Source organism: Cyprinus carpio, chromosome B21 (assembly GCF_018340385.1).
Source record: "Cyprinus carpio isolate SPL01 chromosome B21, ASM1834038v1, whole genome shotgun sequence".
NCBI lineage: Eukaryota > Metazoa > Chordata > Actinopteri > Cypriniformes > Cyprinidae > Cyprinus > Cyprinus carpio.
Genome location: NC_056617.1, coordinates 14206879 through 14278967, shown reverse-complemented (window position 1 = coordinate 14278967; position 72089 = coordinate 14206879). Strand labels below are relative to the sequence as shown.

Sequence of the window (72089 nt, the reverse complement as noted above, 5' to 3'; positions counted from 1 at the left end):
GATGTTAATTTAATATAAACGTGCGATTAGTCGAATAATGACTAGTGTAACTAGTGTAGGCTATTCTTAATCTTTGACCTCATTACCAGAAGCAACCTGGTAACACTGCCAAGTGTTCTTTCATTGAAAAGTATGCATTTTATTTATTCACAGGCTATATGGTTGAAATAATATTTTAGTTCAAAACTTTAAGTGCCATTGTTTAAAAAAACATGCTTTATTGACTAACATTTCATAGACCTTCAGTTGTTATGCTTTAAAATTCCATGCCATTTGTAATTTCACAGTATTTTCACCTCCTAAATTACTACCCTTGTAAAGTCACATTTCTATAATGGTAAAATTTACTCAGGCTGATGGCATTTTTGTATGACTTTATTTATTTATTTATTTATTTATTTTAGAATAATTGTAGCCTACATAAATGGGTGAAGCAAAACAAATATGATTATTTCTGATAACTTTTTAACTGCAGGCAGATATAGGCCTACATTATTGTACATTACAAATATTTGGATCGTCCCTTATTCTGTCCCTTATTTTCTTAAAGAATAAACACTTATTTTCTACAATAATAACAGTTGTAGGAGATATGCGAGCGAATAATAGATTTAAAAAAGAAAAAAAGTGGGTGCTTGGTTTCCGAAATGGAAAACAATTACAGCTCGTTATCACACTGTAAAAAATTATATGATGAAAAGTCATGATAACATATTTTTAAGTTAGGCTACTTTAATTCATAGAAATAATTTAAGCAATTTAAAGCTTTTTTATGCTAGATTCAGCTTGAATCTTAATACTATTATACTGGGTTTAAAATCTCGAGTTTATAAGTTGAAACGAGTGAAAATGTCAAAGTGCATGTTAAATAGCCTAAATGAACTTGTATCTTGTATAGTAACAGAAGACCTTCATTGCGTTTTACCATGAAACCAACAATATATATATATATATATATATATATATATATACAGGTCCTTCTCAAAAAATTAGTATATTGTGGAAAAAGTTCATTATTTTCCATAATGTTATGATAAAAATTAAACTTTCATATATTTTAGATTCATTGCACACCAACTGAAATATTTCAGGTCTTTTATTGTTTTAAATACTGATGATTTTGGCATACAGCTCATGAAAACCCAAAATTCCTATCTCAAAAAATTAGCATATCATGAAAAGGTTCTCTAAACGAGCTATTAACCTAATCATCTGAATCAACTAATTAACTCTAAACACCTGCAAAAGATTCCTGAGGCTTTTAAAAACTCCCAGCCTGGTTCATTACTCAAAACCGCAATCATGGGTAAGAGGTTAACCCAGAAGGCCATCATTCTTACCCTCAAGCGAGAGGGTAAGACACAGAAAGAAATTTCTGAACGAATAGGCTGTTCCCAGAGTGCTGTATCAAGGCACCTCAGTGGGAAGTCTGTGGGAAGGAAAAAGTGTGGCAAAAAACGCTGCACAACGAGAAGAGGTGACCGGACCCTGAGGAAGATTGTGGAGAAGGACCGATTCCAGACCTTGGGGGACCTGCGGAAGCAGTGGACTGAGTCTGGAGTAGAAACATCCAGAGCCACCGTGCACAGGCGTGTGCTTTTGAACCAGAAACAGCGGCAGAAGCGCCTGACCAGAGCTACAGAGAAGCAGCACTGGACTGTTGCTCAGTGGTCCAAAGTACTTTTTTCGGATGAAAGCAAATTTTGCATGTCATTCGGAAATCAAGGTGCCAGAGTCTGGAGGAAGACTGGGGAGAAGGAAATGCCAAAATGCCTGAAGTCCAGTGTCAAGTACCCACAGTCAGTGATGGTCTGGGGTGCCATGTCAGCTGCTGGTGTTGGTCCACTGTGTTTTATCAAGGGCAGGGTCAATGCAGCTAGCTATCAGGAGATTTTGGAGCAATTCATGCTTCCATCTGCTGAAAAGCTTTATGGAGATGAAGATTTCGTTTTTCAGCACGACCTGGCACCTGCTCACAGAGCCAAAACCACTGGTAAATGGTTTACTGACCATGGTATTAATGTGCTCAATGCCTGCCAACTCTCCTGACCTGAACCCCATAGAGAATCTATGGGATATTGTGAAGAGAAAGTTAAGAGACGCAAGACCCAACACTCTGGATGAGCTTAAGGCCGCTATCGAAGCATCCTGGGCCTCCATAACACCTCAGCAGTGCCACAGGCTGATTGCCTCCATGCCACGCCGCATTGAAGCAGTCATTTCTGCAAAATGATTCCCGACCAAGTATTGAGTGCATAACTGAACATAATTATTTGAAGGTTGACTTTTTTGTATTAAAAATACTTTTCTTTTATTGGTCGGATGAAATATGCTAATTTTTTGAGATAGGAATTTTGGGTTTTCATGAGCTGTATGCCAAAATCATCAGTATTAAAACAATAAAAGACCTGAAATATTTCAGTTGGTGTGCAATGAATCTAATATATATGAAAGTTTAATTTTTATCATTACATTATGGAAAATAATGAACTTTTTCACAATATGCTAATTTTTTGAGAAGGACCTGTATATATATATATATTTTTTTAAATGAACAATTCCTGTATAAAATGGGACAGCAACCTTTATATCAAACATTTTTAAATCGTCGACACAGCTGAGCAACGCGGGAGGCAGGTTCTGCGCCAGAGCACACAAAGTGAATGTGCATGCACAGTTTTTAAGGGGGAGGGAGGCTATTTTGGTTTCTTATAGTACTTTTCAGATGCAATGAAAAAAAAAAAAAAAAACCTGGATAAAACACATACACGAAACTTGTAAATAGTTAAAAATATAGCCTAGATCAGGCCCAGACTCTGTTGCTAAGTATACTATAATGTAAATTTGTTAACCCACAGTAACAAATTTAAACCGATTAATCAACTATTTTCGTTTGCTGCATGTTTTTTAAATCACGCTAAAAATAAATTAAGTTTTTGAGAGGAAAAAAATATATGTCATGTATAAGTTGCATTTTATTACATTCAGAAATAATAATGGCAGGCCTTATGTTATAATGTATCAACAGGATATTTTTAGTTCCCCTCACTTTACAACAAATCCTTTAAATTTAACTATCAGAACAGAACATATATAATTCAAATGGATAAATACAATTGCAATATATAATAATAATATAGGCTTAGCTATAAAAATTTTAAAAAAATATATAATAATTTAAAGCGAAACATAGGGTAAGGTTGGGCTTACCTCTCTCTTTCGGGACAAGTCCAAACGTTTCCATATTCATGATGTTGCCCATTTGAAGCCTAACTATTATTCATTATGTAAAATAGGCTTTGTAGTTCACGCGTTTCAGTATCGACAGAAAAAAAAATCATAATTAGCAAAAACATGCCAAAGTGGACTGCTGCTCACGCCGAATGGCACGGTGAATGGCTGCGCTGTTTCCAATGAACATGGGGCACCAGCATGATCAAACAGCTTAAACAGATAATACTCCATTTTTGGTCACACAGTAAAAGCATAGTTAAAAACTGCAATGTGTTAGCAGTTTGAAAAATCAAGAATAATAGCAGAGTTAATAAAAATTATTCCTAAATGCTGGACCGTTCTCATTTCGCTCTGCATTTATGGAACCTGAAGGACTTTATTTTTTATTATTTATTTTTTCTACCAAGAATGAACCGAAATGAAAACATTTAGCTTTTAATCCATGTATGTATGTATATATATATATATAGACACACAGTGGATACGTAAAGTATTCAGACCCCCTTAAATTTTTCACTCTTTGTAATATTGCAGCCATTTGCTAAAATCATTTAAGTTCATTTTTTTCCTCTTTAATGTACACACAGCATCCCATATTGACAGAAAAACAAAGAATTGTTGACATTTTTGCAGATTTATTAAAAAAGAAAAACTGAAATATCACATGGTCCTAAGTATTCAGACCCTTTGCTGTGACACTCATCTATATAACTCAGGTGCTGTCCATTTCTTCTGACCATCCTTGATATGGTTCTACACCTTCATTTGAGTCCAGCTGTGTTTGATTATACTGATTGGACTTGATTAGGAAAGCCACACACCTGTCTATATAAGACCTTACAGCTCACAGTGCATGTCAGAGCAAATAAGAATCATGAGGTCCAAGGAACTGCCTGAAGAGCTCAGAGACAGAATTGTGTCAAGGTATAGATCTGGCCAAGGTTACAAAAAAAAAAAAATTCTGCTGCACTTAAGAACACAGTGGCCTCCATAATCCTTAAATGGAAGACATTTGGGATGACCAGAACCCTTCCTAGAGCTGGCCATCCGGCCAAACTGAGCTATTGGGGAGAAGAGCCTTGGTGAGAGAGGTAAAGAAGAACCCAAAGATCACTGTGGCTGAGCTCCAGAGATGCAGTCGGGAGATGGGAGAAAGTTGTAGAAAGTCAACCATCACTGCAGCCCTTCACTAGTTGGGGCTTTATGGCAGAGTTGCCCGACGGAAACCTCTCCTCAGTGCAAGACACATGAAAGCCCGCATGGAGTTTGCTAAAAAACAGAGAAATAAGATTCTCTGGTCTGATGAGACCAAGATAGAACTTTTTGGCCTTAATTCTAAGCAGTATGTGTGGAGAAAACCAGGCACTGCTCATCACCTGTCCAATACAGTCCCAACAGTGAAGCATGGTGGTGGCAGCATTATGCTGTGGGGGTGTTTTTCAGCTGCAGGGACAGGATGACTGGTTGCAATCGAGGGAAAGATGAATGCGGCCAAGTACAGGGATATCCTGGACGAAAACCTTCTCCAGAGTGCTCAGGACCCCAGACTGGGCCGAAGGTTCATCTTCCAAGAAGACAATGACCCTAAACACACAGCTAAAATAACGAAGGAGTGGCTTCACAACAACTCCGTGACTGTTCTTGAATGGCCCAGCCAGAGCCCTGACTTAAACCCAATTGAGCATCTCTGGAGAGACCTGAAAATGGCTGTCCACCAACGTTTACCATCCAACCTGACAGAACTGGAGAGGATCTGCAAGGAGGAATGGCAGAGGATCCCCAAATCCAGGTGTGAAAAACTTACTCTAAGTACTTCACACCTGTCCCCTTTTCCCTCTGATTACGTTTGCTACTTCTCCTCTCTCTTCCTCCTGTCTCTTTGTCAGATTGTTCGTTAACCACTGATAGAGATGTGTTGTTGCACTTCCTCTCTATTTAGTCCTGTTCTGTTTTGTCATGGTTTCATCTAGCTGCTAGTATTGTTTTGCTTTTGTTCTAACCTATGTCTGCTCTGTATCAGTGCTGCGCTTGATAGAGCTACTGCAGTTCCCCACTGTGCTTCATCTGTATCCGCTCCTGTGTGACCAGAGGCTAGCCACCGTCTGTGCCCGAGCTTCCTCAATGAACTCTGCCTAAGCTCGAATACAAGAGGATTTTTTCCGTTGCTGATTACTGGCCTGAGGTTTTGGCTGTTTCTGTTGTGATTTATTTTTTCAAGAATATTTGTTTATTCACCCTACTGGTGGCTGCCTCATTGACTTTTCATTAAAGAGCTTATTGACTGTCATTTCGCTATTGGGTCTTCTCTCACCTTATAACAGTACAATCTGACCATGATGGACCCAGCGAACGAGACCTTCTTCCAAGTTGCTGTCCAGCGTCAGGGTGCCTTGCTGGGCAGGCATGAAGAGGAGCTGACGGTTACGAAACGCGTGGTGGAATCTTTGGCTCAGCAGGTGTCAGATCTCACCGCGCAGCTGCATCATCTTCGTCAGGAGTCCTCCTCATCAGCTCATCTGCCCGTGTCTCCTGAACCCAGAATAAATAATCCACCGTGTTACTCGGGTGAGCCTACCCAGTGTCGTTCATTTTTGACACAATGTGAAGTAATTTTTTCTCTTCAACCCTCGACTTACGCCAGGGACCTTGCCAAGGTCGCCTTCGTGATTTCTCTCCTCACCGGACGAGCTCGTCAGTGGGGAGCGGCCAGCTGGGATGCGGAGGTGGACTTTCTGGATCGTTTTTCTCTGTTTAAGGAGGAGATGATTCGTGTGTTCGATCGCTCTGCACATGGAGCCGAGGCCTCTCGTTTGCTCTCTTCTCTCCGCCAGGGCAGGTGTTCTGCCGCTGATTTCTCAATAGAGTTTTGCACTCTTGCAACAACCTGCGGCTGGAACGAGCCAGCGCTGGTGGCCCGTTTCCTGGAGGGGCTCAACGCAGAGGTCAAGGATGAGATCCTCGCCAGGGAGGTTCCCAGTCTTCTCGATCCACTCATCGACCTCGCCATCGGAGTGGAGAAGCGTTTCCACCTGCGACAACGAGCAAGGTATACTGAGACGGGTTCCTTCTCTCCGCCCCCACCCTTTTCTTCATCTTCTATTGTTGCAGAAGCTGCTCCTGAACCCATGCAGCTGGGGGGCTTACGTAGCATCAATCTCCTTCCCGGTACTACGCCACCACGCGGTAGACTGTATTCTCTATCGATTCCTGAGCGTGAAGCTCTTGAGAATTACCTCTCAGAGGCTCTCCATGCGGGTACCATTGTTCCCTCCTCCTCTCCTGCCGGCGCAGGTTTCTTCTTTGTGAAAAAGAAGGATGGGTCCTTGCGTCCCTGTATAGATTATCGGGGGCTCAATGACATAACGGTTAAGAATAAATATACTTTGCCGCTTATGTCATCCGCTTTTGAGATCTTGCAGGGAGCCAAGTTTTTCCACAAAGTTAGACCTGCGCAATGCTTACCATTTGGTGCGCATAAAGGAGGGTGACGAGTGGAAGACCACGTTTAATACTCCTCTCGGGCACTTTGAATACCGGGTTCTTCCTTTCGGTCTCGTAAACGCTCCCGCCGTCTTTCAGGCACTTATAAACGACGTTCTCCGCGATATGCTGAATATCTTTGTCTTCGTTTACCTAGACGACATTCTGGTTTTTTCACCCTCTCTTCAGGTTCATATTCAGCACGTTCGACGCGTTCTTCAGCGCCTTTTAGAGAACCGCCTCTTCGTCAAAGCAGAGAAGTGCTCTTTTCATGCGCAATCGGTAACCTTTCTCGGGTCCGTTATTTCGGCTGAGGGGATTAGTATGGACCAAGCGGTCACTGACTGGCCTGTTCCTGACTCTCGCACTGCCCTTCAGCGATTCCTTGGCTTTGCCAATTTTTATCGTAGGTTTATTCGGAATTTTAGTCAGGTGGCAGCGCCGTTAACAGCCCTCACGTCATCTAAGTCTAGTTTCATTTGGACCGAGTCCGCCCAGAGTGCGTTCGAGCGTCTTAATTTTAATTACTCCCAACATCTCTAACCAGTTCGTTGATGCTTCAGAGGTGGGCGTCAGGCCATCCTCTCCCAACGCTCACATTCTGATGGCAAGGTGCACACATGCGCCTATTTTTCGCACCGTCTGTCGCCTCCTGAACGCAATTATGATGTCGGCGATCGCGAGCTACTCGCCATTCGTTTGGCTTTGGAGGAGTGGCGCCACTGGTTGGAGGGAGCGACGGTTCCGTTCATTGTTTGGACGGATCACCGTAACCTCGAATACATTCGTTCCGCTAAGAGACTGAACGCGCGTCAGGCTCGATGGGCTCTTTTTTTCGCCCGTTTTGAGTTTTCCATTTCTTACCGTCCCGGATCTAGAAATGTTAAACCCGACGCGCTTTCCCGTCTTTTCGATTCCTCTGTGGTTCCCCCATCCCAGGAGGCGGTTATTCCTCTGGCACGGGTGGTTGGGGCGACGATTTTGGAAATAGAGAGACTTGTTAAACGCTCGCTCACTCCTTCGTTCCGCGAGGCTGTCCTAGACATTTGCTTTTTGTTCTGGTCTCTGCTCAACGCGCGGTCCTTCAGTGGGGCCATTCCTCCAAATTGGCAGCCCATCCCGGCGTTAGAGGTACTATTGCCTTGGTAAAGCAGCGTTTCTGGTGGCCGTCCCGTGAAAGAGATGTCCGTCGTTTTGTTGTTGCTTGTGCCATTTGCGCTCAAACCAAGTCCGGCCATTCACCCCCGGCTGGTCTTTTGAGACCATTGCCCGTTCCGTCTCGCCCGTGGTCACACATAGCTTTAGATTTCATTTCTGGTCTTCCTTCGTCAGCCTGGCTAACCGTTATCCTTACAGTCGTCGATCGCTTTTCCAAAGCCGCGCACTTCATCCCTCTTTCAAAACTCCCCTCCGCCAAGGAAACAACTCAGATTATGGTCGATCACGTTTTTAAACTCCATGGTCTTCCCTCTGATATTGTTTCTGACAGGGGCCCCCAATTCGCCTCTCAGTTTTGGAGGGAATTCTGCCGTCTGATCAGGGCCTCCGCCAGTCTCTCGTCCGGGTTCCATCCCCAGACCAATGGTCAGGCCGAACGGGCCAATCAGAGTGTCGGTCGCATCCTGCGCAGTCTTGCCTTTAAGAATCCCGCGTCTTGGTCCGAGCAACTCCCCTGGGCCGAGTACGCCCATAATTCTCTCCCATCCTCTGCAACCGGTCTCTCGCCTTTCCAGGGTTGCCTTGGATACCAACCACCTTTATTTTCCTCGCAGGATTCAGATTCATGCGTTCCGTCTGTCCAAGCGTACATTAAAGTTGCAGACGTACCTGGAAGAGGGTAAGGTTTATTCACCCTACTGGTGGCTGCCTCATTGACTTTTCATTAAAGAGCTTATTGACAGTCATTTCGCTATTGAGTCTTCTCTCACCTTACAACATGCGAGTTTAAACATGTAAGAGACAAAAGACGCGAGCTCGCGCGTGCAGTGAGAAAGATTGTGCATGCGCTCACCCGAAGCGCGCAAACCCGCGCCTCAGAACACGCGCAAATATAAGCTCTCTCTGAAGTATTGTGTTTAAATGGACAAATTGAGACAAAAATTATGTCAAAATGCCCGTTTTGGTAAGTATCCTATAGCAGACATAGCCGGCTGAACGTAGGCCTACTGTACCAGTGCATTCTCTTAAAGTGACAGTCTTTATATTAATCGAACAGCAACAACAAAGAAATCACTCACTGCTCTTGATTAAAAAGCTTTTGTAACTTTAATGAGGAATAATCTTGAATTTATACAGTCCAATATGCAATGCTGTTTTACATTTGATTACTTTATTCAATTTCTGTACCTAAAAACTTATGCTAGACCTACCTAAACAAAAAAAATAAAAAATGAAACTCACTGTTTATTGTTTGTATCTTTACTCTGTTGTATATATTTGTGCTGTTGCTTGTAGTTAGATAGAATATTCTTCCTTTTTTTATTAAAAATAGTATAGGTAATCCATAAACAGAACATACCGAACTGAACCGAAAACCGTGACTCTAAAACCGTGAAACAAACCGAACTGTGAAAAAGTTGAACCGTGCCACCCCTAATATACAATGAATGTATGTTCATATTCTGGTGTTCTGTGGCCGTGGATTTGCGGGTCTTGTCTTTTTCTTGCAGGACCCTGTACGTAATAGTACTAAATTAGTTTTAATCATTTAATCACCACCACAGTGTCTTGTCTCCATTGGTAACATGCACGATTTGTGTTGATTGCAAGCGACGTTGCAGGTAGCGGAGAGTGCCAGTGAAGATTGCAAGTGACTTAATAATTTAGTTTTTTTTTTTCTTGTCTTCACCACCTGGCTACTGTTGTAAAATGTTGAGAGATTCAGTCAAAATGTAATCAATAAATACAACAAAATATTTTATTTTGTTCTATTTATTGATAACATTTTGATTGAATCTATAAAATAAAATAGAAAAAGACTGCAAGTGATGTCACTAGCGGAAGCGCAAGTGTCTGAGAGTGCAAGTCTGAGAATGCAAGTCTGAAAGTGCAAGTGCAAATATGCAGCCAGACCCTTCTCGAGTAAATGACAATTGTGATGATGATTTCCTTGAAAAATTAAGCTACAGAGAATGTTTTTTCTAGGGAACTGATGTTAATAAAAAACAACCAAATTGCACCAAATTATTCTAAAATGTATTGAAATCTATAAGGAGTTTAGAATGTTGGCCTTGCATTCTAATGTATTTTTCAAATTTGTCCAAGTGTGAGAAACTGTCCTTTTCTTTTTCTTTTCTTTTCTAAAGTTGAATGCAAGTTCATCTGGAATGTGAATGGCTTTTTTTTCAATGGCACATGGATGTTAAATTTCTTGGATGAACGTTCTATTCTAGAATGTTATGCTTTTATTAACCTGTTAACCCACACCTGGATGCCAGCACACTGAACACTCTTTGTTTGCACGTGTCAATGTTTATGAAAAGATTAAATGAAACAGGACAAAATTAATCTTTACAAACTATATATCATTATAAAGATGTAAGCCTCAAGCATTGACGATAGATCACGGTTTTTCAATGGAAAGCTTATAAGAAATGTATTTGCTAAATTTGTGTAAGCACTACACATCAAAACATGCATAATCAAAATGCAGTACATACCATATTTGTCGTAATAGCGAGTTACAAACACATCCACTGTTGTAAATCCAGGTTTAGTTAGAAAGGTAAGTGTGCACTGAACAACATCCCATAGAGCACTTTTAGTCCAACAAAACAATAATGTTGTAATATTTATTGTTATTCCTTTGTTTATGTCTCATTTCTTCGGGGAGAGTTATTGTTTGTATCCATTATGGAATAACTTGCACTCAAAAAACTGTCACAGTAGTAAAAAGCAACATGGTTTTGTAGCATACAGTGTTACAAACAGAATGAGACCATGCATTAAAAAATAAAAAAGTCAAAGATACATGGAATATTGTTTATTTGAATTCTGGTGCTCTCTCGTGACAGCTCGTGATGCATGCTGTCACGCACCTGTCATCTGATGGGGGCGTAAGTTAGCGATCAGCTTTTTGCACAGTTAATTCTTTTTTCCTATTCAACATTTTTAATTTATGTGTGCGTGTATTGTGGGGAATATAGCTGTATCTGTATAATTACCATCTGCATGACTGATAATCATTGTGTGATTACTGACTGTATGACAGCTATCAGTGTGAATGTGTCTATACGAATGGCTATTCGAGTGTGATTATAAACTATATAGCCGACCATCTGTTTGATTACCATCTGTATTACCGCATATCAACGTGTGATTACTGACTGTTTGACCAGCAATCAGTGTGAATGTTGTATGTCTGCTAATCAGAGTATTTACTATTTTTTTCTTTTTATTACTCAAATTATTCTTATTGTATTTTTCTAGTGCTCAAATAAATCTCTCATACAATGTCTAAAATTCTGTCTATTATCTTATAATTGAAAAACTATGCAGTGGTATGTATAATTACAGCCACCGTATGACCATATTATACAAAAAAACAGGTGTCAGAGCAAAGAGAAACATGGCCACGCGATAAAATGCTATTGTGAAAGTTTTCACAAATTGAGCTCGAACTAAAACAATGTTTTTGTATTCCAGCAGTCTGCGTGTTTATTGATAATAGATGTTAAACATGAAGAACGCCTTTCTTTCACATTTCTTACTGGCGGACTTACCAAGGGGTTTACGGACAAGAGCTTTGCTGTGAAAAAATTCAAAGATCAAGCTGGTAAAGATGACACCGGTTTCATTCCTCTAAGTGTCCAACTTTTGGAGCTGTAGGCATTATAAAATTAAGAGTCGCTACGAAAAAAAAAAACCCTGATTTTGGCCCGAAGGACATCGTCACCTTAATTCACAAATCAGGGAGAATAATATTCTGTATTATTTGCATGTCTATGACAGCGCACTGCGTATTTATAGCCAAAAGAAATCTGAATATCAAACCGCAAACTATCTATACTGCAGTTCAATATTTTTATTCGGAAAAAAAAGCCCTTTTGACATTTTGCCTGACGTGCTATATTAAAAAAAAAATCGCCTTCCAAGACAACTCATTATGAAGCTGCTGGACCTTCTCAGACCTGCGCTTGCCAGGCTAACGCGGTGGAAATTTGGTTTAAGCCCTGAAGTCCAGCTGCTTGCAGCGCTAAGGTTTTTTGCTACAGGGAGCTTCATCGAGGTCGTGGGAGAGGGCTACGGCCTAAGCAAGACCTCGGTGTGGAGGTGCGTCCACACTGTCACCAACGCCCTTCTGCGCCATGCAGGGGAATTTTAATTGTAAAGTACCTTACCATTAATATAAAAGTGTATTACATAATTTTTAGAAGTCGTTAAACCCATGTCAAGAAGCGGCACAAGTGGCACAATGGGATAAGGAGGGTGGATGATTAGCGAGGGATACCCCGTTCGTCTACCCGTCACAACATATCGTGTGAACATATTGCTGACAATTTGATAATTTCATTAATAGTCTATATTTTACGGATAACTTAAACTATGTTAAAATAAATGTTACTGGAATAATTTGAGGAATGTTTCATTTGCATAGAACGTGTTGTCTTTCTTAACGCCGTAATGCACCTTTGCGTGAAGTGGAAAATCGATTCCTGAGCAATCGATGCCAACTAATTCAGCACCTTCACTTGGGACAGTGCCTTTGTAATGTCGAACGTAAGAGGCAGCGTGTTAAGAAGCTTCCTGAGGGACACTTCGGGGAACACACTTAGGAACGTAAACAACTTTGGTAAGATATATCCTTCGAGTCTTCTTAGCGCGCTAAGAGTGAGCGTTATCGGGGAACTGGGCCCTGTTCGTCCAGCGAACATTTAGCGTCATTTCATATAAACTCTAAGAAAGGAAATTTTTGTGGCCACAGAAAATACTTTCATACAGTATTAATGCATCAGAGCATGTAGTGAGGATCAAAATCGTAAGGGACATTAATTAGCGAGGCAGAATCAGAAACTCATGTAATTTGTGCACAAGAGTTTTATTAACTAAACACTAATGCAAACTAGTATAAGAAACAAACAAACATACATACAATCACACTTACAGGGGAAAGGGCAAATGAGATTTGATGGATGATACCATCAGGAAAACCAGAGAATGAAGCTATGAAAAGAGTCACCTGAGTAAAACCATCAGCGCTGTTTATAATGTCTATAGCTTATACTAAACCTCTGTTTCGCTTAGTTAAATGTACAATACTTGCATTGCCTTAGCCTGGAACGAGTGTTGGGATGCAGTCTTGGATGAAAGTCTTGATGGTTTGGAGGTTTGTGGTGTTGGAGTCGTGATCACGTTCTTCCGGGTTTGAAGAGTGATAAATTCCAAAGATGTTTGGACTCAATGGTGATTGGGAGTTTCTTCCCAGTGGAAAATGAAAAAGAGATAAGAGAGACATCAGCTGAGATCCTAGGATCTTTGGTGAATGGAAAGTCAAGGCACAAGGGTCTGGCACGTGCTTATGGTGTCCTTAGAAGCGTTCTAGCTCACATCCTCATCTGTAAGACAGAATACTTAGCAGAAGAAGAAGTTGGGCAGAACTGTGCGTGAGCCTTTTAAGGTCTGAGAAGATTCACGCCTCTCAGGATAGGCTTGTCCAATGAGAAAGGCTGAAATTGGGAGGTTGGAAGTACTTGGGAGTTTTACGACCCTTTGTCTGAGAGCATGGCAATTTGCAAATGGAACTCGAGTGGGTGTTCAAGCGAAGAATATAAATTAAATATACACTCTCATAAAATATACACTCTTAGTACATAAAATATACACTCCCATTTAGATCATGAAAATACAAACTCATAGATACCAAACATTGTATAGATGAGGTTATATTAACTAGTGATCTGTCATAAGCATGCATAAAACATATACAATACACAAAAGACAATATACAAGTACAGTAACAATATACACAATGCCCTGAAGTTTATGTGTGTTCATTCAAAGAAAGGTTTCCTTATAAATTAATTAGAAAAGAGTCCCTTTTTATGGGCATTATGTGTATGTTTTAGAGAGACTTAAGTAAGAGTTGCTTTGCCCGCATTCCTTTGAGCCATAAAACTAGTGTTATTAGATAGTGTGTCTTTGGTTGCCATGGAACCAAAGGCCTGTTCTGCCTTTTTGAGGTGTTAATTGCATTTTGGGGGAAGGGTCCACAGACTCTTTGGTTAGATGAGGGGGCGTAAGATATTATTTGTTAAATATAACAAATAGTTGTGTGTCTGATTGGTCCAAATACTACACAATCCAAAACTATAGTTGTAAACATACATGGCTATATTCGTGAACAGAGAATAGCCTATCACAGTACAGTTTTGTCTAATCATTCTTACTGACATTAGGCTAGTAACATTATAACTCATATTACTTTTATATCATATTGCTGTCTATGTTATAGAACATTAAAAAAAACATCCAGACATCGTGACACATTTGGATGCTGTGAATGAAACTTCATAATTTTCACTTGATTATACATTTAGTCAGGAATTGTAGTTTGGAAAATGTATAACTAGTAAAATGTGTACAAGTTATGTGAAAACAAATACAAGTAGATTAATAAAAAAAAAAAAAAGACTTACTCATGTTTATGATCTCTGCTGGATCAAACCGCTGCATTTTTTTTCTGAGGTAATCCAAAGCTTATTCCTCTCAGCGAGGTGAATTATGGTGAATTATGTCTTATTTGTCACAGCAAGTCTTTTTCTGAGGTGAATTCTGTCTTATTCCTCTCAGTGCGAACCGAACTGTAAGACTAAAAAAACTGGAGGTACAGTCTCACTGCTTTGTTTGCTGTGATGTGGGCATTTACACACCACGCGCTTCACGTGGATGATTATAATATCTATAGCTCGCTCAGCGCATGGGTGTGGGCAGATTAGATATAATGAAGGGAGACGTGAAAGACTGGACATCTCGTTGGTTTCAAATTGATTACTTTATCACAGAATATTTGTTTTCGATAAGACTTGCTTAGTTCAAAAGTAGACATATCAAGCTTTCTATAGATATATCTCTCATGTCTCTTTGTTGAGTATTTGCTGAGTTACAGTTAATTTTAATGACGCGTTTCTAAATGACGATCACGCAGACCAAGGCAGCAGATAGTGCACCCTGTTTGTTTTCTTTATTTTATAAATGCACATAGTTTTGTTGTTATTATTTGTGTATACACATAAAAGTAGACCCTTTACAGATTTGATAGATGTATTGCTCTTAGCTGTACAATCAAAACGGAAAGTTTAAGTTCTTTTCTGTGTTATCAGGAGAAGATGCCACAAAACGCATATCTGCGTTTGTCAACCACAGAGGGTTAGCCATGTGTAATACATAAACAGAGCTGCCCTTTGGAGAAAGTCAGACCAGTTGTTCATCTGCTATGGTCCATATAAGAAGGGTCTTTCTGCAAACAAGCAGACCCTAATTAGGTGGATAGTGGATGTGATCACTACAGCTTACAAGTCCACTGATCTCCCCTTGTCGTTGGGGGTCAGGCCTCATTCCACATAAAGTATGGTGGCCTCCCACGCCTTCTTATCTGGTGTTTCCCTACATGACATTTGTAATGCTGCGGGGTGGTCCACCCCACTTACCTTCATCAGGTTCTACAACCTTGACCTTTACGCAACTCCTGACTTCTCAATTTTCTTGGCCTAGCTGTGCCTATCCACCAGTCTTGTAAGTCTGACGGCATGGGCATATTCATTTCCCAAATCGTTCTGAGATGCAGCTTGAATTCTTTAAGGGGAAAGTCTCTAGGTTACGCATGTAACCCTAGTTCCCAAAGGGAACGAGATGCTGTGTCTCGTTGCCATACTTCCTGCACCCCTGCAAGCACTTCCTTCACTTTCCAGAAGCTGCCGCTGTCTCCACTGGATTATTACTGTTACTAGTTATAACCACCTGTCACATGATTCCTTTGGATGGATTACACACGTTTTAGAGCGTGGTCACACAGAAGTGATCTCAAACGGGATGTTCAAGGAAGTGATTTCCATGTGTGATTATGTAATCTTGGGTTACGAGTTCTTGCGATGCATTTTGAAGCCAAGATGGGGTTGATTTCGACTTCACATACAAATGTTAGTAGAATAATTAAATTTGTCTTTATTTTAATGTAATACAAAATATCATCAGTGATAGAAGTATAATTTAGTTTAAAAGTTTAGTTAAAAAAAATGTTTAATAGTAAATAAGACATAATTAGACAACATTAGATTAAAACAATAATAAGAAGTAACATTTTTTGCAACAACTGATAGAATGCTGAATACTGCACATCCAAACTAACTTTTGGCTAGTAATTATCTTTGCCAAGGGAGTCCCAAACACTTATATGAGACGGTAATGCCCTACACCCTTCAAAGAACACACATCAAGGGAGTAGGGCATAGGGACAATCACTTCCATCTGGAATTCACCCATGGTCTCCAGAATGATGACACACTTCTTCACACACAATAGCATGCAATAGAGTCCCATTTCCAGCTAAATGACTCCAGATGAATGTGGCAAGGACTAAGAACCATCTGTGCCTTTGGAAACAAATCCATTGCAGCTGTGAGAGCAGACCCGTCGCTGGCTGACGAGTTAAACTCTTTCTACAGCCGCTTTGGATGCAACCAAGGCAGCGCAACTCTGCCGATCAGCGTGTCTGGTAGCAGCAGTCAGAGCAGCTATAGTCATGTAATCACCATGCCAGAGGACAAGGTTCGGAGGGCCCTAAAGCGAGTGAACGTCAGAAAAACAGCAGGTCCCGATGGGATTTCTGGCCATGTTTTGAGGTCCTGTGCTGATCAGCTCACTGTTTTGTTTACTTCTAGTCCCTTGCTACCTCCAAGGTTTCCACCTCCTTTAAAAAAATCTGTCATCATCCCTGTGCCTAAGAACAATAACCCCTCTTGCCTGAATGACTATCGTCCAGTTGCTCTCATGTCAACTTTCATGAAGATCTTTGATAAAATTATAAAGAACAACATTTGCTCCTCCATCCCTGATATTTTGGACCCTCTTCAGATCCACCCAAAAGATCTACTGAAGATGTCATCTCTCACATACTGCAATCTTCCCTCAAGCACATTGACAGCAGCAATGGGAACTATGTAAGGCTGCTATTCATCGACTATAGCTCAGCTTTCAAACCTATAGTCCCCATCAAGCTAGCTTCTAAACTCATGGACCTCGGCCTGAATTCTTCACTCTGCAATTGGATTCTTGATTTCCTCATTGGTAGACCTCAAGTGGTGAAAGTAGGCCAGTTCACCTCCAACTCTAACACCCTGAACGTAGGAGCTCCACAGGGCTGTGTCTTGAGTCCTCTGCTCTACTCTCTCTACACACATGACTGCGTGTCTTCCCACAGCTCCACATCTATTATTAAAATTTGCTGATGATACTGTGGTTCTGGGCCTCATTTCCAACAATAATGAAGCCGCATACTTGGATGAGGTAGAGAAACTCACAGCATGGTGCCAGGACAATTGTCTCTCTATGAATGTGAGTAAAACTAAAGAGCTGATTGTGGACTTCAGGAAGAGACAACATGGAACATTATACTAGATAATTTTCTTTGTTCAGAGAGTTCAGGAAAACGATGAAGAAAAATGGTGACAAATCCAGAAACCATCATGATTACATAAACAGTTAGGTGTGTGCTGCAGGTTTTTATGGCTTTGCTGTTAGTTGTTTTGTTTTTACTTTTGAAGCATACTATCGCTATTCTGAAATATGTTAATGCCACACTCCCCAATGAGTTTGTTAGTAAAACCACAGTAAATGATAATCCATATACATTACTAATCACTGTACTTTAACATGACAGTTTAAATAGTGAAGCATTGTCACAAAAGTGGTTTGGAATAAAAGATCTACAGTGAGAAAGACGGACACTGAGGCTGATTAGAATTCCTACCAGCACTAATGCAATACCCCAGGCTCCACATCTATTATTACAATTTGCTGATGATACTGTGGTTCTGGGCCTCATTTCCAACAATAATGAAGCCGCATACTTGGATGAGGTAGAGAAACTCACAGCATGGTGCCAGGACAATTGTCTCTCTATGAATGTGAGTAAAACTAAAGAGCTGATTGTGGACTTCAGGAAGAGACAGCAGCAGCCCTATACTCCTCTTATGATCAGTGGGACCCCTGTGGAGAGGGTGAGCAGCTTCAAGTACCTTGGTGTAAACATCTCTGAGGTCCTGACTTGGACTTCACACATCCAAACTTAGGTTAATAAAGCCAGACAAAGATTGTACCATCTGCGACAGCTGAGAAAATTCAGGGTTTTGCCAGCAATCCTGAAAACTTTCTATTCAGGGGCCATAGAAAGTGTATTGACTCAGTGTATCTCAGTGTGGTGTGGGAACAGCTCCAGTCAAGACTGCAAAGCCCTGCAGAGAGTTGTGCGCTTAGTTGAGTGCATCTCAGGGTCTGTTCTCCCCTCTCTGCAGGACATCTACCTCAACACTGCAAAAGCAGAGCTGTTAAAATCATTAAGGACTCTTTTCATTTTGCTGCCATCTGGTAAGTGTTTCCCTAGCCTGATGGCAAAAGCCGGGAGACTTAGGAGGAGCTTCTTCCCCCAGGCCATCATACTCCTAAACTCAAACTCAGTCTCTTAATTTGTGTTCTGAAGATGAACAAAGGTCTTACAGGTTTGGAACAACATGATTATAGTAATTCATGTAAATAATTAATGTTGTAATTAATTACAGAATTTTCATTTTTGGGTGAACTGTCCCTTTAATATTCCGCATTATTACAAGCCAAGCATATTTTAGAGATCCCTACACTTAGATGTGAGAACTCAAGCAGGTATTTGTTGACAGAATATGGAAGATAGCAATGCAGTTGAGCAATAGATGAATATAAACAGAATAAATGATGATGAATGGTGACTAATTTGAATGTCTTGTGGGTACCAGGGATCGGGGGTGACAAGGAGTGGAAGATGCGACAGGATATAAGCAGAGCACACACCTCAAACTGTATCCACATGCGAGGTATATGCTCTTGCAGTGGTGATGATGAGGTGTTACTCAAGAACAGGTGCTGTTCTTCTGGTCATTAGTAATCAGATGATTGTGAGTGCTGACTGCTGGTGACAGGGAGTTTGGTGAACCCATGACAGCTCTAAGATCCACAATTTTATATATATATATATATACAATTCTGAACTTTGACCACAATATAGCATTAAGTCTGTTTTTAAAAGTTTCAAATGACATGTTGTTTGTCTGTTTATGCAGGAAAGTGTGCAATTCTAGCCCTTTTTTTATTATTAAAGAAATGTGTTTGGATTAAAGATGTATGTTGTGTGACTTCTACAAGTTTGTATGTAATTTAACAAAAGTCATAACGGAAGGTATCAGGGCCATCCTTTGAGTAGTGCAACTGGTTTGGTCGCAATGGGCCCCGCGCTTTGAGGGGGCCCTTTGACAAATGGACTGAAAGGGTAATTCAGTAAATTCAGTAATTCAGTAAAAGCAGTAGGGCTACTCATGGAGAAAACAGATGATGTGTTGAATTTTTTCACTTAATTATTTTATTATACCAACTCACATTATAGTTACATGTATTTCATAGTCATATGATATGCTATATCATATATTACTTATGTATTATGTATAAAATTACTTGCTATTAGGATTAACTTAATCTTTCTGATGTGAATATGTGGTCACAAACAACAAATTACTGCTGTACATTATTTAAAACATTAAAATATAATGGGTGTTCTAAGGATTTCTTTTTTTAAACAATTTTTTTAAAAACTTTTTTAAACTTACATAAGCACTAAATCATTAGCATATTTAAAGAAAATCTGCATAATGAATTACAATGGTTTTTTGTTTCTTTTATAAATCACTGCATTTGTAATAAAAGTAACTCTCACATGGTGTTAACTTTACTTTTATAAATAATTTTAAATAGTCCCTGTCTTATTTCCTTGGCTTGCAAACCATATATTATGGGATTCAAGCATGGAGGAATAACATGGAACATTATACTAGATAATTTTCTTTGTTCAGAGAGTTCAGGAAAACGATGAAGAAAAATGGTGACAAATCCAGAAACCATCATGATTACATAAACAGTTAGGTGTGTGCTGCAGGTTTTTATGGCTTTGCTGTTAGTTGTTTTGTTTTTATTTTTGAAGCATACTATCGCTATTCTGAGATATGTTAATGCCACACTCCCCAATGAGGTTGTTAGTAAAACAACAGTAAATGTTAATCCATATACATTATTAATCACTGTACTTTCACATGACAGTTTAAATAGTGAAGCATTGTCACAAAAGTGGTTTGGAATAAAAGATCTACAGTGAGAAAGACGGACACTGAGGCTGATTAGAATTCCTACCAGCACTAATGCAATACCCCAGGCTCCTGCTGACAATTTAACCATCATATTATTGGTCATTATGGTTGGGTATCGCAGTGGATTGCATATGGCCAAATATCTGTCAAAGGCCATGATCATTAGAATAGTGTGGCATGTTGTTCCATATACATGTCCAAAATATGCCTGCATAACACACTCCACATATGTGATGTAACGCTCAGAGGGGTCTGTTAAAATATTCCTCATCCAGTATGGCAAAAGAATGGCTGTCCCTAATACATCATTGAGTGGCAAGTTGCAGAAAAGGATGTGCATAGGCTGGTGTAAGCTCTTTTCCAATGAGATCTGAATCAAAATCCCAATGTTAGAAACCATGATGAACATGTAAGCAATCAGAAAAAGACTGAATGCAAGATGCTTGGACTGATTTGTAACTTGCAGCCCCTCCATTAAAAGTATGCTGTATCTGAATGTCAAGTTGTCCATCTGTGACCTAAATGAAACATACAGAGCTGTGCTTTCCCAAAACCAGTGTATAAGCCTACATAGATCGTAGAGACAGAAGACTGTGGTATCTACAATCTGCTTCTGCCTATGATGTTTTTGGGAAACACAGCCCAGGCAGAACAAAGAGTCAGAACAGGACTTAATGCAACACATTTATAATATCAAATTACTACACAGGAATAAGAAATAATAGAAATAATTTGTGGTAATAAATAAATAAATATTTTCCACCCATAGTCATTCTTCTTCTTATTATTATTATTAAATGATAATGAGTTAGTAATAAAAGCAAAATCCCATCTGAATTGGTTTCCCCATTTATGCGTATATACTTACCAAGGTAGATGACTGATATATAAATTGTTGTCACTTTTGTTAATATATAGTGGCACACAGCTGTTGCATTCCCCTCAACTTGAGATTCAGTGGCAAAACCTATCTGTGTTTGAGGATTTTACTTGACTTGACTATTTTATATGCATCACAACAGCAACTGCTTTGTCATCATTACCCAAGAGGGTAACACTTTATAATGACGTTCTGTTTTAAGTTATTTATAAATTATTAGTTAATGATGAACTAATCATTTACAAAACATTACTATACTTTCATAAATGATTAATAATTAATAAGTTAACATTTTAGTTATGTTTTATTAATTCAGTTATAAGTCACTTATGAGTTATTTGTTAATGATTATTTGAATCATTTACAAAACATGACTATATGTTCATAAATGATTAATGAGTGGTATGCTAACGATTTACAAATGTGTTGTAAGTTACCTTAAAAAAAGTTTAAATCATGAAATAAATCAAAGTTTATAAGTTATTAGTTGATACATCATTTATCATTATTTATTATTTATCAAGTTGTGTATAAGGAGTCAGTTAGAGGCTCAAAGATATCTATATAATAGTAAAATATATTTGCATAAAAAATATTTATAATTTAAATATCATATAAGGGATTTGTATAGATTTGTATATCCTGTAACTGAAAGGTATACCACAACCTTTGCATATAGCAAATACATGGTAAATTTACAAACTGCAGTTTGTACATAATTTATAAAGATCTGCAAATGATCTGTAATACATTTACAAGTGATAATGAAAGGGATGCAGAAAGTGTTATAAATGACTTGTGTACATATACAAATAATTGGTAAGAGGTAAGAAAGGTCTACAAGTGATATGTAACACATTTACAAGTTATGAATAGTTTACACTTTAGATTAGGGGATGCAGAAAGCTTTGTAAATGATTTATTCATGCGTTTACACATCATCTATAACAGGTGTTGAACACTTTGTAGTGTGTACTAAGTACTGACTGGTGAGGATACAGACAGCTGTCTTCTCTGACACACATGGAGTCTTTAACTCTGTGCACCTGATGTGAGCTTCAGTGGAAGGTAAAAGCAGTTGAGAGGGTCACTTCATCACTAGATCCCACACACTCCACACAGAACACAAGTCTGTACTGATGATTGAAAGGATTTAACACAAGCCACTGGAATCACCTGACTAAGGCATTTATAAATATTTATCCACTTCAAAACAAATCAATTACTCTTTTTAAAAATAGTGCTTTAGCATACCTGCATGTCTGTGCTTTTGATTGCAGACCAGCTAACAACTTCATCAATAAATCATATACTGATCATTTACTAATGGTTTGTTCATCATTTGTTCATGATTAACAATTGTTTATTGAGATAATGATACAAAACAATTTTGACATAAATACTTCAATGATTTATAAGTGATAAATAATTTATCAACTAATAACTTATAAACCAACTACTAATGATCAGTTTGATTTATTTCATGATTTAAACTTTTTTAAGGTAACTTACAACACATTTGTAAATCGTTAGCATACCACTCATTAATCATTTATGAACATACAGTCATGTTTTGTAAATGATTCAAATAATCATTAACAAATAACTCATAAGTGACTTATAACTGAATTAATAAAACATTACTAAAATGTTTACTTATTACTTATTAATCATTTATGAAAGTATAGTCATGTTTTGTAAATGATTAGTTCATCATTAACTAATAATTTATAAATGACTTATAACAGAACGTTATTATAAAGTGTTACCGATTTTTTTACACATGTGAAAAACGTGGTTTTAACCTACAAGTTAGGTCTTTCTTTATTTTATTGGTTCAAGAGAGTTAAGTCCCGCCCGTGCCTATGTCTTATGTTTTTTTTAGTGGTTGTTGAGTGGGGTGATTGACAAAGCGGGAATGCGATATGCAAGCTATGAGAGAGATGCACTGTATGCGGTAATAGAGTGGTGAATGATCTATGAGTTTACAAGTTTAAAATCTTGAACTGTAATATTGATCGTGTGTGAAACACACGATTCATGTTTATTTGTGTTTATTGTAAGTTCGCTGTGAGTGTTTATACGACATTCCGGTATCTTTAATCGTCAGTCACGCGCACAGACTGTTCTTGAATATCCCGTACACGTTATTCATCTGAACCGGACTATTAAATGAGCGGAACATTTGAACAGAACCGATTGACCCATTAAGCAGTGTTGTTTCCTGCACGACTCGGGGGAAATTGAGGACCAGATAGCGCCCCAAATACCCGCAATATTTGGGGTTCTTCTGGCTGCGTGGGAGGAGCGTTTCCTCGGCGGACGAGAGAGAGCAAGACCGGGGAGCTGCGGGAGGCCTAATACGGAGTCCAGGATCGCGGTTTGCTTCACACATGAAATTGAGGTACCAGTGTTGATTTTGTTTAAGCTCAGGAGAGTGAAGGGGCCATTTTTCAGTTTCCCGGCCACCACAAACACAAGCTAGGATCCAGGCCTGCAACTGTGTGTGTGTGTGTGTGTGTTTGTGTTTGTGTATGTGGGCTCACAAAGTTTAATATTCTTTTACATTGTGTTTATTCACCGCACTTATTAACTTTGAATATTCAAAGTGATTTCTGACATCCACAGTGAATTTTTTTTACATTTTATTCCAAGTGAATTCACTCGTTCCTTTAATTCTGGGTGTTTTGTTACAGAGACCATTTCTGTACTCCTGTCACCTGAGATATAGCCTTTTTTGGGGTTAATTTGGTCAGATCTAAAGTCTGTGTGATTGTGTGAATCTTTGACCTTCTATTTCTGTTCTAATTAAAGGGTAACTAAACCCCTGGTCAGAGCCTGACTCCACCCACTGGCAGTATTTGAAAAATGCTGAAAAGTGGGCAGAGCACAGCGGAGATAGAGGAGACGAACCGAGGGCAGGGCTGAGCGGGTGGGGCGTGAACCTGAGACCCGCAGTAACGGATTATAGACAGCTGCTGTCAGATTCGCTAAAATGGAGAGTGACTGTAGTGACACAAGTAGCTTTGCAACAGAGCGTTCATTTGAAGTAGAGGACTTTTCTCCCCCACCTTCACCTGAAGTGGAGGATGTCGAGGTGTCTGTGGACACAGGGCCAGGGCCTGAGCCATATCAATTCGAGCCGCTGGCTCAAACTGCAGTCTTAGCTCCCTCATCGCGATCGGCATCCGACGATGCTAGCGAAGCAGCTGCTACAGTGATTTTAACGGAAATCAGTTTTTATACTGCCAAGGGGCGTGGTAGCTCGTACCAAGGGCATGGTGAGCTGGAAACTGCATACGTCACCTGCCACCGTTTACATCACGTACCACCCCAAACATCCAATAGGAAAAATCAACTGCAACAGCCACCGTTCAACCTGAAGAGGGCAGCACTCAGACGTTTTTACACCATATATTGTAGAATTAAAACACTTTATAATCAAATTTCAAAAAAGTTACTTGAATCAATGAACAGCACTAATAAAGCCCCATTCTTACAAAACATTAACTAAAAAAAGTTGGTTTAGGGTTTAGTTACTCTTTAAATTATTTATATTTTGTTATTTATCTAAGAGTTTGTGCTTGACTATTTATTATAGTATACATATAATACATTATATATATATTACATTTGAGTATAGTACATAATTATAAATAACTTTTTAAAGGAGAAGTAATTCATTTGTGACACCAGAGGGGCCTAACTTCAAACGTAGCAGAGGGGGTTGTTAATTCATTTCAGCTGCTTTGGTGTTAATAAAATTAACAACAGGTGCATTAGATGGGCAACCATTAGAAAACCCCCAATACAGGAATGGTTTTACAGGTGGAGGCCACTGACATTTTATTCCCTACTCATCTTTTCTGATTGTTTTTCACTAGTTTTGCATTTGGCTAGGGTCAGTGTCACTACTGGTAGCATGAGGCGATACCTGGACCCTACAAAGGTTGCACAGTGAGTGCAAATCAATTGCCATTGATCCAATCCTATTGGATCAAAATAGCCATTGCCAGAAGGTTTGCTGTGTCTCCCAGCACAGTCTCAAGAGCATGTAGGAGATTCCAGGAGACAGGCAGTTACTCTAGGAGAGCTGGACAGGGCAGTAAAATGTCCTTAACCCATCAGCAGGACCTGTATCTGCTCCTTTGTGTGCAAGGAGGAACAGGATGAGCACTGCCAGTGCCCTACAAATTGACCTCCAGCAGGCCACTGGTGTGAATGCCTCTGAGAAAACAATCAGAAACAGACTTCATGAGGGTGGCCTGAGGGCCTGACGTCCTCTAGTGGGCTCTGTGCTCACTGCCTTGCACCGTGTAGCTTGATTGGCATTTGCCATTGAACACCAGAGTTGGCAGGTCCGCCTCTGGCACTCTGTGCTTTTCACAGATGAGAGCAGGTCCACCCTGAGCACGTGTGACAGATGTAAAAGGGTCTGGAAAAGTGGTGGAGAATGTTATGCTGCCTGTAACATTGTTCAGCATGACCGGTTTGGTGGTAGGTCAGTGATGGTCTGGGAAGGCATATCCATGGAGGACCACAGAGACCTCTACATGCTAGACAATAGCACACTTACTGCCATTAGGTATCAGGATGGAATCCTTGGACCCGTTGTCAGACCCTATGCTGGTGCATTGGGTCCTTGTTCCTCCTGGTGCACGACAATGCCCGGCCTCATGTGGCGAGAGTATGCAGTCAGTTCCAGGAGGATGAAGGAATTGATACCATTGAATGTCCCCCACGCTCGCCTGACCTAAATCCAATAGAACACATCTGGGACACTATGTTTTGGTTCATCTGATGTCGCCAGGTTGCACCTCAGAGTGTCCAGGAGCTCAGTGATGCCCTGGTCCAGATCTGGGAGGGAATACCCCAGGACACCATCCTTCGTCTTATTAAGAGCGTGCCCTGACGTTGTCAGCCATGCATACAAGCACGTGGGGGCCATACAATACATTTTGAGTTGCTGCAATGAAATTTCAGCTTAATGGACTAGCCTGCTGCATCCTTTTTTCACTTTAATTTTGAGTGTCTTTGAATTCAGCCCTCTATAGGTTGATAATTTTCATTTCCATTAAAATAATGTGGCATCTTTTCATTCCTAACAAATTACCCAGTCCACATCAGTACAGATATCCTGCATGATATTTTTCCCCATTGAGATCTAATGTGTTTTCAAAGTTTACCTTCCAGAAGTTTAACATTATGTGTGTATATATATATATATATATATATATATATATATATATATGTTTGCTTGTACTGGAATGTGCTAAAAGACAATAAATGTATCCTTCACGGTCTGCGTGTCTGTGGAAATAAGTTGCGGACTGGCAATCGGGAGAACAAGGACAATTCCCTGTAGCCTGGGTGCCGATTTCACCTGCTATTTTAATATTATTAATGTATAATTGCCTGCCGAATGTACTAAGGTGATTTTTATCTGAATCCGCCATTCGATAATTAAAATCTAATAAATCATGAATCGCTTAGTTGTGACCGGCAATGCCTTGGCTCTGGCGTGCTCCGCCAAACGGTTTGGATCAGAGTAATCAATGTGAGAGAGCGAATGGAGTCAACTGTGGAGGCGCACAAGTGGAGCAGAGAAGCAAAACTATTGTTCAGGGTTTCGAGTGCAGGCCAGTTTCATCTGTATATATGCTATTGTAGTTTTGTCTTTGTTTACTTAGTTAAGCAGCAGCAGCCCGTTGCTCATCACCACTCACAATACTGCATAAAGGACATCATTATTATCTATTGTAATGCTATAGTTGTAATTTAGCAAAAAAAAAAGTTTAGCAGGTTTAGGGGGAGCTAGTTTAGACAACAACACATCCCTTACGAAAATTAATGAAGATTTTACTATAAATTCAAAGATAATGGTTCCTATTGTTAAACCATGGTTACCATAAATTAACCATGGTTTTTCCTACACTAACGATAGTTTAACCATGGAATTTGTAGTAAAAATAAATACAAATGGTAATCCATTTGCAAAACAAACAAAAAAACATGCTTACTGTACTTGTATTATAATAAAAGCATGGTTAATTTTTGTAAGGGAAAAATCTTGAGTATTAAAGTCACTTGAGAGAGATAGATATCAGGGCAAAATAAAGAGACTGGATAGAAAAATGGAAGTTAAGGTGCAGTTCAGGAGAGAACGTTTAATTACGTTTAATTACCTAAGGATTTAAAACTTTTTTATGTGAGGTCCATACAAAAAATAAGGTTGTCCATGTTTCAGAATTTGTTATGGTTGTATGAGTGTGAGATTTTTTTTCCCAGTCCACCCCTCGTGGAAATTAATGGCGCAGACATGCGGTTTCATTTACTACACATAGGCCTACTGAAGCTCGCAGTTTTCAGCCTCTGCTGCCTCAATATATGAGTACATGAACACACAAACATAATCTCTAGAACTGCTCTGAGTCACTTCATGAGCATTTTACTTATTTTGAGAAAACTATCGTCGTATCATATGCAAAGAGACACCAATGTTTCAGGAGTTTAGTACACAGAATATGACACATGCTTATTAGATAACCATTTTTGAGTTGATGTATATGCTTTTATTTATTATAATTTTTTAATTAAAGGGGTCATATGATGCGATTTAAATTTTTCCTTTCTCTTTGGAGTGTTACAAGCTCTTGGTACATAAAGAAGATCTGTAAAGTTGCAAAGACTAAAGCCTCAAATCCAAAGAGATATTCTTTATAAAAGTTAAGGGTCAACCACGCCTACCTGAAACAGCTAATTCTAACACGCCCCACATGTCTATGTCACAATCTGGGAAGATTTGCATAACACCACCCAAATGTTCACATATGAAAAAAGGCGTAATTTTTATTCTCACTGTAGCCATGTTGTGGAGATGTTTCATTGTGAAAGTGAAACTACTTTCTTTTGCCTTCCAAAAGAGGACGATATCCGCTTTGTCATGCCTAGAGCTGATCCTTGCCAGTCACTGAGGAAATATTTTAATTTCGTGCTGTGGATTGCCAGATCGGCTTTCACCGTGGACGAAGTGGAGTCCAGCCCGGGGTCGTGACATGTGGTTGCCGCAAGTCCGCCACCCGCTCCTTCGTCGAATCCGGCGGCCGTTCCTCACTTAAGCCCGCACTGTGTGATGCATTTTATGGAGGAGTGTTTCCTGAACCTGCAGACTAGCCTACAATGGGTCTGTGATCAAAAGCTGTTCTATAAAGTGGGGCAGTTCCAACTTTGCAAGGGCAGTCTGGCACTTCTGACTCACAGTCTGTAAGTACGTTTACATATTTAAAGAATTTTCCACTGATGATTCAAACGTGAGTTTTGACTATTGTAGAGTAGCGCTTGTTGTTTGTTGTTTCTCTGATCACAAATACAGACATTGTTTTATGTTTGCGCGGCGCAATACGCAATGCAATGCATAAAAACACAGTACAAGTCATTTTAATCAGTAATTATGTCCCCACTGGATGCAACAAATGCTTAGTTTGTAATGGGTTTTATTGGTTTTGTCTTATTTGCCGGAACACGGCATCACAGTATGTAAAAGGGCGTAACATTTCTGTCACGCGCTTGAGGTATTCAGCCAATCACAACACACTGGATAGCTGGCCAATCAGAGAACACCTTGCTTTTCAGAAAGATGAGCTTTGTAAAAATGTACACATTTCAGAAAGGTGGGGCATAGAGGAGCATGTCAATTATGTGGAAAATAATGTTTTTTGAACCTTAAACCGCATAAACACATTGCATTACACCAAATACACAAAATAATGTTATTTTTAGCAACGTCATATGGCCCCTTTAAATTTTTTTCCCCCAAACTATTGTTAAATGCAGTGTTTCCTGTAGTTATGCAAAGATTTGGTTTCAAAAACAGTATCAGTAAACAATATCTTATGATTTTAAATCTGCATTGAACTTCAGATCACTCTCAAAGTAAAAGGCAGTACTAAAGTCTGATTTTGTGGTGGATGTGTACAAATATGATCATCTTAATTCAAGTGATGAAGGATTTTGAAAGTCTGACAGTGCTGAGCACTACTGAAAGTTTAACCCTTTATGGTGTAAATGTTCGGAAATGATTAACAATTGCAAATGAACATTCATTAGAAATTTAGAAGTAGTCAATCAAAACGTAATCAAAAGTAATCAGTTACATAACTTTAATAAAGTAATCTAAAAAGTTACACTACTATTACATTTTAAATAGGATAACTTGTAATCTGTAACCTATTACATTTCCAAAGTAACCTTCCCAACACTGCTATTTACATGGCAGAATTTGCAAACGCAAAGACAGAATGCATCTCCAGAGATGAAACAGAGCTGCTCCTGTCAAGCAAATAGGTAACCTAATTCTGATACATGCAATGGCTATCAATTATGACATGTAGACATTTTTATATTCATGTAGTCTACACAATAATAATCTTTTACATTTTAATCTTTTATTGTTTCATAATTAAAAATGTTTGTGTGCTGCTGCACGACCCTTTGTGAAACCCACCCAGAGCCGCATTTTCTACTAACGCGCTCTTTAAATAACAAAAAAAATATTGCGCCATTGACTTTAGACCAGGTCTGAGTTGGTCTATGGTCTATTTTCTATGGTCTATATTCAGTTCCTCAAAATAGCAACGCGCCAAGAATGCACCTGAACACACCTCTGTTTTAGACCAGCACACCCATGAGCACACAAATGGGCGCAAATTCATTTGCTATTTAAACAACGTGGCTTAGGATGTGAAAATGAGAACTGCGTTGGGCTGAAACTAGCAAAAACACTTGCGCTCCGCCTTGCACCACATTGCGCCTGGTGTATGATAGGGCCCTTAAAGGACTGGCGCGCCATGACTGGACAAATTCTGCTGAACCACAAACAAACAAACAAACAAACAAAAAACACAACTCACTATAGCCCCCCTAAAATTTGGCCTAGCAACTCCCATTCTAGTCGAACGTTTGATTTTAGTATGAAGTACGCGCCATGTATTTCTTTGTTCACACGCCACTTTATCTGCCAGGGAATTCAACGAAGCCACAGGAAAATCCAAATAAGGAGTACAAAAGGTGAAAACCAAGGCAGACCCGCAGGCTGGGTATAAGTAACACAGGAGACCTCTGTGGCTGGAACAACCAGCAGGCTGGCGAGGCGGAGGCTTGACCGGGTTCAGGGGAGATTTGGGGATCGGAGCTCGCAGAGCGGGGAGGCCGCGGCGTTGGACAGCAGGTAAGGTTCTGTGGGGTGCAAAGGGGGTGAGCACAGAGACGAACGGGGCAGTGATAGCAGAAGACTAACCTAACCCCGACTATACAGGACGGGACAGGGACAGGACAAGACTAATTTCTTGTGCAGATGGCAACAGCTTCATTAGGAGATAACAATCTGACAAAGAGACACGAGAACGAGAGGGTAGAAGTAGCCCAGATAACAAGGCAATATGAGAAGCAGGTGGAGGGGAAATTATCTTAATGAGAAGTGAAGTCAGCTGTGACACAGAAGCGAAGAGCGGGGGGAGACAGGAGAGAGAAACCAGCAGGGGGAGACAGAGAGAGAAAAAAAGAGAGAGATATAGACAGCATCACTACAAAACCATTATATTTATATACATACAAAGACATTTTAATGTCATTACAATTTTTGATATTTTTGGTCACAGCATAATTGATTTTGATGCCATGACTTTGTAATAATTATAAAATATATATATTTTATAATAATTATAATTTATGTAAGCAAATAATACAAAATACCCCAAAAGAACTGGATAAACACAGTAGAAAGATAGATACAGAGAGAACATTCCCCTTCAAAAAATGTCATTAGCCTAAAGGCCCCGATATACTTCAAACGAAGTTCGTTTTCATTCTTCGTTTGAGGGCAAAAAGAAGTTTGAAAAGGCTGATCGACGGTATACTGTTTATACATATTAAAAAATGATTAGCAGTAGTTCAGAGTCAAGTATCATGTTTGCAATGCAAAAGAACCATTCCATTTCCATAATCAGTCCTATTGGAGTCAGTTTGTTACTATATTTTATTAGTGTTCATTTATTTTATTAAACTAGTTAAATTGTTACTCCTTTTATATTTTATGTGGTGTCAAGATTTACTTTTGATAAAAACAAAGGTTTATTATTGTATATTCGTTTGGCATTTCATTAACCCTTAAATTCGCTTATTGAAAGAACAACAACAACAGCAGTATGGTGTAACATTTATTTGAAACACATGTATTTGGTACTTGCTACCTTAGACTGCTACGTAGACAGGACACAAAGTTTCAGGACCTCAGACCAGCTCTTTGTCTTTCATGGAGGCCGGAAGAAGGGGGATGGCATCTATAAGCAGAGGATGGCCCACTGGATAGTGGATACCATCACCCTGGCTTATCAGGCACAGGGTGTGCCCTGTCCATTCAGGTTGCAAGCTCACTCTACTAGAAGTGCTGCATCCTCCTGGGCACTGGCTCGTGGTGCCTCACTGGCAGATATTTGTAGAGCTGTGGGCTGTGCGACCCCCAACACGTTTGTTAGATTCTATAGCCTTCGTGTGGAGTCGGTATCCTCCTGTGTTCTCATCTCAAATGGATAGAAGCACTGAGAGGCCCTGGCTTCAGGTCAGCTTGCTAAAACCTCTCCAGAGAATCCATATCATAGACCCTGTTGAGCTCCTCAGTCCCCTCAGCAGCCAGACATAGCAGAATGTCCGGTGCCAGGCCCTCACTCTATGAAATCGTGAGAACCGGTAGAGGGCTGGGTTCCAAATGTAGAGACCTAAGTGGATCCCATATGTGTAAAGTCCATGGTATAGCCTCAGAACTCGTGTTTCCCCGGCAGACTTCAGCCATTTCCAAAGAGGGTTATGATCATGATAATCTTCCATATGCACCTAAGCAGTTGACCATATGTGTAAGTGCTTCCGAAACCTGCTTCGGGAAGGATGGGGCTTCCGCAACGTTCCTGTCCCAAGTGGTACGGGTACGTTTTCCCAGTGTTATCCAGTCTTACTGAGTGGGTAGTGACATAGCAGCAGTAACTGGTTGGTGGTAAGCCCCAACCTACAAAAAGAAGGGGTGCAGGAGGCTTCCACAGGACACTGGAAGGGGCAGTACCTATGGCCCTTTGGTAGGGATACCAATTTGTCAGTCATCCCGTCACCACAGCTTCTGTACCACCGCTGAGCAGCCGGGTCACCAGCTCGGCTCCTCAGCGAAACCCTGAATATGCGCTGCAGCTGCTGCCTACTTATACTCACGTTGTGGTCAGCAGTAGCTGGGTGCAATAATCGCATGCCAATGTGCATTGGCTCGTTTAGTTTACACTCGAAGTGGATTGGTCTCTTTAAGCGAGATCCCAATTCGTCAGTCATCCAACATGACATAACTGTTCCCTCCTTCTGGGAACGAGGGTTACATACGTAACATTCTCCCTTCTCCAGAAACACCACACAAGACCTGCTGTTTTGGAGCTCAAGGGCCATCACTATTTGGCCCTTGTCAAAGTTACTCATATCTTTCTGCTTGCCCATTTTTCTTGCTTCCAACACTTTAAATTTAAGAATTGACTGTATTTGCTGCCTAATACATCCCACCCCTTGACAGGTCATTATAACGTTATAATGGCATTGACACACTGTAAAGTTCTGCCGTCTTGTGCATTTGGTATCTGGTATTTTTAACCAAAGTAATATTACAGCAACCAAAACCTCATTATGTTTGGTGATTTTAACTAAACTACCATCAGCAGAGCCATCGTGTTATGATTATGTTTGGAAAGTTACTTTGCAGAGTGAGCTCTTTAAGGGCTCTTTAAGGGATGCCATGTCTATTTATTATAAGTGACACGTATTAAGTGTCTTTGGGCTTGGGTCATAAATGATAAAATTTCTGAAATTAATAATTAAGTGTTAAAGCTTGAATTAATAACCCGAATTTGGCTCCAATATGTTGTAGTTTGTCAATTCACCTTTTAAGCCCGAGACACACTACTGGATTTTCAGCTGTCCCAGGCGAAAGATGGGCATCGTGAAACAATCGTGGCGATTTCTGTGATCGTGGCTCCTAATCGGTGGTCCTATGTCGTACAGTGAGAGAGGCTCAAAGACAGCCGTTGTCACAGTCTTGCGACCAAAGATAGCCTACAATACAGGTCCTTCTCAAAAAATTAGCATATTGTGAAAAAGTTCATTATTTTCCATAATGTAATGATAAAAATTAAACTTTCATATATTTTAGATTCATTGCACACCAACTGAAATATTTCAGGTCTTTTATTGTTTTAATACTGATGATTAAAACAATAAAAGCATCCTGGGCCTCCATAACACCTCAGCAGTGCCACAGGCTGATTGCCTCCATGCCACGCCGCATTGAACCAGTCATTTCTGCAAAAGGATTCCCGACCAAGTATTGAGTGCATAACTGAACATAATTATTTGAAGGTTGACTTTTTTTGTATTAAAAACACTTTTCTTTTATTGGTTGGATGAAATATGCTAATTTTTTGAGATAGGAATTTTGGATTTTCATGAGCTGTACGTCAAAATCATCAGTATTAAAACAATAAAAGACCTGAAATATTTCAGTTGGTGTGCAATGAATCTAAAATAAATGAAAGTTTATTTTTTATCATTACATTATGGAAAATAATGAACTTTTTCACAATATGCTAATTTTTTGAGAAGGACCTGTAATTTTCTGGCAGTGTCAGAAATTCAGTGTGATCATCGCACAGTGTGTTTGCAGTTACGACCCATGTTTACTGACCGACCAGTAAAAATGCGACATGAAATCAACGCGACATGGTGCTAAAACATAAAACTGCTTATCTCAAGCTCTTATTCCTTCCTCTTTCGACGCTTCCACTTTTTTCAGCACACATAAAAACTACAACTGTCAAAGTGTGATTCATTAAGCTATTTTTGTTTACCACTACAGCATGCTAATGACGTTTTATTCCTCTATAGAAACGTGCATCATAGACTATGAGTCAATAGGTGTCATCATCGTACAGTCTACATGCATGTCGTACCCAAGTTTATTAGATCCATGTCGCACAGTGTGACCAACAATGATCCAATAGGATTGCTAAAATCGTGCAGTGTGTAGGAGGCTTTAGTCATGGCAAAATAATGATGCAGCAGTGCACTAGGCATGGATGGGTTTAAAGCTTAAACAAACCTGCATGACCATAGCAGCCTGGGATTATCAGAAATGGATATTATTAATAAATTAACATTTTATTTTGAATTAAGAATGACAAAAAGTGCAGAATTAAGAAATTATTATATTAACCTATATTCTACTATTATATTATAGTGTGCAATGTATAGAGAGGATTCAATAAATGTTAAAAGAATATGTACAAATATGAAATAATATAATAATAATAATAATTATTATTATTATGTTTAAGCCTACTGTAAATGTCCGATAATTATGCCATTAAAGTTTTTACTTTATGGCTGTAATATTGGTATATTATTATTATTTTATTTTTGTTAATGTTTTTTGTTTAGTCTTGTATTATTGTTTAGTTAAACATAACCTGCCTCTAGATTTGTCACCTATTCATTGATTTATGCTGCTTTTTTATTTATTTATTTATTTATTTTAGCATTTGTTTCAATGATTCAGCACAACACTGACAATTTCTTTGTGTTCTGTGTGAACATATATCACTGCACAGTGCACAGCAGAACTCCTTCCTGTGAAATTGCTTAATTATTTTGATTTTTTAAGCCAAGTGGAAAGACAGAAATGATGGTGTAATTTATTTGTAATGACACATTAAACCTTACAACTCAAAACTCTCTCACTGCACACATGGTAACTCGAACTAGCCTAGACAGTATTTATGCCAGATACTTCTCTTCTTTATCAATGCCTCTTCCTTATTACATCATCTTTGCAACCTGTATTGAGACACTGAAAATAACAAATTAGACCTAATAATCTATTTTGCATATACTATACCTGCTGTTTATGTAATAACATTTGTATATGAATTACATTACATTACCTTCATGTTTACCTACATATATATACAAAAAAATACATAAAAATATAATATTATAAAAGAGACACTATACTCTCTCTTATATACACATAAAAAAAAAAAAAAACACTATATATACACTTTTCCCTAAAAAAATAAAAAAAATCCTTTGTCTTATTTCCTTGGCTTGTAAACCATATATTATGGGATTCAAGACTGGTGGAATAACATGAAACAATACATTAGCTAGTTTCCTAGTTTCAGCATATACAGTGAAACGATGGAGGACAATTCCAACAGATCCAGAGACCAGCATGATTATATAAACAGTCAAGTGAGAGCTGCAGGTTTTTATGGCTTTGCTGTTTGTTGTTTTGTTTTTACTTTTGAAGCATACCATCGCTATTCTGAGATATGTTAATGCCACACTCCCTACTGAGGAGGCAAATAAAACTACAGTGAAAGTCAATCCATATACATTATTAATCACTGTACTTTCACAAGACAGTTTAAATAGTGAAGCGTTGTCACAAAAGTGGTTTGAAATAAATGATCTGCAGTGAGACAGGCGCAGACTGAGACTGATCAATATTGACACAAGCACTACTGCAACAACCCAGGCTCCTGCTGACAGTTTAACCACCATATTATTGCTCATTATAGTTGGGTATCGCAGTGGATTGCATATGGCCACATACCTGTCAAAGGCCATGATTATTATCACCGTGTGAGATGCTGTACTACACAAATGTGTAAAATAAGCTTGAATAACACACTCTACATATGTGATGAAGCGCTCAGAGGGGTCTGTTAAAATATCCCTCAACAAACGTGGCACAAAAACAGTGGCTCCCATTACATCATTAAATGTCAAGCTGCAGAAAAGAATGTACATAGGTTGGTGTAAACTTTTTTCCAGTGAGATCTGAATCATCATACCAGTGTTAGAGATCATAATAAATACGTAAGCAAGCAAAAGAAGGATAAACACGGGAAGGCTTGACTGAGATGTAACATTCAGTCCCTCCACTAGTAGTACACTGTATCTGAATGTCAAGTTGTCCATCTGTGACCTTAACAAAGCATACAAATAAAATAAATATAAGATATAACCATTACATATAACAGATAAAATATATCGAGTCAGAATGTAACTACTTCTGAAATGTTCCTTACCTACAAAGGTAGTTGAGTGATAGATACACAGTTGTGGTTCGCAACTTTTACACCCCTTTCCTGCCTAGTGTTACTTGTTTATCACGATATTCAAGAGCACAACCTGCTTTTCTCTGAATTGAGTTTAGTTTGCTTAAGCCATTTTAAATGTGTCAAGTTTTGTGTTGTCATCAAAAAAAAAAAAAAAAAAAAAAAATTATGATAATCTTTGCTATGATTGGTGAACTGCTAGTCCAATATGCTTGCTGATGATCACACACAAAAAAAATTGCTGTTCTAAAAAAATTACAAATTAAAATGCCACATTAATATATATATATACACAGATCCTTCTAAAAATATTAGCATATTGTGAAAAAGTTCATTATTTTCCATAATGTAATGATAAAAATTAAACTTTCATATATTTTAGATTCATTGCACACCAACTGAAATATTTCAGGTCTTTTATTGTTTTAATACTGATGATTTTGACATACAGCTCATGAAAACCCAAAATTCCTATCTCAAAAAATTAGCATATTTCATCCAACCAATAAAAGAAAAGTGTTTTTAATACAAAAAAAGTCAACCTTCAAATAATTATGTTGAGTTATGCACTCAATACTTGGTCGGGAATCCTTTTGCAGAAATGACTGCTTCAATGCGGCGTGGCATGGAGGCAATCAGCCTGTGGCACTGCTGAGGTGTTATGGAGGCCCAGGATGCTTCGATAGCGGCCTTAAGCTCATCCAGAGTGTTGGGTCTTGCGTCTCTCAACTTTCTCTTCACAATATCCCACAGATTCTCTATGGGGTTCAGGTCAGGAGAGTTGGCAGGCCAATTGAGCACAGTAATACCATGGTCAGTAAACCATTTACCAGTGGTTTTGGCACTGTGAGCGGTGCCAGGTTGTGCTGAAAAACGAAATCTTCATCTCCATAAAGCTTTTCAGCAGGTGGAAGCATGAAGTGCTCCAAAATCTCCTGATAGCTAGCTGCATTGACCCTGCCCTTGATAAAACACAGTGGACCAACACCAGCAGCTGACATGGCACCCCAGACCATCACTGACTGTGGGTACTTGACACTGGACTTCAGGCATTTTGGCATTTCCTTCTCCCCAGTCTTCCTCCAGACTCTGGCACCTTGATTTCCGAATGACATGCAAAATTTGCTTTCATCCGAAAAAAAAGTACTTTGGACCACTGAGCAACAGTCCAGTGCTGCTTCTCTGTAGCTCAGGTCAGGCGCTTCTGCCGCTGTTTCTGGTTCAAAAGCACACGCCTGTGCACGGTGGCTCTGGATGTTTCTACTCCAGACTCAGTCCACTGCTTCCGCAGGTCCCCCCAGGGTCTGGAATCGGTCCTTCTCCACAATCTTCCTCAGGGTCTGGTCACCTCTTCTCGTTGTGCAGCGTTTTTTTGTCACACTTTTTCCTTCCCACAGACTTCCCACTGAGGTGCCTTGATACAGCACTCTGGGAACAGCCTATTCGTTCAGAAATTTCTTTCTGTGTCTTACCCTCTCGCTTGAGGGTGTCAATGATGGCCTTCTGGACAGCAGTCAGGTCGGCAGTCTTACCCATGATTGCGGTTTTGAGTAATGAACCAGGCTGGGAGTTTTTAAAAAGCCTCAGGAATCTTTTGCAGGTGCTTAGAGTTAATTAGTTGATTCAGATGATTAGGTTAATAGCTCGTTTAGAGAACCTTTTCATGATATGCTAATTTTTTGAGATAGGAATTTTGGGTTTTCATGAGCTGTATGCCAAAATCATCAGTATTAAAACAATAAAAGACCTGAAATATTTCAGTTGGTGTGCAATGAATCTAAAATATATGAAAGTTTCATTTTTATTATTACATTATGGAAAATAATGAACTTTTTCACAATATGCTAATTTTTTGAGAAGGACCTGTATATATATATATATATATATATATAATATATCTATATATATATATATATATATATATATATATACAGTACAGGTCAAAAGTTTGGACACATTACTATTTTTAATGTTTCTGAAAGAAGTCTCTTATGCTCATCAAGCCTGCATTTATTTGATCAAAAATACAGAAAAAAACAGTAATATTGTGAAATATTATTACAACTTAAAATAATAGTTTTCTATTTGAATATATTTTAAAAAAATAATTTATTCCTGTGATGCAAAGCCGAATTTTCAGCATCATTACTCCAGCCTTCAGTGTCACATGTAACATCCAGTCTATCACATGATCATTTAGAAATCATTCTAATATTCTGATTTATTATGAGTGTTGGAAACAGTTCTGCTGTCTAATATATTTGATGAAAAAAAAGGTTAAAAAGAACTGCATTTATTCAAAATAAAAACAAAATGTCTAATAATATATTCTAATAATATATTTTCTTTACTATCACTTTTTATCAATTCAACACATCCTTGCTGAATAAAAGTATTGATTTTATTTAAAAAAAAAAGAAAGAAAAAAAAATTACTGACCCCAAATTACTGACCAGTAGTGTATATTGTTATTACAAAATATTTACATTTTAAAAACATAGCTTTTTTTTTACTTTTTATTCATCAAAGTATCCTAAAAAAGTATCACATGTTCTGAAAAAATATTAAGCAGCAGAACTGTTTCCAACTTTGATAATGAATCATCATATTAGAATGATTTCTAAAGGATCATGTGATAATGATCCTAAAAAATCAGCTTTGCATCACAGAAATAAATGATAATTTAAAGTATAATAAATTTAAAAACAATTATTTTAAATTGTAATAATATATCACAATATTATTTTTTTTTTCTGTATTTTTGATCAAATAAATGCAGGCTTGATGAGCAGAAGAAACTTTTCAAAAACATTAAAAATAGTAATGTTTCCAAACTTTTTACCTGTATTATATATGTGTGTGTGTGTGTATGTATAATATATATATATATATATATATATATATATATATATATATATTAATGTTGCATTTAATTTGTAATTTTTATAACATATAATGTATGTGTATGTGTATGTGTATGTGTGTGTGTGTGTGTGTTTACATATTGTTGTAACCAAACCCACTTTTGGACCCAAAAGCAAAACACAGACTAAAAATGATGCAAATAAAATTAGTTTATTCCCAAAAGTCAAGCAACACAATCCATTTCTCCTTCGGTGTTGAAGATTATTAGATGATGTGCGCTGGAAACCAAACAGGCCAGAGATATGTTGGTAGAGCAGAGAGAATGGTTTGTTGAACGGGCGTAGCAGGCAGAATGCAGGATGGATGCAGGTGGAGTGAGGTCTAAAGCACAAGAGAAACAGAATTAGAACTCCAACAAAACACATGACCCAAAACCTAGTCCAAAAGACACTGGGAGGCTTTAGCACAATACCACAGAAAATGACTGAAGACCCAGAGTTTAAATACTGGAGGCAGATGAGTTGATTGGCAGCAGGTGATTCACATTCAGCAATCAAGGCAAGATATCCACAGTGCATATCCACGCCCCGGGATACACCAACTCACAAACACACAAGCACAAATGGGAAAAAACACAATTGGCAAAAAATCAAAATCCCTGACACACACACACACACACACACACACACACACACACATATATATATATATATATATATATATATATATATATATATATATATATAATTATTTATAGCAGCAATAAAAAATTATGTAAAAATTTAGCAGCAGTAACTTTAGTAGTCTCACCCATTGGTCTGGAAGAATTTTGGCACTCTTCTTTACGACGTTGCTGTAGCTTATTGAGATTTGTGGGTATTTGTTTATGCACAGCTCTCACCACAGCATTTTAGTCAAAATGAGTTCTGGTCTTTGAATGGGCTATTGCAACACCTTGGTTCTTTACTTTTCAACTATTCTGTTGTAGATTTGCTGCTGTGCTTGAGGTCATTGTCATGTTGCATCAGCCCTCCACCAGCATGTGTTAGCAAACCTAAACCGTGCTGCCATGTTTTTTTTTTTTTGTTGTTGTTGTTGTTGTTGTTTTTTAGATAGAAGCCCTGCAAACAAGCCTGTGGTGCCCCATGACCGCACCCCCCCCACCCCCCGGAAAGGCCTCACTATGCCTACACAGGGCCCGCACTATTAATCTACAACAATAAATCGGTTTCACTATAAATACTTTTTAACTAATATAACTTAATTTTCTGGGGAAAAAAAGTTATTATATATCTGAAATGTATGCAGTCACCACATAACTAATGTCTGTATTGTACAGTAGTCAAAAGGTATTTCAAATCAATGGATTTATTAAATACAAAACATTTAATTCAGGTTAAAGCAGCTAATTTAACACTATGAACGGGACTACATATTATCTATACAAATATAAAAATACTACAAATTAACAATTAATTTGATGTGTTAATGTATTCATTGAACCTGAATCTTCCCCCGAGGTCTCTCAACTAGTCAGCAGACTGTGGTAGAGATCCTTTCGTCCACCCACTATGTCTCTTGAATTCTGCAACCACACCTTTATCTCACTCTCAACTTCAGAATCAGGAGGACTTGGCTGAAAGGGTTCATTTTCAAACAGCCTCTGAAAAGCAAATTAGCCTATATCAGGGATCCTCTAATCTGGCTCATTAAAACTGTCACCTGTAACCTGTAAAGCTGTATACGGGAAGCCTAAGTTTACTTCACTATATAACAATTAAATCCTAATTTAATCATGACAAACTATATATCATTGAAAAGGTATAAGACTCCTGAATAGTTATTTGACCTTTTGTTGTTACAAATTATGTAGGAAGAGTAATAGATTAATTTATGACAAGAGTGCACCAAGAGTCTATGACAAATCTACATCATTACAGGAGTTCTGACCTTTGTCACAAAAATAGTCTTTATTTCTTTGCCTTTTTCCCTATCACATGTTTTAGTAATCATAAGTAATATACCATTTGAAAGCGTAAAATTTCAAAATTCATGCTGTGAAAACGATTTTGAAATCGGATATTGTTATCATAGAAATGGCACTTCAAAATCTTTTAGCTGTCTCCTCTTCTTTAGAGGGGGTGTCAGAGTACAAAATGTGTTACGGTCTTTTAGAATCACAACGTTTTTATAATCTTGACAAAATACATATCGTTGAAAAAGTCCGAGTCTCAAGAATGCGCCAAATGTTTAAAAAAGTTTTTTTTTTTTTTTTTTATGCATTTCTTTCACAAATCTATAAATTTCTCTCTCAATATTTTGGATGGTTTTTGGTATAACACCTAAACAAAATTGCATATGAAACTTAAAATTTGTAACACAGCATATGTAGACATATGGCTTTAATTTTATAGCAATTTTGTATTTTTAACTATTTTTTAAATATTTACTTTATTTAAAATAAAAGAACAGTTAAGGGGTTAACCTGGTAAAAAATATTTATTTATTGTTATCCGTGTTATATTTCATCTGCAACAGCAATGTGAACATGACGAGTGGGGCGGGGCCAAGAGGCGTGGGAACGGTGCGATGCCGGTGGAGTAATTGAAGATGAGCAACACCTGCACCACTCACAGGTCTCGAGTCCCACGGAGGAGCTCCGGAAGGATAAAAGGAGGACTAACTACAGTGAAGGACGAGAGAGGACCATGCCTGGAGTTTATTTTTGTGTTTTGTTTCTGTTTGTGCGGGGCAGTCGTCCGCAAGGGGCTGTCGCACTGTTTTGTGTTTATTTTATTATTAAAGTTTTTATTTGAATGTTTGCCAGTTCCCACCTCCTTCTTCCCATGATTAGAATGTTTGTTACATTGGTGCCAAACCCCGGGAGGAAGGAGGGATACGCTGCTGAATATCCTTTGCCGCTGTGGTGAATCCGCTGTGCCATTGAGCATGGCGGAGCAGTCTGCCGCCGTGGACCCTCAAGGCGGTGGGCTGGAGTGAGTTGCTGGCGGACGGATGAACTTGCTGCCGGCCGCCTGGGATGTGGAGGGACGACTGCCGTCCATGAGTTAGTGGAGGAGTCGCCGCCGTTCGCCTGAGGCCGGAGCCTGCTGCCATCCGTCATGATGGGGAGGAGCAGGAAACAGGGGACTCCTGCCGGCTGCCCGAATCCAGTGGAGCCGTCACCATCCACCGGGCGGCAGAGAGGTGTCATGCCGTCCACCGAGGGCTATCCAGTGCCGCCGCCAGGCACCGCGGAAGAATTTACCAACCTGGTGGAGGGCCGAGCGGCAGTGTGTCTGGGAACCGGAACAATATATATATATATATTTTTTTATCTCTGTCTGTCCTCATCCTTCCATCAAAACAATGTAGATACAATAATCAAAACGTTCTCTTCTTGAGGAGAAAAGAAAGATAACAAGCAATTTCAAAGTTTAAGTTCTATCCTAGACATCTAACAACAATTTTCCCAATTATAATTACATGATTCTTTTGAAATGTTAATTCTTAGCCTACAGATTAATAATGCTAAATGTAGATCAGAAACGTAATGTCACATGTTATAGAGTTACAGTAGGTGGCCATCCAAAACGTTGGTTTTACAGCCGCTCATACCGCCGCCGCCGTGGCTGCAAAGTGCATTTGCAGCTTTTGACCGCTGAGTGGCGCTTTAATCACAAGTTTTCAAACAAGCGCATAAAAGCACATTTTCGCAAATAGACGTCAGCTTTGCCTCACCGATGTGTTATATTTGACTGCAGTCGGGGAAAATGAAAGGAAAACACTAGGCTAGTTAAAATATTTAATATTCACAGATGAAAGTTTAGTCCTTATGAAGATATGTGAGTTTCTTAGAATGAATTCAAGCAGCATAAATGTCAAGCCTGTGCCTGAGCCTGTGCTTACATTTTCTCTACACCATATTTTAGATTTGACATATTTAAACAGTGTGCAGTATTATTTATATGATATGAATTATGTTTTATATTATTCAAAAGAAATTGTGGTTTACTTTGCATCAGAGCATTAAAAGTGGTAGCCTATTGTGAGTTAGGCTTGCGTGTTTTATAAATTATTAGGGCCCAAGCACTGCAGTGCGACGACCCAATTGGAATTGTTCCGTTTCTTCTTCTTCTTCTTCTTCTTCTTCTTCTTCTTCTCTTCTTCTTCTTCTTCTTCTTCTCCGCAATGAGTCGCATTTTTGAGGACCTAAACATGCTCCAAAACTCACAAAACTTTGCACACGCATCAGAACTGGCAAAAATTCTGAAAAATCTGATATAGGTTTTTAGAAGTGGGTGTGGCAAAATGGCTCGATAGCGCCACCTATTCAATTTCAACGGAGTGCGCCTCGAGCTAAGTTTCACATACATGCATGAAAATTGATACACACGTGTAGCACACCATTATCTACAAAAAAGTCTCCTGGTACAAAATCCAACAGGAAGTAAGTTATTTTGAATTTCCTGTACGATTTTTGTGCAGTTTTTGCCATTTCCATGCCTCGTACTTTGACGAACTCCTCCTACAGTTTTAATCAGATCATCTTCAAATTTGGTGAGGGTCATCATAAGACCTTTGTGATGTTAAATTGCGAAGGTTTTGAGTTTTCGTCAAGGGGTGTGTCCCTGGACGCCTGACAAAATTTGATGTTTCGCCGTGAAACAGGAAGTTGCTGTAACTCAGGCAAGCAATGTCCGATCTGCCCCAAACTTCACATGTGTGATAGGTGTTCTGTCCTGAACAAACACTCATGACCAAATTCAGTTATAGTCATAGCGCCACCTGCTGGCAACAGGAAGTGACATGGTTAAAACTGTTATGGACTCCTAGGAACATATTAAAAAGTGTCAACAAGTGTTAAATAGGCTGGAAACATGCTAAAACATGCTAGCAACACTTAGCTAAGTGCTAAAGCATGCTACTAATGCAGTGAAAAAGGAAGTTGCTGTGACTCAGGCCAGCAATGTCCGATCTGCCCCAAACTTCAAACGTTTGACAAGAGTTCTGTCCTGAACACATCAACATGCCCGTATTCGGCTATAGTCATGGCGCCACCTATTGGCAACAGGAAGTGTCTTGTTTAACACTGTTATGGACTCCTTGCAAAATAATAAAAAACATCAACATGTGTTAAATAGGCTGGCAAAATTCTAGAAGCATGCTAAACATGCTAGAAAACATGCTAACAACATTAACTAAGTGCTAAAGCATGCTATTAATACTATGAAACAGGAAGTTGTTGTAACTCAGACAAGCAATGTCCGATCTGCCCCAAACTTCATACGTGTTATGCCCTGAACAAACACCCATTCCCAAATTTAGTTATAGACATAGCGCCACCTGCTTGTAACAGGAAGTGACATGGTTAACACTGTAATGGACTCCTAGGAACATATTAAAACGTGTCAACAAGTGTTAAATAGGCTGGCAACATGCTAGAAACATACTTATACATGCTAGTAGCACTTAGCTAAGTGCTAAAGCATGCTACTAAAGCCGTAAAAAAGGAAATTGCTGTAACTCAGGCAAGCAATGATCAATCTGCCCCAAACTTCAAACGTTTGTCAAGAGTCCTTCCCGGAACACATCAACATGCCCTTATTCGGGTTATAGTCATAGTGCCACCTACTGGCAACAGGAAGTGTCATGTTTAACACTGTTATGGACTCCTGGCAACATATTAAAAAGTGTCAGGAAGTGCTAAATACACTGGCAACATGTTAGAAACATACTAAAACGGTCTGCCCAAAGTTCTTGTGTTTGATATGGGTCCTGGCCTGAACTCATCTTTAGGCCAATATTTGTTTATAGTCATAGCGCCACCTGCTGGCAACAGGAAATTACTTCTTTTACACTAACTTAAACATGCAATGTCTGATCTGCCCGAAACTTTGCATGTTTGGTAAGAGTCCTAGCCTGAACACATTTGCATGCCGATATTCAGTTATAATCATAGTGCCACCAGTTGGCAGCAGGAAATGTGGCACAAATATTTTACCTTTTTATAAGCATATGGCCCAACGTTCGCTGTTCTGCTATGGCCACCGGTTGGTGGTGAGCCCGGGTGCGAGGGCCCTTTCATCGCTGCTTGCAGCTTTAATTTTCTTTATTTTAGTAAAACGTGAGGCACTGTATAATTTCGCTCCCATTATTTAGGCCTATTTAAAACAAGAAACGAATAAATTAAACCTGCACGATTTAGCTAAATCACTGAAACTCTAAAGAATGGACGGATTAATAAAACATCCTCACGATTAAACTCAAGTTCTCGCATTATAATCAACAAAATACAATGTAAAAAAAAAGCTTCATTAATTGACAACTTCAGTGATTTTAAATGGAGTCTTCTTTACTTGCTTTCATATAATTTAAGTAAAGTAAAAATAAATAAATAAATAAATAAATTGCAGCCGCATTTAAATGCAGGTTTGTATAATATTCCGTAAAATATCAGTTCAAGATTTGCTTGGCGCGCATAATGCTGAGTGCACGTGCAGCATTTATTCTTATTTGTCTACATATTTTATCTTCATTACAAATCTTGTTTGGTTTTATTTTGGATAATTGCATGTAAAAAAAAAAAATCTATTCATATTCAAGTGTTTGTACGAAAATTATTAATGCGCATGCATGACAGGGAGGCGCCCTCTCGATCACGTGATTTTTTCCTAATAATGAAATAACTGAAAATTGGGATGTCTCACATACATGAGAAATATATCTACAGAAAGCTTGAAATGTATTTTAAACGAAACAATTCAGAACGAAAGCATTATGTAATCTGTAAAGGTTGTATTTCTCTTTAAAGGCGCGTCCATGTGGAGAGAGTCAGCACTGTGAATTTCATCTTGCAGCCAATTATTGGGCTACTTCTGCCTGTGCTTTGTGGCAAACTTAATGCACGTGCTTGAGCGTGGAATATATTAAGGCTTATTGTGGATTATAGATGTAAATTTAATATAAACCTGCGATTAGTTGAATAATGACAAATGAACGACTAGTAACTAGAAACATCTTACGTGGGGGCAGACCTATTAAATACCCTCTAGACACCTCTGTTAAAATGTTTTAAACATTTTATATGCGTTTGCATAATTTCTGCTTTCAGAACGGTCTGTAATGGAGAGATGCCTTAACACTGATTTTTCCTCTGAAACACAAAAACGAAAATTGAAATAAAATCAATATTTTATGTTTTGAAAATGGCCAGCCCTTCTCTGCAGATGTTGTGCTTCTGGTTTGTGCATTTTAAATCACATAAAATCTACAAAATATAATGTCTCCCAAAACTTTTTTGTCACATCTGTAACGCATGTGTATTCCCAAATCTAACAAATCTCCATCACGAATACAATTCATGCCAACAGCCCGTAATATAACTGCATATTTAGCAATAATTCACATGATAAACATATTTAGCTATAGCTTGATACACATAATCTCTCCGATCAGAAGACTATAATGACGGCAATAGTCGAAATAAATCTTACAGGCTAGTCCTCAAGGAGTTTGTCTGTTCCTTTTACTGATTATTTTCGGGTTAAAGCATGATTTAAACAGATACAGCACATTCACACGTAATCGCTGTCGCAATAATGCATTCAAACAAATGTTATTTTACAGTGCTACTTCATCTGTATCTGATTTTGAATGAGCAGAAATCTGTAAGAAATGCATCGATCTGTAGGTGAAATAACTGACGAAAATGTTATTTTCATCACAAACAAAATTTGCACAGCAGAAAGCAGCAATTATACATTTTAATGCTGACAATGTTATAAGTTTGGCGTTTGGTAAGAAAAAAAGTTTGCACACAATAGCCTAAAAAGTAAATAATTAAAATAAAGGTCTTTCCAGCATTAAGGTAATAACATTACTGCTTTTTATTAATCATATTGTCTCAGTTATAAATTTGACTGGTAAATGATGAATTATATTTAAACTTGTTTTGAACAATTTCTTTGTCATTTGAATATTGATTTTAAGTAGAGAGGCAAAAAAAAAAAAAAAAAAACGATTTAAATCGTAAATCTGATTTTTTTGTGAAAAAAATCTGGGATTATTTTTAGGCCATAGGCCTATCGCCCAGCCCTAATGAGTTAAGCCAACTTCCTCTGAAATTAAGTTATAATAACTAATAAACTTTATTGCGCTATACAGTAGTCAACATTTGAAGTGGATCTTTCTTTAAGTTGTCCTAAAACCTGTTCTGCAAGTTTGATACCCTCATAAGACACTGTCCATATGAAAGAGCAAGAGATTCACACCTTTATCTCGACCCCCACAAGCTATACAGAACTACCCCAAAACCCTCAGCCCCCTCCAGCTGAACTGAACTCGGTCTGTTTTTTGGCTGTGAGGAACGGTGTGTTCTCATGTTACTGGGTTAAAGCATGCCTGCACTCACAGCAGTCCTACTCTTTTTATTCATTATTTTCTTGCAGCCCATATTATTATTTTCACAAGACCAAAATAATAACAAATTATCAATTGTTAATTAATCATTATTTTTGCGAAAATCATTGTTATTTGTGAACATAGGCGTTTGAAAAAGGCTTTAAGACCAAGCGGAATCCTCCGTCAGCTGCTCCCGCTTCACAGCGAGCGCGAGCTCTAACTGACCCAGCTTCACCGTCCGCGGTTTGATTTTACAAAATCAGTTTGAGCGAATACAACTTACTGATCATGAGCCCAACATTTAGCAAGGCAGGAAAACATTCAGTCTACCTGAAGAAAAACTAATGCTGTTAAAAAAAAAATCCTACTGTAAAAAAAAAAAAAAAAAAAAAAAAAAAAAAAAAACTGTAGGCTATACTCATTATATTGAAGTACAAATCCAAACACCAGAAGCAACCTACACTCTCAGTGTTCTTTCATTGAAAAGTATGCATTTTATTTATTCACAGGCTATATGTGTCACGGCGTGATAAAGGACAGGAGGCAAATGCAAGTAAAAATGAGGTTTATTGCAAGTAGGTGATGGTGAATGGCTTCTGGAGAATGACGCAGGGACTTCGGTGGCAGCATAGACAGGTGAGTAGATCCCCTTGAGTGCGTTGGTGGAAGTGGTGATGTCCTAGCAATCTCCTTGAGTGCGTTGGTGGAGGTGGTGATGGCAATAGATCCGGGCAATGATGGCAGTAATCCAGAGACGACCGAACAGGAAACAGAGCATGAAGCAGAAACGCTGAATGATGAACAGACATTCACCTAGCGGACCTCACACAACGATCTGACAAACAAGAGACGAAAGACCGGGCATTAAGTAGGCTGTTGTAATGAGCTGCAGCTGCCGCTGATCAGATGATCAGTGGTAACACCCACAAGAAACAATTAACATGACGTCACAACAAACCAGCAGGAGACGGTGCATTCATGAACCGTGACAATATGGTTGAAATAATATTTTAGTTGAAAACTTTAAGTGCCATTGTTTAAAAAAAATGCATCATAGAAATGTTTCATAGACCTTCAGTTGTTATGCTTTAAAATCCCATGCCATTTGTAATTTCACTGTATTTTCACCTCCTAAATTACTACCCCCAATTCTATAATGGTAAAATTTACTCATGCCGATGGCATTTTTTATGACATTATTTATTTTTATTTTTAGAATAATTGTAGCCTACATAAATGGGTGAATCAAAACAAATATAACTTTTTAACTGCAGGCAGATATAGGCCTATATTACTGTACATTACAAATTTTTGGACCGTCCCTTATTCTGTCCCTTATTTTATTAAATAATAAATACTTATTTTCTTCAAGAATAAACATTATAAATAAATAATAAAAGAAAGAACCTCTATTAGCCCTTATTTGTAGGTTGCAGGAGATATGCGAGCGATTAACAGATTTAAAAAAGAAAAAAAGTGGGTGCTTGGTTTCAGAAAACGAATACAGCTCGTAAAAAATACTATGATGAAAAGTCATGCTAACCTATTAATTCATAGAAATAATTTAAGCAATTAAAACATTTTTTATACTAGATTCAACTTGAATTTCAATACTATTAAACTGACTTTAAAATCTTAAGGAGTTTATAAGTTGAAACGGTAAAATGTCACAGTGCATGTTAAATAGCCTAAACGAACTTTTATCTTATATCGTATCTGAAGACCTTGATTGCATGTAACCATGAAACTAACAATATAATTTGACTTTTTTTTCTTTTTTTAAATGAACAATTCCTGTATAAAATGTGACAGCAACCTTTATATCAAACATTTTGAAATCGTCCACAGCTGAGCAAAGTGAGAGGCAGATCTGAAGATATATTTGTTTTGTTCACGAAGTGAATGTGTCAAAGTCATTTTTAGATGCAATGGAAAAATAAAGCTGGATAAAAACATACACGAAAACACGCTAAAAAATAAATAAAGTTTGTGAGAGTTGCATTTTATTACATTCAGAAATAATAACAGCAGGCCTAATAATGCTATAGGCTAATGTACCAACAGGATATTTTTAGTTCCCTTCACATTACAACAAATCCTTTAAATTCAACAAATTTATCAGAACAGAACAAGAATTACAAATATATCATTCTAATGGATAAATATAATTGCAGTATATAATAATATAGACTTATAAACAACTAAACAAATAATAATTAAAAATAATTTAAAGTGATGCATAAGGTAAGGTTGGGCTTATCTCTCTCATTAGGGACAAATCCAAACATGTTGCCCATGAAGCTAAACTCTTATTCATGAGGTAAAATAGGCTTTGGATTTCACACGTGTTTCAGTGTCAACGGAAAAAAAAAAATCATAATGAGCTAAAATATGCCAAAGTGGACCGCTGCTCGCGCCGCAAGGCTAGTGAACGATTGCTGTTTCCAATGAATATGTGCGCGTGAGGCTCCAGCGCTATCAAAGTCACAATTCACAATTTCTTGTCACACAGTAAAGGCAAAATTAAAAAATGCTAAGTGTTAGCAGTTTGAAAAATCAAGAATAATAACAGAGTGAATAAGAATTATTTGTAAATGCTGGACCGTTCTCATTTCACTCTGCAAATGGAACCTGAAGATTATTAGGCTATTATTATTTTTTTAACCAAGAATGAACCGAAATAAAAACATTTAGCTTTTAATCCATATATATATATGTATATATATATATGTATATATATATATATATATATATATATATGTGCCTATATATGTAATGACTGTTTAATAACAATAGCATGCATAACAGCCTTTGTGTAAAAGTCTTTCTTTAAATTTTTGATGAGTAGACTGTAGCCTAAGACCTATTTTTTAATGGCTTTTAAGGATTTTATAATGTATATTATAATGTTATTGTTGTTATACGTCTTCCGTTCATTTTACAATTACATTCAGTTCGCAATCCGTCCCTTTGCGCCACCTGGCGGTACTTTCGCGAATGATTTTAACACGCGACTGATTTGCAGTTAACGCTGCGCGGCGGTATTACCCATTTTGGTTGTCTACCTACTGTATATGTTATAGATAGATAGATAGATAGATAGATAGATAGTATGAAAAATAACTATATTTTCAACATTGTTGTTTGCTACTGTGTTTTGTTGTTTCTGTTGTTGTTGAAATAACTGCGCCATCTACACTTGGAGCTGGCGCGCGTCCAGAGAGAGAGAGAGAGAGAAAGCGCACGGAGCTGAAATGACTCGAATAAAGCACATTTGGCTTTTGATAAAAAATACTAAAGGATGCACCATTGCAAGATATTTACCATAAAAGACCCTGAACGCTTGTTATGTGATCCGCTCCGCTGTTTTGATGTGCTGCTCACTTAAAATGGTTCTGTGTTACGGCCCCCGGTCCGGATGCATGCCAGGGTGTGGATGCGGTCCGCCTTTTGAATATCAGTTATACAAGTATTTAAGGATAAAAGACTCAAGTTGCTTTTAAAATATTCACAAGTCCTTTTCCTCGAGTCAAGTCTGGAGTCATTTCAGGTCAAGTCTGAGTCAAGTCTGAAGTCTAAAAATGTGATTCGAGTCAGCCCATGTGACCTGTAAATGCAAAAAAACAAGCTTTCATTGCAGTTTTGTGATTTATTCATTTTTTGCATTGCCTGAAAAACCACCTCATGCGAGCATAATTTTTTTTTTGTGATATATGGGCGTTTTTCTTTTTTTTTCTTTTTTTTTATTGTTTTAAAAGTTTCCACCAGGCGTATTTTCAATTCACAATTTCAGTTTGCGCAATTTGAAGGGTAATGGAAGCCTAATGTTAACATTCTCCTAGTTACATTACATGGCTGCCTACACAAAACTTGCATGGGACCAAAGATAAAAAAAATTGCTCTGGGCCCGAACAGGCTGGACCACACTGGGCCATCATTGGATTAATGTGTGCAGTCCCATACTGTGGCCTACTCACAGAGAGCCCACGGTGAGTCCAAAGCTGTGAGCATCTCCTGGGCAAGCCCACACTGGGCCTGTTTAGGTTTGGTGTGCGCTGGTCCTAGTGTCAGTGTTCTGTCACTTTGGTCTAGTGTTATTCATGTTTTTTTGACAGAGCCCTGATACTCCCGTCATGTCCTGTTTTTGTGTGAGTGCGCGGCTTTGAGTATTCTCAAGCAGTGCGCTCTCATCTGCCTGCCCTGTTTCCTTGTTTCATGTTGGAGCATTAGTGTTACACAGTCTGATCTTGGGGTGAATATGCTGGGACGTCCACTCCTGGGAGGATTGGTGTCTGTTTTGAATCTCTTACACTTGTGAACAAACTTCCTTACTGTATAATGATGGACTTCAAATTGTTCTGAAATGCCCATTTTGCTTTTCCCAGATTGATGGCAGCAACAATTTCTTCTCTAAGATCATTGCTGATATCTTACCTCCTTAGCACTGTGTTACCACACACCTGAAGGCTTCAGACCATCAAACTGGCAAAACTTATGCTTTTATAGAGGTGCTCACTCTTGCTAACGATCAGTTAATCAAAAAATTTGATTTGCAAGGACATTAGATTTTAGATTTTTTTTTTATTTTTATTTTTTTATGTCCTGATATGGAAAAACATGGAATTCAATAGGGTGTCCTACATTTACATGACTGTGTGTGTGTGTGTGTGTGTGTGTGTGCGCGCACACACATACTATTTGTAACAATGCACACCTACTCTTTGTAACAATATTTTTGATATTTCCTGTAAAGTCCTGTCAGAATTAGTCTTCAGGACATATGTCTGTTTGCTTTTCTATTTAGATTTATTGGATTTTTGTTTGTTTTTTGCTTAGCTGTCATGTTTGATTTTGTAATTGCGGTTTTCTCTCCTCAGAGATGAAATAAAAAGCATTGATTATATTTAAGTCTTAGCAGCAGAAAAGTTAGAGTACCCATGATGACCCCTATTCAGCACCAAAAGAGCCGACAATGGGCTTGTAAACATCAGAACAGGACGATGGAGAAATGGAAGAAGGTTGCTTGCTCTGATGAATAATGTTTTCTTTTAGATCAGGTGGATGGCCAGGTGCAGATGTACTATGGGAGGAAGGCTGGCCAGCAGAGGCCTCTAGCTGTAATGGGAGCCACACCCCCAAACTCTCGCTGGATGATAACATTAATATCATTGTAAAGCTGCTTGATAGCTGAATTGACTCCTTTCATAAATGATTGATTTCATCACATCGACAGTTATTGAAGTTGAATGTGTCTCATATTTGATGAAGTTAGGATTATTTATTGTATTATTTTACTGTTTAATACTGTGAAGCTGCTTTGACATAGTCTGTTTTGTATAAGAATGTGACTTGACTTTTTGTCAAATTACAATAGCTTTGTTTGTTAGATTTTCGTTTGATTTGTTATTCTGTTTTCTAGCGAGGTCTCTTCAAAGAGAGACAACAGAACTCTCCTTGTAGCAGTGTTTCATTTATTAGAGTAGAGTGACAACTTCATATTTCAAATGTCCCAAGTAATTTATCTTTGTGCTGAAGCCTATAAAAATTTCACCTCAATTTTCATTGTTTCTGATATTAAAATATAAATATTACAATTATATTATAGTCAGTTTTTAGGTATATAAATTATGCCTGACAAAAAATAAATAAATCAAAAACTGTATCTACAAATAGGGTGCACTCTTGGCCTAATGGATAGAGAGTCAGACTTTTGGGTCATGGGTTTGAGTCTCAGGTCCAGCAGGAATTGTTGGTGTGGGGAGTGAAAAACCAGCGCTCTCTCCACCTTCTTTTTTTTTATTTTATTTTTTTTTATTATGCAAACAGACTATTACAATATTTACAAAAAACAAATGAAATGCAAAAAACAAATTCAGAGACCAACATAACATACATATCAGTATGATTTGTGTGTGTGTGTATGTGTGCATGTGTGTTAGTGTAACTGACTTAACCAGAGAAAAAATAAAAATAAAAATAAAAATTATTTATTTTTAATAATTAGCAGGTATGGCCTCTGCTTCTAATAAACCAGACAACAATACACATACATATATACACACATAACAATAGCAATAGTACTAATAATAATAATGACAATAATAATAATAATAATAATGATGATGAATCCAATTAATAAGAAAAGACAAATGGTAATAATAGTATTAGCAGTTGTAGTAATGATAAACATATATTAACAAATATTTCTTCCAGAATGAGGGGGAGGTTAAAGGATCAGGAAAAGGACAAACAAAATAGTAGTAGTAGTAGTAGAAATAATAATAATAATAATAATAATAATAATAATAATAATAATAATAATAATAATATTGACACAGCCATTGAAAGTAATGATAATAGTAGTAGTTGCAATAATAATAATAATAATAATATTGATACAACTATTAATGATAAGGTATTGTAAAGCTGCCTCTGACATCCCTCATGGCCATGGCATATGATAGACCCCCGCCAGCGTCAAGTTGCAAAGGGGTTATCAAGGTGAGGTGCTTCGGGGCCCAGGGTCACCAAATCCAAAGCTCATTCCCAGCCGTCCCAGACATGCCACGCTTACCCTGTCTTGTGTTTTTTTTTTTTTTTTTTTTTTTTTTTTATAAATATGGCTGTTTTCATTGTTATACGCATGATATGTTTGTCAACTAGTGTGTAATGCATTTAAAAAAGTATGGCGTGTAACATGGAGCAGCCCAGTACAAAGCCCAAGCTGCCACGCCCACACCACACTTACCCTATGTGTTTTTTTATTTATTTTTATTTTTTATATATATTTTTTTTATATATAAATATGGCTGCTTTCATTGTTATACTCATGATATGTTTGTCAACTAGTGTGTAATGCATTTAAAAAAAGTATGGCGTGCAACATGGAGCCAGCCCAGTACAAAGCCCAAGCTGCCACGCCCACACCACAATTACCCTATGTGTTTTTTTTTTTTTTTTTGGCTTGTTTTATGGTCCAAATGACTGTGTGTGCACTTCATCTAACATGTGATGTATTAAAACAGCGAGGCAAGTGCTGATCCAGCCGGAGACGAGAAATCCCAGGTTAAAAAGTACAAGCTGGAGGGCGAAAGCCCAAGGACCCCGGCCCCACAACACACCCACCCACAGCTAATCAAAACCATACATGGTAGGGACCAGTATGCTACAGCCAGCCCGGGTCCAGAAGCAGCAAGAGAGAGAGAGAGAGAGAGAGAGAGAGAGAGAGAGAGAGAGACAGAAAGAGAAATTTCAATATAATCTTATGAGTATTTTTTTATATATTTTATATAATATTTAATATAATAATATATATATATATATATATATATATATATATATATATATATATATATATTTAATAGTTGGTGTTGTTACCTCTACCTGACCTTGCTCCCCCCCAATCATGTGTGAATATTGATGGTGTATAATTGAAGATGGCTCCAGACAAAGAAGGTCAGTGGATTCATGACTGTTAGGAGATAAGGAGAGATAACCAAGAAGGGTGTAGTTCTAGTATACTATTTTGAGTGGAGGTAGACAAGTTTTCCATGGATATGTACTCTATTAATAAATTTTTCCAAGTAGTAATTTGTATGGTGTTCCTTGATTTCCAGTTCATGAGGATAGTTTTCTTGGCGATAGTTAGAGCTACTAGGAGTAATTGACTGTTTGTACTGTTTAGATTGATTATGGATATGTCACCTAATATACAAAGGGAGGGGGACAGCGGGATGTGACATCCCATAAATTTGGATAGTGAGTTAGTAACATTTTCCCAGAATTTTTTAACTGAGGTGCAATCCCAAATAGCGTGTAAATAGGTGTCTGGAGTGTTTTGTGTGCAATGTGAGCATGTTTCTGCAGTAAAACCCATTTTAAAATAATTTCTGCCCAGTAAGGTGTGATCTATGAAGTACTTTATATTGTATAAGTTGTAAGTTGGCGTTTTTTTTTTTTTTTTTTTTGTCATGAAGGTGATATTTTTACAGATTTGTGTCCAGAAAGCGACATTGGGAGTAATGGATAAGTCCGATTCCCATTTAGCACTGGGTAAGCTTAATGTATTGTCTGATTTGGATATTATTTTATATATTTTGGAGAGTAGTTTTTTTGGGGAGGTTATATTAATTAGCTCTGAGATTGGAGGGGGAAGGTCTAGATTAATTGTCTGAGTGTCAATTTTTGATTGAATAGATGATTTGATTTGTAAGTATCCTTGTAAGTACCACGACTGAAGTGAGTCCCTTGAGCAAGGCACTGAAGCCCCAACAGCTCCCTGGGTGCCGCAGCATTGGCTGCCCCACTGCTCTTGGTGTGTGTTCAATACTGTGTGTGTGCGTACTTGGATGGGTTAAATGCAGAGCACAAATTCCGAGTATAGGTCATCATACTTGGCCACGGGTCACTTCACCTTCAAATGAGAAAAGAAATATCATATTATTAGATGAATGCTATTTACATAGCATATAGTTTGAGTAATGCATTATTTTATTAACAGGTGAGTGGGTTTTATATATAAATATATTTTGCGATACCTTTTCTATGTTTATTTATGACATTGAACATGTTGCTTGTTGCTCAAATGTTGCCAGTTATGGTTATCAAACCAGACCTATAAAAGTGATTGTATCTTAAATAAAATCAATCATATCACAAGATATTAACAGACTGTGAAACAGGTAACTTTTTTCAACACCTTCTCTTTAGTAGTGTACAGTGGCTTTGCATTGATCAGGGGCCAGTTGCAAAAACGTAGCCTATATGTAAAGACTTTATTTTAGAGTCAATGTTAATGTCTTAAGAACGTGTTTTACCAGCTAGCAGTTACAATAGCAAAGAAGTAATCAGTCTTACTTTTCATGTTCAAATAGACCAATATACATTTTTATGCAACCAGTTAAAGTTATGACTATTCTTAAAGGTGCAGTGTGTAAATTTTAGCGGCATCTAGTGGTGTGGTTGCGAATTGCAATAAATGCTCACCCCTCCCTTTCGAAGCACATAGAGAAGCTAAGGTGGCCGACACATGACAAAGATGTGGTTGTCTTAGACAGCAGAGAGTAGCCAGTAAAGAAATGAGGTTTCATTATCAGGGGCGTCGGACTGGGGGTAAAACCAGTACTGATTACCAGGGCCCCAAAGGAAGAGAGGGCCCTTGAAAAGTCTGGAATATATTTTATTTTACCTGGATATTTTCATGGGGGCATGGGGGCCCATCAGGACTGCCTATTCATAGGGCCCGGGATCTTGTGCAACGCCCCTGTTCATTACAAAGGTAAATTAAGAAAATATATTTACCTAATTAATAAAGTAAACTTGATATATTATTGTGAATATTACTTGTTCATCATTGTGTCAGTATTTTATTCACTGACTTTAGTTTTTTGCATGTTAGTTAGAACAAGGTAAGACTAGTGAAGCAGCTAGCTAATGGTAAATAGCTACACTGTTCACTGCATTTAATCTGACAGCTAGATAGTTTCTCTATCATACTTAGTTTCTCCCCATTTTCAAAGTCAGGAGGTATGGCCTCTGCTTCTAATAAACCGCAGGTATGGCCTCTGCTTCTAATAAACCAGACAACAACTACAACTACTTCTTCTTCGTGCATATTCAATGTAGTGACAATGCAAGCTGCCTCTAAAAATGCATAGTGTACATAAAAGTACATAATGGTGAAACACGCTCTGTAGAGCAGTTTGTCCATTTAGGGCTACTGTAGAAACATGGTGTTGCAAAATGGCGACTTCCATGTACAGGGAGCTGCAGTGTATGTAGATAGAAATTGCTTATTCTAAGGAAATAAAAACACAACGATTCTTATTTAAGGTCTTTATATGAGACTGAAAACAAATTTATCGATATTATATTGCATTTCTGTAAATATATATGCCTAAATATTACACACTGGACCTTTAAAGGAAAAAATAGATGACTAACTTGTAAGAAATTTTGTGCAAACTGCCACAGAGTGCAGTAATATAATTCATAAGGTATAATTTTGTCTCTGTTAAACTGTGATCATTGAGAGAAAGAACTAGTTTGGTTCTAAGTCAGTGGTTCTCAACCAGGGGGCACAGGATTATATAAAATTATTTAAATACATTATTAATATATTGAAATAATCTAACCATAATCTAAATTAAATGCTAAAACAAATAAAATGAAAATCAAGTAAATGAAGAATTTATCTTTAAATAATAAATATATCTGTACAGAGGAAGGTGGCAAGACACCAGAGAACTTTATCCAAGCACTAGCAATGATCCAGTGAAATTACAACTAACAATTTTAAATTAAGAAGTTATATGGGGTGATGCATCAGTTTGTTAAGGCCTGTACCACCTGTGACCATCAAACCAATTTGCCAAAAAAAAGGCAAAAAGAATCAAAACAATACATACCAATACTGATGCAGATGCAGGGGACTTTAGCAACTATCATACAATAGCCTTGATTTTTCACACAAGCAAAATCCTTGTAAATATTATTCAGCGATGTGTCTACATTCAGTCATAGACACAGCACTACCTAAATGACAAGAAGAGTTTCAGCAATGTCATGGCACATGTGACCACACAGCAAATGTCTGCGGTGGATCACTGAAAAACAATTAATGTAACAGAAAAGCATCTACATATGCTTGGATGTAAAAGCTGGACTGTGAAAAAAAAAAAAAAAAAAAAAAAAAATTGATTTAAGGATGATTGATGCCTTTGAGTTGTGGTGTTGGAAAAGGCTTTTAAGGCTACCATGGACAGTGAGGGTTACCAACAGAGAAGTATTGGAGTGCGTCAAACCAGAAATGTCACTTGAGGGAAAAAATACCAAACTGTGGCTCGTCTTCTTTGGCCATGTGATGTGACAAAAATAAGAGGCCACCAAAAATACGTTGACGCTTGACACCATCAAATGTGACACTGGCCTAGACATAGAACAACAGAAAAAAGAAACCAGAAGACTGGAAAGCATTGCCAGAAATGGCCCACAGAATCATCAAGGGCTGGACATGACTGAATCATCATCATCATACTTTATGCATAGATTTACAGCAGAAATACTGAAAAGTGTGTTGTACAAGGTGCCTTTGACTCAAAAAGGTTGGGAACCATTGTTCTAAGTAATGGACTAACGAGTGATCAGAGGTTTCCATTCATTTGAAAAGATTATTATCATTTTATTATCAGAAATATGCTGTAGTGATTAAATATTACTATCTGACTAACATCTAATGCTTCAGAAGATATTTTCCATATATTTCAACATGCACATGCAATCACAACATGTTTTACATGCTTAATATATAAACATTCATTATTTTTTTTTTTAAACAAATAAAATGGATAAAATTTACTTAAGACAATTAAGCCCATGCATTGATGTGCTCCTGGTCACCATGCACCTTAACAGTATGGAAAAAAACTGCTAAATGTAATATTTTTTGTATTACAAACAAACAACAAAGTTGTTCAGAATGGTATAGTGGCAAGTAAATGATGACAGAAGTTTATTTTTTGAAGGATGAAACATCCCTTTAACATAATGACCTATATGACAAACAAGGATAGCCTATTAACCAAAATACAGATCTGATCACAGTGCATGTGTGTCCCTCAGCGAAAACTGTTGTAGTGGTCATATTTACAGTAAATGAGCATTTAATTAGAGGTGCTCTGGGACGATTGCAATAACCCTTTGTGAATCACTCACGCCACCAATGACCAAACTATAATTGAATTACTGCAGTGAAGGGGCCAGTGCAGTTTGACTACTGTTATTCTCTAGACATCAGTCATAATTCTGGGTCTGTGTTTTTTTTATCATTTTCCTTCACTTCACTTCACCTCACTTTCCTTTAAGACAAGGCACTTTCAGTTTTCAAAAAATAAATAATAAATAATAAATCTTTTTTTTATTTATTGACAATTATTTGATATTGTTATTTATATGGAGTGAAAGGTTATGTTTCATACTGAAAAATCAAACAATGCCTCTATTCAAGTGTTGTGTAGGTTGTTTGGAACTTGATTGAGCTGTTTTGGACTAGAAAGAATAATAAACTGCCCATTATGAAGTAGTGCCACAAGGGGTCTGGAACATCCTGGGACTTCATTATCAGATTGCTTCATTAGCAGATGTGTCTGACAAACATTTATTAGCTTGTCAGTTTGCTCCCAGTGGATTAATTATTATTTGACACTGGAATGGGACCCCTAAAAGCAAACTATTTTAGATGTCATTAATGAAAATGTAACAGTTCCCCTCTGTGTTCCTCTGTGGATATTATACCACAAGTGACTAATTAAGATGTAATTATCATCTGCTTCAACAATATACTTTGTAATGTGGACAATAACATTTTGTTCGGGGTGATGTAACAGTAGCCCTGAAGGTGCACCAATTACTTTGCATTAACAAACATTGTTTGCAACATGACCCTTAGAAAGGCAAACATCTTTATGTCTATGGGGAAATCAGCTGTCAGACCACCTTAAAAACATTTTAGAGTTATTTATATGAATTGAACATTTCAGAACTTGGAGGTTCACATTAAAGTTTACAAATTGTGTCAAACTTATCTTCAAAGTCTGTCGAGTTGTTTACCTGTAAAGTAGGCATAGAGACAGTGGGCCTCATTTATCAATCTAACGTAGAAATGAGCGCATATCCATGCACACAAATCAACTTATGACAGAGTTCATGTGTGATTCATGAAACATTTGAATGCCGCCAATCTAATCGTACGAATGATCGCATGTTGATAAATGGGGTTGCAGAAAACAATCGTCATTTGAATATCACCCCCCTAAAAACACCCCGGTTTAGAAGTCACGCCCCTAGAGTTTATGACACGGAGAAACGAAACCCGGCCAAAAAAAGTAAGTAATCTCATGAAAGAGAAATTGATCTTACTCTAAATACACCTGTTAACCTTGTAATTTATGTAATTTATATGTATATTCCCAGCCGGCATTTCAATGTTGATTCACCAGTGATCAACGTTGGTACCACGGTTGAATCAACGTTGGATTATGTTTCGATTTTGCAAATTGGATCAACATTGATATTGTGACATTGTTTCACCGTTGAAGTCTTACCTATCATGGGCAGTGTTGCCAACTAATTTTCAGAGAAAGTTGCTAAAGAAAGGTCAATTTGTTGCTAAAAGTTGCTAAATGACGTTATGATGTCATTGCGCGATGACGTCATTGCATAATTACGACGCAAAATTGTCACAACATCAAATCTCAGCAAAAAACTATTTTGTATATGTTAATTTAGATTTGTCTGTAAAATAATATGCATAATATAATATTAAAATAGAAATGACTGTATTTTTAAACTCATTGAATTATTGAAATCTAATACATTTTTGAATGATTACAATATAAAGGTTTTTTTAATAGCTAGTAAACTAGTAAAACTACACCATCCCAACAATTATGCTTTAAAAAGCTAAAGCCAGAAAAATAAAAACGAGTAAAATGCTGTCGTTCTACAATTCTCCACCATATTTACTATGCTGCGCGCAAGTACAGGTAACACAAAAACTTGCGTACACGAGCTGAGACCAGACGTGAGATTTGATCGTAGCCACCGCTTACGTTCATATTGATAAATTCCAAATTTTGTGTTGAAACGACTGTACGCCCAATTTTCTGTCATACGTTCATTTCGTAAATGAGGCCCAGTATGCCTAATTATACATATCATGCATTCTAGATGACTTGTCTTCTGCATTTGATTTAGTAGAAAAAAATCTATGGTGAATGACAAAAAAAAAAAAAAAAAAGAAAAAAAAAAAAAAAAGTGTGAATTCTGAAATGGCAAGGGAAAAATCTGTTGAATCTATTTCAGGTCAATTTAAAGAGAAAAAAATGCATGCTGGGGATCTTCAATAAAGCATTACACATCAAAATGTTATTGACGTTAAGTGAGAGAAAAGCTAAAGTTATTTCAATCACAATTTAGATTAAGATTAATTATCATATATATTTAAGAAAAAAAAAAAGATTGTGGTATCTTTTTATATATTTCTTTTTTATATATTTCAGTAAATATACTGTCTTGCTTTTCCAAGACAGCAAGACAGTATATTCCAACAAAAGAGCATTTTGCGCTCCTCCTCTCTGTCTCTCACTAATAGCAGCCTAACGGTTGGAGGGGTTAAGGAAATTCTGCCCAAGCCATCAAACTGACATCAGAGAAGGAATGCCATTCTGGAAACAAAGTGGAAGCAAATGTTCAGATTTTGATTAAAGATTACCAAGACAAACAATTATTTTCAGCATATTAACTTGCACAGATTAATTGTTTACATCAAGACTTGCAATGTGCTAGGAAAGTAAATAAAGTCAATTTTGATATCATGCAGACTTTAAATGACTAAATGTAAATGAAAATGCAAAATGAAAACATCCCTGTTAAGGCATCTGAATGATTCAAACCACATAATTATTATAACTGATTTAAAAGTAAATGTAACCTAAGTGTCTTATCTTACAGGTAGTAATATTTATATTAGTTTCTATATAGTTAGACATATAAATATATATTCAAATTCACTTCTCTATATTCACCATTTACATATTCAGATTTTGTACAATTATTTCCTGTTTGACCCTTCCTATTATGTATGTGTGTGTATGTATGTATGTAAACTCAGCAATAAAAGGAATGTCCCCTTTTCAGGATACTGTACTGTAAAACTGATTTTGTAAAATCAAAATAAGCTTTACAGATCTTTATTAGAATGAGTTTAAACAATGGTTTCCTTGTTACAGTTCCAATAACTTTCTACTGACTCTACTTGCTGGAGAGAGAGAGATGAGGACTGCAGATGTGGCCATTGGCCAGAGCAAAACACTGCATTGTCAGTAATGTAAGACGCCTAAGACAGTGCTTTGACAAGACGGACAACTGAATATCCTTGTAATGCCAGACTACATGTGACCATATGCACCCCCAGATGTGTTCAAGCACTTGCAAGTGCCTTAGTAGAAGAGTGAAGTGATATCTCACAGCAAGAACTGGCAAATATTTCTCAGTCCATTAAGATGAGATGCACTGTAGCAAAGACTATAGAATACCCAAGACAAGTCACTCGAATAGTTTTGAATGAGGAATAATGCAACGCTCAATATGGCTGCTCAATCACAGGAAGCCCTGCCTTCTGAATGAGGGAGCCAATCGTCAGCGTTCTGAGACTAACGGTAAAAACAGCTCACGCTAAAAGGCTCCCGGTTGCTATAGAAACAGTCATCGTTCTGAGACGTGCGCTCAGGACTGCGCATGCGCACTGGCTGATCTAGCCTGAATAATAAGCTTTTTATAACTCAATTTGAGCAAAATAAACAACATTTATGACACAGTTGTTATCAGATTTCTTTGGTGATTTCAAATATGAAATTTAATCACAAGCCTAGCGAACAGTAGTATCGCGTAGCCAGACCTTCATTCAGAATTCATGGCAACTTTCATTGGCCAAGGCCTGCCCATGAGGCTGTTTGACCGACATGTCAAACAACCAATCACAGTTCGTTTCATTCAGCATCACGTTTCGGGGTGTGGTAATGTTGCCACAATAACAGACCGGTGTGTAAAACTCCTGGACATATTTTAAAGATTATATGCCGCGAGCTTTAAATATTTTACATAATTAAAAAAATCCAGCATTTAGTTAATCCTAATAAGGGCTCGTTGTCACAGTTGTAAACACAGTGGCTTTCTTCTTTCGTGTGGGGGTTTGGCACCACGGTATCTTTGTTTCCAGGCGGAACGTTAAAGAACGCGACATACATTTCTCGCGGAAATCCTGTAGAATCCAACCAATCGGATGACGACTTCGACACTCCTGAAGTGTTTCCACTTTTGTGTGCCATATGCATCAGACGTTCAGCCAACGGTCTGTGGGCGTGATGTCTAAAGCTGAGACTAAGTGAATAGTTTTGCAGAATTTGATGTTCCCCCATTCAAAGAGATAGGAGTTGCACTTGGATGCCTGAGAGGTGTTTCAAAGATGGCCGCCGAGTGACATGACTTGTCTTAAAAGGATTTTGACTGTAGTACTTAAAGGTCCACTGTGTAAATTTTAGTAAAATCTAGTGGTCAGGTTGCAAATTGCAACTAAGAGGGTCAGTCCCCCACTCACCCCTCCCTTTAGAGAAGCTACGGTGGCCGATACAGGACTAAGATGTCATAAACTAAATCCAAAGATTTAAATTAAACTTATGCGCAAAACTGGAATATCGCATAAAACATTTGCGAATAAAGCACCGTTTCCATCCAACTAGTCAAAGAGAACAAAATCATCACTCCTGGTAAACTGGGACTAAATATCACTAAGAAAACTATGAAAAGCCACTGCATATAATGAAACACAATAACAGTCATTGCTTTCAGAGGTAGATGCCAGCTGTTTGTGAATGCAGTCGTGTAAGACAATTATACAGAAATACGGTGACAGACTTTGTTCAGGCATTTCAGAATGAGCATAACAGCATATAGATGCTGTGAACGAGATCAGTCCACTGCTAGTCAAGTTATCCCGTTTTATAGAGCAAAGTCACATGACTTTTTTGATACACATGATTTTTTCGATACACATCAAGGGATTTATTCAGTAAATAGTTTATGCACATATTTTTTCTTATTGGATAAAAAGTTTATCCTACTCAAATGTGATCAAAATTTTTATGCACATTTTTAGAATTTCTGCGCATCTTGGCGTTTCCATCCAGCTTTTTTTTTGTCCAAAATGCACATAAAAATAGGTGGATGGAAACACAGCTATAGTCTGAGACAGTAGAGATAGCCAGCAATGAGGTTTCTTTACAAAGGTAAATTAATCATTTAATTAATTATTCAATAAATAAATATGTTATTGTGAATATTATTGTTACTTGTTCATCATTGTGTCAGTGTTTTATTCACAAGAACAGCACTGACGAAACGCGTTTGTCCTTTTAGGGCTACTGTACAAACATGGTGGTGACTTCCATGTTAGTGGACTCATGGTTTATGTAGTAGGGGTGAACGATTAATTGCATTTGCGATAATATCCCGATATGAAAAAGGCGATTTTTCAATCACAGAGGCTGCGATTATGCTCGGTCAAATGACACGTGATAGTAAAGAGGTGTGTTCGACTGGACTTGAAGATCCATCGGTGTATGACATCAAAGTACGGTGAGAGAAAGCATAAGGAGACGTCCACTCTCTTATAGCTCTTATAGCTCTCACAGTACTTTGATGACACAAACCCTTTGGTCTAATCAGCACTGCTTCAAGTCAAACACATCTAAGCAGTCTTCAGAGGAAGCATCAAGTTGGCATGCTACAGTGTTGCCAAGTCCAGTGGTTCTCAAAGTGTGGGGCACAAAGGACGTCACTTAGAATGAGGGATAGATCGGTTTGTGAAAGGCCATAGATGATGTCGTACAGACCCAGGCAGGTGTTGGTCATTCAAACACTAAATGCAGAAAATATGACACAGCATATCTTGCGTGTCTATAGTGGACACTACAGCTGTCGCTTCACGCCGCAACAGCTCTACTGTACACTTGACATGACAAAGCGACCGCTGAAAATCATTTTAACTTTCTGTCAGTACGTCATAAATAGAACAAGGCATTAGTTTAATGTCACTGATTATAATGGGTTTAGCCGCTCGCGTCTGGTGTAATGTAGTTGGTGAGGAGGAAAGCCTGTGTGTACTATGCCTTAGCGGACAACATGAAACCCACAATAAATAAATAAATAACAGAGAGAATAATAATAATAATAATAATAATAATAATAAGCTATTTTTCAATGATTCAAGTGATGCAAGTGTTTTTTTGTTTTTGCTTTTTTCCTGTAGGAAAAAAAACCCATGAATTTTTTCATAATATTAAGTAAAAATATTTTGCGCGACCACTGAAAACCACAAAGTGACTTTGAATTGCCTAAAGTAGTGTGGTAAAGCAACAGGTTTGTTTTTATATATCTGCAATCTACTTTAGTTTGTGTGATATGTATAATAATGTTTACACCAGGCTTATTTTTCAGTGCTTTATGTTTTCATAATTATTACATGCTTACAAGGCTGGAAGTTCAACAAATCAGTCAATATACTACTGTGATTGTAGTTGTTTAATAAAAATGTCATTCATATCAATTCATGCATCATCTAATTTCATCCTAACATAGGCCTGGCCTACAGAATAGAATATTTCTGTTTAATTAATCTAATTTTGTGTTAGTCATACTATACAATGCTTTTTAGCTTGTCTTTGTTGCATAATACAGAACATAAAGAGCTTAAAAAAAATAGCATATTAAATCCCAATCGCAATATTGGTAAAAAAAAAAAATCACAACTAGATTCCAAAATCATTCAGCCCTAGTATGTAGATATAAATTGTTCATTCTAAGTTAATAAAAGCATAATAGTTCATTATATAAGGTCTTTATACACCTCTGAAAACATAGTTATGTATTATGTTGCATTTCCGTCAATAGATCCTCCTACATATTACACACTGCACCCTTTTAAGCAGCTGGTGGACACCATATTTTGACAGCTACTAACTGGCTGCTACTGTTGAAATTGACCCCTGCTCAGGGACTCTTTGTTTCATTTCTGTTCGTCAAATGTCTGTAAAATTTTGGTCATACAGATAAGAGTAATACATCTTTCGAATCTGTAAAGACTCCACGTTTTGTGTTGAAAGGAGTGAAATTATTTCCTTATGAAATGAATCCTTTGTAAAGCCAAACATTAAGGAACTCACGCAATGCAAATGCAAATGCAACAAAACAATTGGCTTTGATCTCCTCGTGGAGCCAAACACTCAGAAACTCTCGCAATGCAAATGCCATGCCACAAGACAACAGATAGGAAGATCTGGAAGAAAGACCATTTGCTCTTTGGTCCCTACACCCATCCTTTCCCCCTGGGTACATGGTCCAGGTCACTAAAAGTTGACAGAGAAATGCCAAGAACTCAAGTTACTATTCTCACATGAAACATTTACTATATCTTCAGGATTCATGATCGTAAACTTTTCTGGTATCATTTTAAAGGTCTCTGTGCGATTGGTAAAATGATCTCAATTCCACAGTAGTCATTTATATTATGAGAAAGATTGAAAACTTTTGTAGAATTGTGTTCTGCTGAGAAGGAGGTGTGTCCCCCTTCAGGGGTCTGTGATAATGTTTATCTTCAGCTAGGTGTGACCCTGATGTGATCACGGGAACCTAAAGAATCAAAAGGGTTTTTTATGTTTTTACAACTGATTTGAAGATTTCTTTGTTGTCTGGTCTCAGTATATAAGGGTAGTGACAAAACAATATGATGGGGATTCTGTAGTCAAAAAAAACCCCATGCAGTTTGTGAGAGTCTCTGGAGCTTTGCACCAGAACTCTCACTGCTGTGTGTCTCTCTGCTGTCAGGTATGATTTAAAAATGTAACTGTGTTAAACACATTGTGCCCATAGAGCACACTGTATAGTTGTTCGTGCTACTACATGTGCACATATGCTAGTTCAGTTTATTCTCTAAAACACCCGAGTGCTTTGCTATGCATTTTAGACCATGTGTCTTAAATTAGGATAACTGGTACATGTGTGACTATGTTAAATTTGTTTGTCTCCTGTGTGGAACTCTTGGCTGTTTTCCCATATGGCTACAGTGTCTATGTACAGGAGCGGTTTGCCACCGGCTACAATGTGATTCACAATTGCATTATCTTTTCTAAATTGGCTTCTAATTGTTTCATTATGTAATTGGCATGATACAATTTTACCTGACAAATAATAAATTGCTAAATTTGATTTATTCTGATCTCTTCTGAAATCATTTTTCAAGTAGATTAATGTGTAGTGGTATTTCTGCAAATCTGTGTTCAGGACAGATCATACTGAAGCACCAATGGATGAACCATGGGGAACACCATTAGGTGCTTCAGATTTCTGACTGTCGCTGACTTAACACGATGTAGCTCTCGTGGTTATAGGAAAAAAAATGCATTTTTGTTATGAGCAGGGTGTAGCTCACTTAAAGGTATTATAACCACTCTGCATCCTCTGAATAAGTTCGGAACTGACGAGTTTGTGTCCGTGGGTTTACTATCAGCTGAGTGTAATTCCTGTGTGATACCTGGTCCCTAATAAACGAATAATTGAAAGTATAGGATTTCCAGAATACTCAAATATCTAAATTAATAAACAATCGATATCTGTGATCAGCTTTTGATAGAAATATTACCCAAATTTAATGATCACGTGAAATTGGAGTCAGATTGAACACGGAGCTAGACTAAAATTCAAACTAAATCCTGATAAATTCAGAGGCGCAAGTAAAAGAACAAATACGCATTAAACCTTCGACCAGGCTGCTGGATTCCACTTTTTGGGCCAGCGGGTGGACCCTTAAAGTGTGCACTCACACAGGGGCGGAATTTACCATTAGGCAAAGGTAGGAAATTGCCTTGGGCCCCGAGCTTCACAGGGGCCCCACACAAAATCCCGTATTAAATTCTGGTAGAGTTTTTTTTTTTTTTTTTTTTTTTTTTTTACTTTATTGCAATTGTCAAAAATTCACTGAAACGGTATCAAAATTCTTAAATAAATCATTAGTATTGTAAAAAGGTGCACGGGTGCTGTCAAACACCACCACCATTAGACTATTTCACTTCACTGTGCATCTGCTGCGGAAGTGATTGAAAGACAGCATGTGTACAGAGCTAAAATAAAGCAAAGCTAACCAAGCGGTGCTGAAAAAAGGAGGAAATGGGAAAAGCAAAAAGATTTTGGCAAAACTACCAAAGGTAACAAACTTTTTGGTGACTTCACCGGCTGATGATGGTAAAGCTAAGGAGCAGAAAGAAGCTGATGTCGATTTTTGTGCCACTACAAACATTAGCATTGACACTAGCAGCATTGCCAGCACGGAGGCTACCTGTTGTTGCTGACAGTGTCAGTTCAGACTTCTCAGTCGATGCTGCTATATGCAAGACAAATTAACAGAATCCTTCATCTGCAGGTAACAGCACTTCCACGTTCACTTTCAGTGAAAATAGTAATGTGAAGACTGCAATACAGCTGAACAACTGAGTACTACTAGCATTCATTCTGAACAATGTGTTACTGTCACATTTGAAGAAGACCCAGCACTCTGGCCAAAACATCTCACTGACAAAGAGCTCTGCTGAATAGTGCAGAGAGGCCCAGTTCAGATTAAGAACAAAATCCAAAAAATAAAAGAGAAGGGCAAAAATTTACAAGCAGCTAACTACAAACGAACACAGCTATAGATCAGATAAACCAAGATCTAATTGCTCTTGAAGTCAACCACTGGAAAGAGATTTTAAGAAGACTTTTTACAATTTTAAACCATCTGGCAGACCACAATCGTGCATTTCGGGGCCACTCTGACAGATTGTTTGAGTCTGGTAATGGAAATATTCTTGGACAAGTAAAATTAATGACACAGTTTGTATTTAAGTAAACATATTCAAAATGAAAAAAATTCTATTGTGGCAAATTGTACAACTGATGCAATTGGTTGAGAATGTAAAACAGTCAAATACTATGCAGTGATCATGGATGCACTCCAGACCTCAGACACAATGAGCAGCTATCAGCTGTGCTAAGAAGTGTTTAATTGTGAGTTATCAAAGGGTTTCTCCATCCATGAGCACTTTGTTGGATTTCTTCAGGCACTTGACACAACAGGAAAAGGCTTATGAGATACATTTTTAGGCCACCTAGAAACACTAGGATTGGATCTGTACAACTATCAATGCCAATCTTACGATAATGGGAGCAACATGCAAGGTAAAAAGCAGGGAGTCCAAAAGAGAGTGCTGGAATTAAACCCCAAAGCTTTGCTTTTTGTTTTCCTTGTGGAAGTCACACACTGAATCTTGTTATTGGTGATGCAGGTAAGTCTTCTGTGATGTCCATAAGTCTCAAGTCAAGTCATAAGACTCAGTCAACTGCAGAAGAGTTCTTCAAAAGACATTTACATTTAACATTTAATCATTTAGGAGATGCTTTTATCCAAAGCGACTTACAAATGAGAACAATAGAAGCAATCAGACCAATGAGAGAACAACAGTATACAAGTGCCATGACAAGACTCAGTTAGTCTAGCACAGAACTCATAGCAAGTTTTTTTTTTTTTTTTTCAAGAATAGGATAGACAAGAAAAGAAGGTAAGAAGGTAAGTGCTAGTATTAGTTGGTCAAGTGCTGGGGAAAAAGATGAGTTTTAGATGTTTTTTGAAAATGAGTAAAGACTCGGATGTTCTAATTGAGATTAGGAGGTCATTCCACCAGCCGGGCACAGTCCAGGAAAAGGTCCGTGAGAGTGATTTTGAACCTCTTTGGGATGGCACCACAAGGTGCTGTTCACTTGCAGAATGCAAGCTTCTGGACGGCGCATAAGTTTGAACTAGTGAGTTTAGGTATATTGGTGCCGTGCCAGTGGTCGTCTTGTAGGCAAGCATCAGTACCTTGAATTTGATGCGAGCGGCTACTGGTAGCAAGTGTAACCTGATGAGGAGAGGAGTAATGTGAGCTTTTTTGGCTCATTGAAGACAACCCTCGTTGCTGCGTTCTGGATCAGTTGTAGAGGCTTGATAGTACATGCAGGAAGGCCCGCTAGGCGAGCATTACAATAGTCCAGTCTGAAAAGAACAAGAGCTTGGACAAGAAGTTGGGTGGCTTGCTCTGACAGCAAGGGTCTAATCTTCTTAATGTTGTATAGGGCAAATCTGCAGGGTCATTGTAGCAATATGGTCTGTGAAGCTTAACTGATGATCCATCACAACTCCTAGGTTTCTGGCTGTCCTGGAAGAAGTTATGGTTGATGAACCAAGCTGTATAGAGTAGTTGTGATTTAACGATGGGTTAGCTGGAACCACCAGCAGTTCTGTCTTAGTAAGGTTGAGCTGAAGGTGATGGTCATTCATCCAGCTTGAAATGTCACTCAGACAGGCCGCAATTCGAGCAGCTACCGTCGGATCATCTGGTTGGAATGAGAGGTAGAGTTGAGTGTCATCAGCATAGCAGTGATAGGAAAAGCCATGCTTCTGAATGACAGATCCTAATGACGTCATGTAGATGGAGAAGAGAAGTGGTCCAAGTACTGAGCCTTGAAGAACCCCAGTAGCAAGAAGTTGTGACTTAGAAACTTCACCCCTCCAAGACACCCTGAAGGATCTATCTGAGAGGTAGGACTTGAACCACAGGAGTGCGGTTCCAGAGATGCCCATCTTTCTGAGGGTGGACAGTAGAATCTGGTGAATAACTGTGTCAAAGGCAGCCGACAGATCCAGCAAGATGAGCACTGAGGATTTGGAAGCTGCTCTTGCCAGTCGCAGGGCTTCAGTAACCGAGAGCAGGGCAGTCTCAGTTGAGTGGCCACTTTTGAAGCCAGATTGGTTGCTGTCCAGGAGGTTGTTCTGTACAAGAAACATAGAGAGCTGGTTGAACACAACTCGCTCAAGTGTCTTTGAAATGAATGGAAGAAGGGATACCGGTCTGTAGTTTTCTAGAAGTGCTGGATTTATAGATGGTTTCTTAAGCAGTGGGATTACCCGAGCCTGCTTAAACGCTGAGGGAACTGTACCAGAGTGAAGAGAGGTGTTGATAATGTGAGTAAGTGAAGGTATTACTGAAGAAGAAATCGCCTGAAGGAGGTAAGTGGGAATAGGATCAAGTGGACAAGTAGTAGGATGACTGGACAGGATACGTTTGGAAATGTCCATCTCTGAGAGTGGAGAGAAGGAGGAGAGAGAGTGTGTATTTGTCGTTATGAAGTTATCATCCGTCTGTGGTGTGGAGAATTGATCACTGATGGTTCTTGTCTTATTTATGAAGAAAACTACAAAGTCGTTGGCTGTAAGAGTAAATGAAGAAGGAGGAGGTGGAGGTGGACTAAGAAGAGAAGAGAAAGTTTTGAAAAGTGTGCGAGAGTCAGAACAGATACACAGTGAGGTCGGTAGAGTTTCTTGATTTATGCCATTTCCTCTCTGCAGCCCTGAGTTTAGAGCGATGTTCACTGAAAACATTGGACAGCCAGGGGGCAGATGGGGTGGTGCGTGCTGGTCTGGATGACAGTGGGCAAAAGTTGCTTAAGCAAGAGGTCAGAGTCGAGCAAAGAATGTCAGTAGCACTGTTCGTGTCCAGAGCTGAAAACTGAGCGACCGAAGGAAGTGAGGATGAAACCAAAGAGGACAGGCGAGATGGAGAGAGTGAGCGTAGGTTCCGTCGAAAGGTGACCTGCGGAGGAGCGTGTGCTGCTTCAGGAGTAAGTGCGAGGTTAGCAGTTATGAGGAAGTGGTCTGAGGTGTGCATTGGAACAACTGAAGTGTTGCCCATGGAGCAACAGCGCGTGTAGATGAGGTCCAGTTGGTTGCCTGATTTGTGAGTTGCTGTAGCAGACACTCACTTGAGATCAAATGAGGCGAGCAGAGTGTTGAAGTCAGCAGCCTGAGGTTTATCTAGGTGGATGTTGAAGTCACCAAGCAGTACCAGAGGAGTACCATCCTCAGGAAAGTTTGATAGTATAACATCCAACTCCATTCTTTTGAGATAAGGAAACCAGTACCACCACCCCTCCCAGTCATACGAGGGGTGTGGGAACAAGTGAAATTAG

General features: G+C 38.1%; 2 protein-coding genes across 2 annotated transcripts; both read right to left on the bottom strand.

Moving 5' to 3' along the window:
- Positions 1-19662: 19662 nt before the first annotated feature.
- LOC109046218 (olfactory receptor 13H1-like) lies at positions 19663-20754 on the bottom strand. The gene has a single exon (XM_042748076.1). The coding sequence runs from the start codon at positions 20602-20604 to the stop codon at positions 19663-19665; it is 942 nt and encodes a 313-aa protein (XP_042604010.1). The 5' UTR covers positions 20605-20754.
- A 14361-nt stretch (positions 20755-35115) lies between these two features.
- On the bottom strand, positions 35116-36174 carry LOC109057377 (olfactory receptor 1L3-like; the record flags this gene model as incomplete). Its single annotated transcript, XM_019074610.2, has 2 exons — positions 35666-36174; positions 35116-35548 (listed from the first exon to the last, which is right to left on the bottom strand). Coding segments are annotated over exons 1-2 (801 nt in total), but the record flags the coding sequence as incomplete, so codon positions are not given.
- Positions 36175-72089: the final 35915 nt, after the last annotated feature.

What these genes read in the sequence shown, in the direction of transcription:
- LOC109046218 (XM_042748076.1), bottom strand. Translation starts at nt 20,604, where the DNA reads ATGGACAACTTGACATTCAGATACAGCATACTTTTAATGGAGGGGCTG.